General features: G+C 44.1%; 1 protein-coding gene across 5 annotated transcripts; it reads right to left on the reverse strand.

The window, feature by feature from the left end:
* Positions 1-1,059: 1,059 nt before the first annotated feature.
* ELOVL5 (ELOVL fatty acid elongase 5) lies at positions 1,060-39,408 on the reverse strand. Of its 5 annotated transcripts, XM_075086970.1 has the most exons (9): positions 39,327-39,384; positions 38,403-38,544; positions 17,233-17,298; positions 15,126-15,313; positions 7,874-7,951; positions 7,060-7,231; positions 5,386-5,510; positions 3,789-3,923; positions 1,060-2,316 (listed from the first exon to the last, which is right to left on the reverse strand). In XM_075086970.1, exons 2-9 carry the CDS (start codon positions 38,440-38,442, stop codon positions 2,185-2,187), a joined length of 936 nt encoding a protein of 311 aa, XP_074943071.1. In that variant the 5' UTR covers positions 38,443-38,544; positions 39,327-39,384; the 3' UTR covers positions 1,060-2,184. The 5 variants fall into 5 exon arrangements, with proteins under 5 accessions (XP_074943071.1, XP_074943073.1, XP_074943074.1 ...); XM_075086972.1 differs by lacking the exon at positions 38,403-38,544 and having other exon boundaries at positions 39,327-39,408; XM_075086973.1 differs by lacking the exons at positions 38,403-38,544; positions 39,327-39,384 and adding an exon at positions 39,132-39,254.
* Positions 39,409-72,089: the final 32,681 nt, after the last annotated feature.

Raw genomic sequence — 72,089 nt, forward strand, 5'->3', positions numbered from 1 at the left:
GCTTAAGATCAAGGGGAGCTATGGGGAAATTGTAAAAATGCTCCCATTCTGGGCTACAGCACAGGATATCTGAGGCAGAAAGTCTCTCTCAGCAACATCAAGCTTTGCTCCCAGCACTCAGCCTCGGAGCCATTCAGGCTGCTCTGCATTCAGCGTGTCAGTAACCCCAGCAGGACGTTTAATCCATCACACGGACAACTATTTCTACAGCCAGGCAAGGGAACAGTGTTTGGTAACAGCAAAGGTTTCTCTAAGGAATTTGTTACCAAATCTCTGGTACACTAAATTTCTCTGAATTTCTCTGAATCTCTGCAGCTGTGCTTCCATCACAACAGCCCCTCCTTGACTTGACACAGGATGGGGCAATGTATTAAATCTGTACAAATGCGCCAGAATTCAAGCAGAGATCATCAAAAGTGTTTTAATGATTAAACCATGTCAAACATTAACAATGTAGGTATATTCAGATGAGCCGAAGTTTTATTTCTAGCACATTTAGACAGCCTATTTTGAACATTATAGCTGCTGTACTGAGCTATGTAAAGACTCTGCAAAAACCAGTACCTAGAAATGAAGACGCATGCACAAGCTTTGATAATGTAAACATAACAGACACTGTCTCCTTCAAAACAAGGAATGAAAATCCACAAGGCTAGTAGAACTTACTAATTCCCTAAGAGATGTGCAAAAAATTTTTTAAAAAATTTTAAAAAATTAAACATGGTAAAATTGGCGTTTATATAAATATCAAAAAACCAAATAGTTAAACTTGAGCAATGACCAGCAGAATGTCTTGCACAATTCAATTTTTCAGAGCTTAATGAATAAAATATTCATAAGCCAAACTCCACCATAGCAGATACCAGAATACCAGCAATAGATACTGGCCTTGCAACTGACCCCTCACATGTGCAAGGCAAGATTTTACAAGAAGGAGTAACTTTAACAAGCACTCGAACCAAACCCTCAGATAACGAGCCAAAACACGTGATACACACAACTCACATTACGGAAACAGACACCTCCAACACACTTCAGTAACGTTTACAAAACATTAGGTATGACTTAAGACTGTTTAATTTTGCTTGTTTGGAAAAAACATGTTTGTGTTAGGCACATTTTTAAAAACGAACATACGCTACATGAAGAGTACAGATACCAAAAATACAGACAATTCCATCAGAAAAGCATCTGTCTTCGCTTTTAAATACGCTTTTGGATATGTCACAGATTTAAACAGTAGCTCCTAAGATGCGGATATGGCTATGGTAACAACACTTGAAATTCTGCCAGTTTCCATATTAAAAACCACTCTTCATTTAGCATTTAAGAATTCCAAGAAATAAAGGGGGGAAAAAAAAAGAAAAAGAGAAAAGAAAAGATGGATTTACCCTGTATATACTCTAAACCTTAGAGACAATATTTAAGTCTTATTGGACTGTGTAAGCGCCAATTAATTTTACATTAGTGACATACTTCAAACAAAAAATAATACCTATTAAAAAGGTAAAATAACTAGTCATCTGGTTTGTGACTGTTTAGTCAGTTAAAGCCAAATACACAAAATTAAATGCACCATTTCCAATTTCACTGTATCGTGTAAGAGATATGTAACATCGTGTATCACATACAGAATGGTAAAATGATCAATGGATTCTTCCAAATGACTTTTTAATAAAAAGTCAGTCAACTGAAAAATTGAAACATACCCTAACTTTTAAACCAGTAATAAGCTTTGGGCCCTGCTTTTTAATTTAAGGCATGTGTGTTTATCTACTGAAACCAGCATCATACAAATTACCTCTACAATCACATGCATGATCTACAGTAAAAAAAAAAAAAAGGAGGTTTAGATTACAGTGTTTTCAAATCGTGAATCATAATTCAGCACCTATCATATTGACTAGTAAGGCAACAGCAGTGTCGGATACTACGATAATACTCCCTTCCACAGTCTATAGCGGGGTCAGTGACAGCCCAGAATTATTTTTAAACTTTAACCTACTTTTATGTTCTGTATACAGTTTCTAGGGTGTTTGCACTGGTTAAGTCCTACATAAATCACACTATTCTAGGCAGGAATAGTTACAGTAGCCATTAGAGTATTAGTGCACAACTCTTATTGTGCTTACAATCAGATGATTTCGTTGTTGGGGTTATCAAAATGGTTTTTCAGTTTGGCCTTCAATCCTTCCTTTGTTTCCTTTGTTTCACATTGTTCTCAAGGGAAGAAAAGCTGTTTGTGTACCCATTCACAGTGGCCGTAGAGCCATTCTGATACTCTTTCCTCCTCGAGGATGCCTTCTTGTTGTAGGTCTAGAATATACGGAAAGACACATGGTTTTGCTTAAATAGATATAAATAACTGCTTCCTTACAGTAACTCAAGAAACACGAAAGTAAACCCGCATCTACCATTTTTAAAGACCTCGTGCTGCTGGCAGAGTCTAACAGGCTCTACCATTTTTTTGTGTGTGAGCCTATACTATGCCTTTCATTCATCACAGCAAGAAAATTAGTTCACTGGAAAATAAAAAGGCTTGGTAGTATGATGGTAGGTAGCATTTGTAGTGTTACTTTAACAGCGAATTAGAAACAATGAAGCGATTTTATGAGCAGACTACGGCAGAAGAATATACTCAAAAAGACAAGTCAGGAAAGGGGTTTGATGCACTGCAGGTGACTACCTCAAACAAAGCCAAAAGAAGAAGTGGGTAAACAAGAACAGTGAGGGAAGTTCAGAGACAGAAATGCGAAAGGAATTTGCACTGTCCAACATGAGAAGCAAAAACTAACAGGATCAGGGAGGCTTGGGACAGCAAAAAAAATTCGACACTGAAAAAATATACATGAATTAGTCTTTGTCAAAGGGGCTTGGTTGCCTTACAAGAGTGTGTTTCCCAAAGTATCTGTGTGTGGAAGAAAGTTACATGGTTAAATTGATTAAGAGACTCAAGTAATATCTGTAATATACTATAATGTTTAATTAGCACGTTCATAAGCAGCAAGTGATATGAACCATGTGACTGGTTTTCAGAAGTACCAGAACCTCAGGTAGGGAAGCCTGCTGTGTTTCCTACCATAAGTCGCTGTTACCAGACCCAAAATGCTCAAATCTTTCAAGAGATGTTTGAAATATGTAACAGAGTTTGCTTGTTTGGGGGCAGTAGGATGTGCTGGTTTGGTTTTCTGAAGATGGGTACATCTTTGTACAGTGCCTGATCAGGAACTACTCAGAACAACACATAGCAAGACTGGATGTGTTCAGACACAAAGTAAATTTCATAGAAACACAATTCAAAATATTAATCTTCCATATGGAACTACAAACAAATGCCTGTAAAGGTGAGCCAAAACCAGATTTCTTTATATTGGGAGTTTGGGACGTTTCCCTGGATATAAAACAATAATTTCCCCTTGGAAGAGCCACAGTGAACAATTCCTTTGGGTGCTTCACAGGTTCAGAGGCTGCTGTTTTGTTTCAGACTGGAAACCTGTTTCTTACATAAAAGCTCTTTCTCTTCCTTATCTGCAGTTAAAACTGCATTAGTAAAATGCCTTTTTGTACCACTCTGCTTACTGAAATCACTAACCGTTCTGAATTACAGATACAAAACATGAGAAGCTTCCAAATTTGAGGGCAGACCAAAAAGTATAGTACTTTAAGATCCTTGACATGTTACTGGAAGACAGTAAAAGGCTATTGCAAGCATATCTTTGTGTAAAGCAGTTTTCCAATGAGATACAGCCAGTAGAATGCTACAAAGAAATGATGAATATTACTTTTACCTGAATGTAGAAATTTGTGAAGAGGATAATCAAAGAAATCATATAAGAAATCTGGAAATACAGCCACCCCTGAGGAAATGCACATGGCCAAACAACACCACAGCTGGTCTGGAAGATTGTCAGGACAAACTGAGTCTGGGGAGACAGAAAAAAAGAGAAATGGAACAGATTAATGCAAAGAGGAAAAAGCCATTTGTGACCAAAAGCTCATTAGTTATTTCCAAAACAAGTCAAAAACATGTAATACTGCATGTTTGACAAGTTTATCTTCTCTGTCTTACTAGCAGTGTAAACCTGAGCCAGCAGGTTTACTCTTTTGGAAAAACACAGTTTGGGCTGAAGTGCTGCAGAGGGCCCTAGGCAGAATTCGTCTTTACATGAAGGCTACCAGATTAGGGAATGTTTATTTGAAAAGGGAAAGTCTGCTCTGTTATTTTGCTGCCCTAACAGCTACACAGGCAGAGGAGGCAGGGAAGTGAAAGCAGCTATGACAATAGCCAGGGGAGCAACCGAAGCACTAAGACACGCGTGCTCTGTAACACTCAGACCACCAGGATGAAGAACAGGTAATCAATCTGGAGGATAAAAACCACACAAAACAAAACAACCCCATCAAAAACCAAGGAACCTCACTGTTACAATACTCAGCCATCCTTCAGGAAGGAAGAGTGCTAAGAAAAAAAAAAAAAAGATTGAGAATCAACACTCTGAATTGCTGGTCATCACCAGCAAATGTTATTAAACCTATTCACAGCTCTGAGGGGTTGCAGCGGGGAAGGAAAAAAGAAGATAATTAAAAAGTCTATCTGTAGGCTTCAGTTTCCCCACCTACAAAATGGGGAAGACCCATGCATGTTTCCTTGTGGCGTTCTGACATGTCATACACATTGAAACCCAGTTCTTGCGCAGTATCGCTACAGCGTGTACCATATGGCTTAATTTTTTTTCTCTTTTCGCCTCCAGTACACAGCATTTGGGCTCCATCACTGTATACGCAGGAAACAATACAAATGGATGCAAGGAGTCCAACACAGAATTACAAGAGGAAAAAAATCTGCCCATTTAAAGTGCAGAAGGAGACCAGAAATATTAAACAGTTTTTAATAAACCATTTGCAACTGCATGCAAAAGTGAGACAGAAAAGCCATTGTCCTGCAGGACTAGAATGAAGAGCCTTGTTAGCTGTAGACTGTGTTGCACTTGGTTTCTGGTCTGTCATCTCAACATCAGCCTGAGCAACCAAGCACAGAGAAGAACGCCTTAGCTCAGGCAGGCTTGGAAGAAAAACTTCTCCCTCCTCCCTGGCTAGTAAGTCTCAGAAAACGTAACACTGCAGCTCCCAAATATACCTAGCCACACAACAGGGAGGGTGGAGAAAGAACCCGCTGATCTCAGCACTGATTTGTGTACAGCATCAGTCCCCAGCTCCCCATCGTCCTGACACCTGAGGTGCAGAAGCTGGATTTCTAAGATGATTTAGGCTCTTCAAGATGTAAGAGGTACTAGCCCTCACTCTCCCTTCCTCTACCCCTTGCCAAAATTTTCTAACTCAATGAAGGCAAGAGCCTGCTAAAGCACTGAAGAGCTAATCACTCACCAGCTGCCCCTGAGTGATGTACTTCTTCCACCACAGATAAGGACGCATTGCTGGAACAGCAGACAATCCATAGTAGGAGTACATGAGGACGTGGATAAAGCTGTTCAGTGTGGCACCAAAGTAAGCTAAAAAAAGAGCAAAGGGAAAAAGTACACTGCATTACCAGGAACACACTGTTTCATGGATCCTACAAAAATAACAAGTTAAAATGTTACTATTTAAAATATTTTTTTCCTTAGAAGAAAGGCTAGAGGCTTTTTTTCCAATTGATTTTGTCTGATTCTGAGTGATTTTTTTTTTTCTGTTCACCCAACAGAGTGGCAGAGCTGCTTTGCAGCTGCGCACTTTACACCAGCCTTCTGGTTTTGTTTCCTCGATTTATTCTTTTTCACATCTACATTATGGCTTCTCAGAGGAACTGAGGAAGCTGATAAAACAGAAGCACATGAACATACCCAACAATCGATAGCTTCACCCATCTAATTTTAGGCTTATTTCACTTCCTTCCAGGCAGGAACCTATTTTGTCATTTATAACCAAAAGCAACAGATACCTTCAGAAACTGAGAGTTAACCATTTTATTTGTCCTGTTTACAGAATCTTCAGTCATTAAAGAAACTTTTAGCTTAACACCAAACTGCATAGAACTGTGATGACCAAGCAGAACATAAAGCTTGGAAAGGAAGAAGAAAAACACATCACTAGAAATAGCACAAAAGTATTTTCAAGACCACGCAAGCACAACCTAGATTCCAAATATCTGCACTTTTGACTGTTGTAGAAATGGGGATTGACTTCCCCAGCGGAGAATGTGGTTGCAGATGGATGCTTTTTATAAGTCCAGCATTACTCGCTGTTGTGCTGACAACACAAAACAAATACGAGTTTCTATGTTGTTTGGCTCAGAAAGCAGACCAGCCTCCCTGAGCCACGCAGCCTCTCGGTCCACACTGCCAGTAGTTCACATCCACTGGATTTGACAAGGTTTCTCTTGGATGAGTGTTCAACAAAACCACAAGCTGCACATCTGAACCACATTTAAGCCACGCTAATGTAGTTAAGAAACTAGATGCCAGCTAAAAGCATTGAAATTAAAGAATCAAAGCAAGATAACCAGAGGTTAGCAGGATTTAGACAAGAGGGACATGGAAATCTTCCACTCAAGATGTATTCAGTCAAGTTCATTAGCGCTCAGGGGACAAGATTTTAATTGAAATAATTTGTTATGGCTACTGGTATAATGAGATTAAATTAAGAAAGTAACATCTCAAGTGAACTTCACAGATACACGGACAAGAGTCACTATTTGCCATCTTGCAGATGAAACAAGCTTCTGGTCCTGACTTGGAAAAGAGTATTGCTTCATTAGAGGGTCTGCGACCACCACAAAAAAGAGAAAACAAGGTTGACAGGTATCAGACCTGGACTACTGCAGCTGATAAGTGTCATGCTGCCACGCAAATTCTGCAAACTACATAGGCATGCCTCTTCCAGAGGCTCTGCAGGCAGCTTAATACCTGCAACTATCTGCAATAGTTGCAATTCAGCAAAGCAGCTTAATATGGGACAGAACAAATCCTGCAGCTGAAGGTACTGGAAACACTTGACTTGACCAAAAGAAAACCAGAACAAGGCCCTCGTTGCAAGCATTCCCCAGAATAACCCAGTACTTACAGTGACCACAAGGCACCCAGTTCATAACAAACCACCAAATGTTCAGCATCGTTGCATGGTGGTAGACATGCAGTACAGTGATCTGATGATTATTTTTCCGCAAAATGAAAAAGAAGGTATCCATGAACTCAATGAGTTTGGAGAAATAGTACCACCAGAGGACACGTATGATCTAGAAAGGAGGACACAAGTTTTAGAAGCACTGCACATTGTGGGTGCTTTCAACCCTTTTGCTACCGAAGTAATTAAAATCCAGATTCTGTCCTATACTACTTGGATTGAAGACACTGCTGAGATCTTTGGTAACACTTCAGCCTCAGGTTTCTCCGTAGGAGATCTAGGTACAAACCCACAGCTACAGCTGAAAACAGGATAACAAAGAGTGTTTTATGAGGCTATTGCTGTGCACCTGGGGTGCCCTGGGAGAAACTAGAAAATACTGAACCAGAGTTGGTCCCACAGTGCTCTCTGTAAAGGAGAGATCTGAACAGTGACCAGAAGAAATCACCACCACATCTCAGGAAGGGAAGTCACAACAACACACCATGGCTGGATACAGTCTGAAGATCAAGTTCTTGTTTTTTGATCTGAAAACACTTGAAAATTTACAGGTAATTACTCACCAAAATGCCAACCATGAATATATTGTAGATTAACTATTCTGTTTAACAATGCATTGTCCATTGTATTGTGAAAGGAGGAAAAAATGCATATAGTTTGAACAAAATCTGCATAATCAACACTGTTCTGCTCTCCCCTTACACACAAGTGGACAATTTGAAACTATATTAGCCATAAGTCTTGATTACATTACCTTCATATCGGCTTCTCCTCCGCTGTGTGTATCCTGACAGAAGAAATTGTATCCTCCTTCCCATACTCCCGTCACCAGCTGAAAAGATCAAAGAATAAAGTGTCATTTGAGGAGAAGGCTGCACCCCGCGGCATGTGCAAACCTCAACAGCGGCTCTGCCAAGACACCTGGTGTCAAGGGATGCATGGGCACCTGAGGGTGGCATTAGGCTGAATTCAAGCTCCAAGCAATGATCGAATTGGAAAATCTTCCAATCGGGGTATACCAGAATAAAAATAGGAGGTAGCATCTTATCCCCACATAGCATGTGTGTTTTGCACAGACATATGCTAGACAGATCCTTGAGAATTATCTTTCCTTCTTAACTGTTGATTTAACTGTTGAAGAAAGTGAACAACCAAAGCAATTTTAAAATTATTATTATTTTTCAAAGTATAAAGTTATGTTTTTAGGAAATTTTATACAGAGATATCTGACTACAATTTTTTCAACTGTGTAAGGTTAGCAAAGCTGAAGATTTGCTGTTAACAGCTAACAACTGATGTATTACCACATTTTGATTCCTCAAGGCCTTTTTAAGTAATTCACTCATCCCAGGTACATTACATCCTTCCCAGCACAAGTGACTTCCTGGCATAACAATTAACACCTCAGACATGACAAAATTACTTTTAGGAGTAATGACGAGCTATTAGTCATGGGAGCATGATGGGGAGCCCATTGCTCAAGGGCTGGCTGAAATCCCCAGAGAAGCAGGAGGCAAGCTGGATGTCCACATCCCACCCTTTTGTGGGTGGGAGATAGAGGGGCAGGTTGAGGGTGGGATGGGAAGAGGGAATGGCTGCAAGGACAAGACTGAGCCCCCTTTAATATCACAACAGAAGGGATTGCTGGATGTTGTTTATAAAGGTCTTTTTCCTCTTGGGAATCGCATGAGGAGAGGAATAACAAGTTTAAACAATTCCCAAGTGAAAAAAGAATTGTAGGTATCCCAAAAACATTTTAAAGGCAGAGACAGATATCCTGCACAAGCAAGTTGTCTGGTTTTAGCCTTATCTGTGCTCATGCAGGATAAAAAAAAAGCTTTGCAAAACCACAGTGAAAACCCCTTTGTACCATAAGTCATTTAAAATGATCACTTGATTAAAAGACTACAATAACTGGTATGATTAAGTGCTGCTCAGAACTGTGAATGGGAAGCTCATTCTAAAAAGTACAATGAAGAGCATCACTTAAATGATCTACCTTTTCCTAATGTTATTTCCTTTACGGCTCATTTTCCCCCTAAATTAGCTTCTAAAATAGCCAGTCAGCCTAGGTTATTTTTGACCTTCTGAGATAGAATTATCGCCACTATTTAGAAAAAGAAAAAAAAAAGCCAGACATCTAGTTATATCATAACACGTAGACCTGGAATTATCTCGTGTATTAGAGATAAATCAACACCACCCTGCCACAGTGAGAGCAGGGCAGCCGTGCACATTGACAGCAGAGCCAAGCAGTTTCTCTATCCAAGCAGCTAAGAGAACAGAGCCATGGCACGAGACCTCTCCCAGCCAATGAGGAAGACAGTGATGCACAAAGCACACCAGTTTAAAAGCAGTATGCTGCTAAAGTACCAGCTACGCCCTGGAGCAAGTCTTGCACCAAACCGCCCTTACGGCTGCGTGGCTTCGTGAGTGCCCACCAGTCCCTCAGACAGGAGACCACATTGTGCTGTGATCGTGTTGTTAAGAGCTTACAGATGTTTTCATACAGTTCTCATAGTTCAAGAAAGTGTTAGTAATAGAGGGATAATCACAATGTTTATATTGTAATTAATCCAAATAGCATCCATCACTGATCCTGTGGTCCATAAACTTCTCCCAAGGAATGGCTAGCACAGTGAAACTGAAAGAGCTTTCCCTGCAAGTGATACAGGATCACTATCTAAAGTGTAACACAACCAAAGATGTCTGGGTAGATCCACCTCTCCAAAGGGCAAAGGCATCCATGTGACTATAGGTAGCTTCAGCTAAACCCAAGTACTCTCTCATTTCCAGAAGAGCATATAGTAATGTGCTAGGAGTTCTAATACTTTCACAGCCACAAGGGTTTAAATGATAGAAGCAAAGCAACAATTGTAGGAAATGGTAATCTCTTTTATCATATAAATAGTTAGGATAGTTACAAAAATAATTTAATCCTTCCCTTTCCAGAAGGAACTAAATGGTGAAAAGCTGATACTGCTGCCGGTGCTCACAAACCTTGCTTGCTGCAACATCCAACAGACACAGATAACCCTTTTTCCAAGCTCGCCAGCTGCTCCTCTGCCTGCCACCACTATTTCTTGCACCCCAATACTCTCAGCACATGCTGGAAGACTTCAGAAAACAAAACCAACAGGCCACTCTGAGACCTGACCACGAATGGTTCCCAAAAGGCTCCGTTACGCACGAGGCTGGGCTTACGGCACTATGGAAGCTGCTTATGTGCCACCTAGAAAGCAATAAATGGAGGTGTCATAAATTGCCAGCTAGTGCATTTAAGTCATTGCTCATGCCTGTCGTGGCCTGCTTTCAGGATAGCCAGAGTTTCTAACCCATCCTTACTGCTACTCTACAGCAGGTCTCAACTTGCCCAGCACTCCCAGTGATGGGCTGGTGGCTCTGCAGCCACCCCAGGCTTGAGACAACCTTTCCCTGACTGCCATCCCTAGGAAGTCCTACATCTTGAGGTTGGCAGGAGCCCAGGCTTGTTAATGGCATTGCTGATGTGCAACTACCGGCAGATCTTCCCTCAAGAAATTAAGCTGTCTAGAAAAGCTGACTACAATAATTTTCACCAGAGTATGTGATTTTTAAATGACACAAAGAGACAGCTCCTTCATAAGCAAATTAAAATGGTTCTCAAAGTCAGTGTTAAGTCCTTTGGCTCTGTGGAATACCCTGCAGCTCAAAGTTGTTTTTGTGGTCAAGCAACTCTTACTTCCTTCCCCTGTTTTGAAATTTATTTATTTTTTAATGTTGCTTTCATTTTGTAATTCTGTTGCCTAATTCTTCAAAATGCTGTAGCATGTGCTTCTTTTATAAACCCTGCTCCAAATTAAACCAGCGCACTAACACCAGTCTGACTGGGCTGTAGGAGAGGCGCTACCAGGGAGGATTTTGTTTTCCTGTGATAAAACCAAAGTCTGAGACTCACTGGAGAGGGGCAAATAAGAGACCCAGCACCGCATCATGTTGTCAAGGCATGATGGGTTTACAAGCTTCAAAACAGTGCTAGATTAAAGTGAAAAGAAGTAGTTCACGTCTGATCAAAGAAAGCAACTACCTGCAGAGATAAGAAATTTTATCTTTACGTGAACGCAGTTACCTTGGTACAGAGATAAGGACTTCAGGACCTGTAGAGAAAGAAAGAGGAGAGGAAAGAGCAGCCTGGCAGCAAGCTGCCTCCCACGGCTCAGGTGCCACAGCACCTCTTCACCGAGTCCCGTCCTTCCTAAAACAGGGTGCAGCTTTTAGGACGCTTTTCCTACAGCATACGCAACACCTCCCTCATCAGTAAGATCTGAGACTTTTCTCAGGCTAATGCAGTACGGAATTAATTTTTCAGACAAAGAAAGAAGTCAGGAAAGTAATTGCTTTGAAGAAAGCAAGCCTTCATCACTGACCAGTTTTCTCAGATGTAAGTCCAGATCACTTGGCTAGTTTTGCTAACAAGCAGCCCCAAAATAAAATAGGTCTGCATGCCATATAACTGGGTACCTGGCTCTCTCCCTACTTTGCCCCATTACCCAGCTGAGACTCGAGCAGAGGGGCATGGGCCCTACTCACAGCGTTGCAAGACAACTTGACTCGTGATCCCAGCACAGAGTAGAGACACGAGTGGAAGCAGTGCTGCCTCTGCTGCTCTAACTACTCCTGCTGCTCTTTTGGATACAGCTGTGCCAGCCAGTGGGTGATTAACCCATATCCTATAACCCCTCTGCCAGCTGCTCTGCTATGCACCTTCTCCACCATGCAGGAGGCCACTCCTTGCTGCCTCTGCCCAAGACAGGGGTGGTTTTTTTCCCCTCAAAGTCCAAGCACTGCAGATGTGTACAGAATAAATCATTGTTGTCTGCCCCTAATGAGCATCCCCCTCTTCCTGAAGTAAGGGAGCGATGGGTCAGCCTGGAGAAACCTCTACTGCTCCCCAAGGTCTGCCTTGCCTTTTATATTGTCTGGGACAAGCACAGTCCACTACTCTGTTCTGCTAGTACCAGATCCCAGCCTGGTCATTAAACACGCGAATAAATACTTTCTAGCAAGTACACACAGAAGCTACTATTTTAGGAGTCCCAAATAAAAGGTATAAGATTTCCAGTGATTTTAAATAAGGTTCTATTGTATGACACCAGTAGGCCAAATGGTGCAAGTGCACTACAACTAGAAATCCTGCAACGCAAAAAATTTTTTCCTACGTTATTGCATACAAACATTCAGATGTAATGGTCAGAAAACCAAACAGGTCATTTCCTCATCCTTGTTGGGAGGATGCCTCACTTCAACGTCTTGTTTGGGTCATATAATATTTAAACTGAGCTGTGATGCTATGAATCATGACCTGAACCACCACAGCTGTAACTCAGGAAAAACTCCAAAGCAGAGTTTCAGTTGTATCATATGCAAGCTATTAAAGCAGCTTATTTTCAGACAGGCTACTAAACAAGTTCATAAGTGTTTTATGACTTTTCTCAAACTGATACTGAAAAAAGTTTAATCCAGCTGAAACCCAAAGTGACAACAAGGAAGAGAACACGGAGTTACATCTCTCTTGAATGTTGCTCTTCACCATTTTATCTTAAAAGTGAATATATGTACTACAAAGTGCTACTGATGTATGGCTAATCCTTCAAAGCCAAATTTCTATGACTGACGTGATCTAAGCGAGGTTATCGCCTGCTTTGCACTGACACAGATAATTGCAGAGCCACTACAGCTAGCGAACGTACCTGGAGGTGCAGGAAGCTGATTTTTTCCCTATCACCTGGCCCTTCGGCTCTCTCCCTGCAAACATCAAGCAGTGAGGTGTTATGTCAGCACGGCTCTCTACTTGGCAGCATTTTTATGGGATCAGTCCTTTGTTGCAGAACATCGCTTGCCCTCTTGTCTAGCTCTTAGTGCTGTCAAAAACATTTTCTTGCAACTACCATGATTTTAAGAGTCTTCATGATACTGCAGCTTTGTGTATTCACGTTCAAAAAGAGAAGGTATATTCACAACAATACCGGTGAACACTCCCATATAGTTAACATTACATTAAGAGCAATATTCACTTTAACATCAAAGAGCTTCACTATATAGGAGGGAGGAGCCTTAACATTCACTGTATTTTAGTTGCCTCTTTCCTTCACAACATAAAAGCTATTCAGCTGGTTACAAGTATAAGGACTTATTTAGAATACAATAAATAGTCCTTCCTTGGTAACCAGCTCATTGTTAGCAAGAAAAGGGCATTTGTAAGATCAACTGTTCCGATCTTTTCTGTTGTTTATCAACAGGTTTTGTAACATGGTTGAATATTACAGTAATTTTCATTTGGAAACTATGAGTATTATTCTAAGTATTCAAGGAAATCAGAATGGCCATTGTGAGAGTTTCATCCACACTTAGTACAACCGAAGAAAAGTCTGCTCTTGTAAACCCTCAATAACATAATTAGAGGTTAAAAGAATAGATTATTATATAATTACAATAATATCTGCATAAAATAATGCATATGTTGTACATGAATTCCACAGCAACACTACTTTTAGACAAATTAAACAGATCAAACCACAATTTTTTTCTCGATGATAATATCCTGAGAGAGAGGTTAGAAATGCAAGCACATCAAGAATACAAGTTGTTCCAAGTACATACCGAATCCAAAACTGCTCCTGCTGAAGAATTAAGTATCAAAGTTCTTACTAACCCAACTCAGTAATTTTTGACTAGACAATTCACTACACAATAGAAATAACTTTAAATCACATACTATCTAAACACTGTCCTGGTTTCAGCTGGGATAGAGTTTAATCTTCTTCACAGTAGCTGATATGGGGCTGTGTTTTGGATTTGTGCTGGGAACACTGTTGATAATGTGGAGATGCTTTAGTTGTTGCTGAGCAGTGCTTACACTAGTCAAGGTCTTTTCAGCTTCCCATGCTCTGCCAGGTGCACGAGAAACTGGGAGGGGACACAGCTGGGACAGCTGACCCCAACTGACCCAAGGGATATCCCACACCATATGACATCATGCTCAGCAGATAAAGCTGGGGGAGGGAGAAGGAAGGGGGAACGGGACATTTGAAGTGATGGCTTTGTCTTCCCAAGTAACTGTTACACGTGATGGAGCCCTGCTTTCCTGGAGATGGCTGAACACCTGCCTGACCATGGGAAGCAATTAATGAATTTTTGCTTTGCTTGTGCATGCAGCTTTTGCTTTCCCTATTAAACTGTCTTTATGTCAACCCATGAGTTTTCTCACTTTTACTCTTCTGATTCTCTTCCCCATTCCACTGAGGTGGGGGGAGTAAGCGAGCAGCTGGGTGGGGCTTAGTTGCTGGCTAGGGTTAAACCACAACAATACTCACCTTGTAAAACACTATAGAATTTACTACAAACTTAAGGGAGAATTACAGCTTGCATATACTTCTAAGCAAATGCCAAAGGGGGGGGGGGGGGGGGGAAGATTAGTAGTTTCAGCTCTAGCTTGTAATTGCATGTTGAAAATTAAATCTCTCTTTACAGAAAGGAGAAACACTTTTGGTTAAAAGCAAGCCAGAGTATTCTGTACATTAAAGCCACACGCAGAGTCATTTTCTCACCACATTCTTACTTGCACTGCCGTAGTTCCTCATTTTCACTTTAATAAAAACCATGCAATTCTGAGTAAAATCAGCTAAAGTCCTCTCTGGGAAGTGGAAAACTTTATACTGCCTAATTCTTTGTTTTGTGAGGAAAGAAAATAAGTCCACAGAAAATCCACTTCAGTTTGAAATATATTTGTATGTTCAGGTTAACTTCCAAGAAGCAGATGAATCACAGCAGCATAGATGCAGTTCCTTCAGCAAAACTACAAGGACACAAGTTTTCTCCCCTGAGAAGTGACACTGAGGAACGGTTGCAACGTTTCTGCAGATGTTTCCCCGGGTTTAGTAAGACTGCCCTCAGAGAGAATTTTCAACATAAGCCAATATAACTAAAACAGATAACAAATAACACTGACCCAACCCCTTTTCTCCTACCTCATAAAACATATACAGAGAAAGCAGTGTAAGTCCAAGGTTGTAGACCACTAGAACACCCCTGCATGAGAATGGTTGCTTATTCCTCATGTACTTTGGTCCCAGCCATACAATTAGTAAGTACAAGACTGAGAAGATAAAGGTAGGTGTATAGTTCTCCAGAAGCAGCCATCCTTTTACTCTGGGGTCTGAAACAAACAAGCAAAAACATACAAACACTTAAGATTTTGTAAGGGGAAGAGTTCAATGCATCCAGAAAAAGCTGTACCCAAAATGCTTCTAGTGCCAAAATACTGGAGAAAGACGAAGGAAGCCCTTTTATTAAGGGCCATGCTGCCAATTACACAACAAACAACCTTCACAAACAACAAGATTTTAGTTTCACAGTGGTTAAAAGAAAGCAGAAATCATTCTCTTCCTAAAGCAAAAATATTCTTAAATTATTACTGCTATTATTTTTAAATACTCACTACTATTCAGAATTGTTGTCCATCCTGAATACCACAGATGAGCTTAAATTAAGAAAAGCTTAGCTTCAGTGATCCTCTCCTCCTTATTCTCTCAAACCTTTCCCAATAGTACATATCTTACCTCCTCACAGAGCCAGCAAGGCTAGGAGTGAAGCAGATACCTTTGTGGTTATCAGTGGATGACCCTGCTAATTATTTTCTAATCAATACTAACTTTATTAGACTTACATATGTGCTACTCAAAAGGATTAAATTTTGGAGTCCTTGTATGAGCAACGAAACACAGAGCAGTCAGTCCAGTCTGACTAACCAGCCTGGTTGGCAACATGTCAACTGCTCAGGAAATGCACACAGACCACTCCAAACAAGAAGATTTCAGGGGAACACCTGGGACAAGTGCATGATCCTTTTGAACCACAACTGTGTTGCCCATACCCAGCAACAGCACGGTATTTCACTCCTCTCACTGAAGTCAGCCTTTGAGCTGACAAAGGGTTGAAACCAAATTTACCTATCCATAAATGAACAATTGAAGTTTTGCTGGCATTCACAGCCCTGAATCAATTTTAAAGGAGGCATGTGGATCCTGAATGTAAGAAATGAAGCCTTAAAATGTAGGTTAGGAAGTAGTTAAGAAGGCGGGGTAATTGTGGCAAATCCAAACCTTTATTGTTCATTATTTTTAAGACATGGGAAATATAGACCATATGCCAGCACATCCAATAAGTGATATCAGAATATCCAGAGTAATCTAAATGGGCTTAGGATGAAGGGGAGGTGGGCAACAAGGGCACCAAGTAACTAACAGCAAACAGAAAACACACTTTGAAGGATCAGAGGCTTGTTCCACCTCCTGTGGACTTTGTCCTGCACGGACGGACCACCACCACCAGAACTCCACTGGGACAAAGAAAGAGGTAGAAAAGACTCTACTGAAGCAATCAGAGGAAGAAAGCACATGCCACTGAGCAGCCTTGCTATGCACACTCTGTACAGGATGCTGACATTTAATCCCCCCTGGTCAGGACCAGGTGGAACAGGACCACCCCTACCCTAGCTGGAAGCCCTCCCCATGAGGCCACCGCCTGTCCCTTCCTCGTGCTGACCAGGATTACTGTTCTCCACCTGTTGACTTTCTCACAGTGAAAAACCTACCAAAACCATTGTTTCTTTAAAAAGAATGTTTTCAAATAAGCATTGCTTTCCAAAAACTACAATTTTTTTCAGTGAAAAATTACTTAGCAGCTCTAGTTGTGAGGACAAGAGTATTTTTATTTCATAGAATGCAAATCTTAAAAAATGGGGTTTTTTTAATAAAAGCTATTATTGAATTTAAAAAAAAAGGCAGCAAAGATCTGAGTGAGAGAAGTTCTTCACTAAGACTAACAACACAAGCTTAACTGATAGCAAGAAGAACAGCACCTATGACTCTGTCATAGCTGAAAAATTAGGTCAGAAGATCAGAAGCATTGAACAGACTATTTATTACAGAATCATACACTTTGATGCTTTGCAGATACTAAAGAAAGTAGTCACCTGCCAATGTCAGGATGTTAGAGGGAAGCTGTTTCTTATGCTTTAATATCTGCACTTTAACATCAGTTTTACTTATGTATTTAATTTTTGACAAATCTTACCTCTGGGTCCAAGCCAAACATCAAGGTAGCTGTTGATTGTTTTATCCAGAAGTTCCATTCTACAAGCTATTGCAATGGAAAGAAGAGGAGAAAGTTAGTTCTTCAGCTCACGAAAATAATCGTCTGAATACTATCTGTTAGGGTCAACAAAGAAAATACTAATACACAAAAATTGCAGCAGATATATTGGATATTACCAGTGTATATAAAGTAGATAAAGCTTATTCTAGTCTCAGAGAGTCACCAGTATAAAAGCAGTATTTCCCACTGAAGTATTTAATCAAGGATCTAGATACGCAGAAGCTTAAAATAATGAGTTCAGATTAACCTGAAGTTCTTTTTAATACTGTATTTTATAAGTGCAAATACAGGATGACATCTTGCAAGATCACTCTGCAAGGAGGAGGAGAAGGAGGACTGGACCTTGAGAAAGCCAGCAACATTAAAATTCTCAAATAAATACTATGAAGCTCTTTTAACAAAGAGCCTTGAATAGCTGGCAAGGCTAGCTGCGGAGGAGGAGGGAAGGGAAAAACGTAAAAACCGGCTCTGCTATCACTTTTGCGGATAGGTTACTGATTACAGCTCTGATTAACAGCCCATAAAACCAAGATATCAACAGTCACTGAATGACACAGAGGGCTGCAGAGGCAAGGGAGAAAACGTTGCAGTTCGTGGCATGAGCATCCCCAGTTCCACAAACTGCTTACTGGTAAGACATTACCAGACAAAACTCATCCAACATCAGTACAGTAGTGATTCAAATGTCATCTTTCAGCTCCTCACACGGCCAGTATTTATTGGTAGCACCTGGTATATACACTGCAGTACACAAGTCGCTGTACCTCCCTAACGTTAAAGCAGGAAAGAAGCAGCAACGCTTTCCGTGAGCAGGGACAACCATACATGAAGCTGTTCTCAGGAGAAGAGGAAGTCATTTTCTTCTTGATTAAGAAAAACACAACTCAAACTAAAAAATAAAACGGCTTCCCATTTCCTCTTTTCTATCCAGAACTGTACTGAACTTCCACTAAAATCATTTTATCCATTTTGAAAAGGATAGTTTTAACTTGGTGTTTCTCCCCACCCCCAAGCACTAATATTAACAGCAATTTATAGTTATGGGGAAATAATGTAAGCAACACTTAAGCTGTCAACATACCCAAAATGTAAAACAGAAGAATTACTCTAGCGTAGACACCATTGCTAACAACAGAAAAAGTTAATCTCTATTTTTTTCAGTTCTATCTAGGTAAAGAAATGTCTCTCTTCCACCTGTGAAAACCCTGCCCCTAGGGGATTTCTGATTTACCCAAGTAAAATGAATAGTAGGCCCTCGTGGTTTAGTCAGCTAGAACTACACCTCCGTTTCTTTTGAGTCCAGCAAGAAAAGCCAAGCAGGATGCAAATGACATCCCCTCCCCAGTCCAAAGTGGGCCTGGGAGCCACCATGCCCCTCAGGGGTTTCAACTTCCTGTGGGACCAAGAAAATACATGGGCTTGGATACATACATTCACATCGCGTGGTCTGCTATTTAAGTCCACACCCCTTCCACCGCAGGGCTCCAGGCAGGAGGCTGACGTGCTTGCTGAGGATTTCTGGCTGCACCCCCAACCCATCACTCCCTGCAGGGCTCTCGAAGACACACGCAGAAGAGGACTTTCCCCTCCGTGTGCATCAAGTCTTTGTACCACTTTGGACTACACAAAGGCTCAGAAACTCCCCTGGAATCTGGTCACCAGGCACAAACAAGAGAGCTTGATTAAAATAACCACAATTGTTAAAAGTCTTTTGCAGTCCTGATTTATATCGGTTTTATTTTCTGACTGAAGAAGCCCAGCCCAAATAAGTACACATTTCACAAGAAGGGGCATTTCTGGGATTACATCACCTCACCAGCTATGACACACAAACTGTGAGTACTTGCGTGAATGGCCACAGCACTGGCACGCTGGTGTCCTCAGAATAAAGAAATTTAACTGTGAAGCCTATACTGTGCTACCAGAAGCATGACCATCAGGAAGACTGTGAGAAATTAGTACATAATTTCCAAAGATAAGAAAGTATCCAGAGCAAGCTCTTGGTTTTTTCCCACCTCCTTTTTCTTTAAACCTGTCAGCTATTAAATATCACCAGTAAAAGCACTCCCCAGCGGATAATTCATTTTGTTGCTTGAAATCCCCACTTACTCAATTTGTCTGTCACTCCTTTGATCCAGTACTGATTGATTTAGTCACAGAGCACTGCATCATCCAATAACCCAGCATCTGCACCTGACCTCCACTCCCCTTTTTGCAGAGGAAGATTTCAGATGGGAGAGTTTATTTCAGAAACCAAGGTTCATTATACAAAAATATACAGAAAAAGCTCAATTCAGAACTGACTTGTTATATACTGTTGCTTGCTGGACACTGAAAATGCAGATATGTAAGCAAAACAACTAAGTAAGCAGAAACAAACTCTGCCTAGCTATAGCAAAGACAGCAAGAAATGAAACTCTATGTTCAAATCTCCCATAAAATTGGAAGAAAACCTCATTCCCCAAGAGGAGGCGGCTTTCTGCAAAGGTGTCCGCTTTTTTTGGGCTGCTACCCCAAAGTGGCTTTTTGTGCCAGCATTATCAGACAGCAGATTGTAAAAGGCACACCGAAGGAAGACCTACTCCTAGCGTCGATTTCCAGAATTTGCAGAAAAAGAAATTGTTTCAAAAGCAACTTATTTTTGTAACAGAAAAACAGAGGGAAACAATCTGCTTTTGTTCCAGAGGGGGTCATGTGAGAATGCACCAAGTCTCCTGCCAACAGCCACACAACATTAAACACGGCTTCAACGGCAGCAACTACAAGAGTTCTTTTTTAATTAGAATAGTTTCCCAATTCAGAGGAACATCGACTCCCAGAAAAATTAAACCAGTGGCCATTTGAAACACTGTAATCGGCATGTTTCTTAATACTGAAAGTAAGCAAATTCTGCAGCTCACCACAAACACAAGCAGATCATTACCAACACTCCTTTACCCAGAAGTCACCCCTCAGCAAGGCACACTATTCACAGAATCATAGAATGGTTTAGGTTGGAAGGGACCTTTAGAGGTCATCTAGTCCAACCCCCCTGCAGTGAACAGGGACATCATCAAATAGATCAGGTTGCTCAGAGCCCCGTCCAACCTGGCCTTGGATGTTTCCAGGGATAGGGCATCTACCACCTCTCTGGGCAACCTGTGCCAATGTTTCACCACGCTCATTGTAAAAATCTTTCTTCCTTATATCTAGTCTGAATCTACCCTCTTAGTTTAAAACCATTACCTGTTGTCCTGTCACAACAGGCCCTGCTAAAATGTTATCCCCATCTTTCTTATAAGCCTCCTTTAAAGTACTGAAAGGCCACAATAAGGTCTCCTCACAGCCTTCTCTTCTCCAGGTTGAAAAACCCCAACTCTCTCAGCCTTTCTTCATAGAAGAGGTGCCCCAGCCCTCATATAATTTTTGTGGCCTCCTCTGGGCCCACTCCAACAGGTCCATGTCCTCCTTGTACTGAGGGCCCCAGAGCTGGACACAGCACTCCAGATGGGGTCTCACCAGAGCAGAGCAGAGGGGCAGAACCACCTCCCTCAACCTGCTGGCCATGCTGCTTTTGGTGCAGCCCAGGGTACTAAGCTGTGAGCGCACATTGTTGGCTCATATAGCTTTTTACCCACCAGTACCCCCAAATCTTTCTCTGCAGGGCTCCTCTCAATCCCTTCATCCCCCAGCTTGTATTGATACTGGGGGTTGCCCCGACTCAGGTGCAGGACCCTGCACTTGGCCTTGTTGAACCCGTAAGGTTCACATGGACCCACTTCTTGAGCTTGTCCAGGCCCCTCTGGATGGCATCCTGTCCTTCAGGCGTGTCAACTGCACTGCTCAGCTTGGTGTCAACTGCAAACTTGCTGAGGGTGCACTTGACCCCACTGTCTATGTCACTGATGAAGACACTAAACAGTACTGGTCCCAATATGGACCCCTGAGGGACACCACTCATCAATGATCTCCATCTGGACATTGAGCTGTTGACCACTCCCCTCTGGATGCAACCACCCAACCAATTCCTCATCCACTGAGCAGTCTATCCATCAAATCCTTATCTCTCCAATTTAGAGAGAACAATGTTGTGGGGGACCAAGTCAAAGGACTTACAGAAGTCCAGATAGACAACATCTGTAGCCTTATTCAGTACCTATGGTCAGAAAAAAATTTGACCCAATTATGCTGCACACTGCTTTTTAAAACGGGTACCTCTATATACACTAGTTCTTTTTTCCTAACCTGCCTTTCTACAATGGACAGGAAAGAAATCCTCTGCTCCCGTATTTTACCAGTACGGGAAGGTCCCTGAACACCTGGGCAAGCTGGATCAGAGTCTGGAAGCACTCAGACTTACAACCTGAAAGACACTTTACTCCAAGTCTAAATATTTAAAGGTATATCTGATGTTTTAAACAAACAAAAAAAAACATTACTGGACTGCCACAATTCAGCAACACAAACATAATAAAGGATGAAGTTGCACCTCACCCCAACAAGATTGAGCCCCATCATTAAAATATTACCTTTTTTTTTTTAAAATCCTCTGATTTAGATAGACAGTGGGTTTTTTTGACACCCACAGAACATTTTGCATCCCTGGTCTACTTTTGGCACTATGAGCTGGGACATGCACTACACTCCAGTGGCCACCCACACGTTTGGGCATAAGATGTGAGCTCTGCTGGGCCACATAGTCTGGGCATGGATGGCCCCAGTGCTCCTCACTGTGGCAACTAAAAATGTAGGCCAAAAGCTACACAGAAATGTGCGTTTCTTGCATTTTTTTTTTTTTTTTAAGATTTATAAAAGTTTTTCATATAGGCTACCAGCAGCGATAACCTGCTCTTCTAATGCACATTGCTACTGAGCAAAGGGCTACTAAATACTGAAGTATTTTACCAGCTCCTGCCTTTCAAAGGAAATTCTCCTCTACACTTTCCCCAGAAAATGCATTCTGGGGGATTTATGCTAAAAAGTGATTTAAGAATTGTTGGTCACATTTTAATATTGTTTCTTGAGTTTCTTCCTGGAGTAATTTGAGTTTCCAGGTAGCAAAGATAAGGCACGAAAATATAAAGGTTTGCCCACCATACCATGCCACCCTTTTTAAGCAACCCAAACAGCAGCAACAAAACATTTTGGGCTGAAAGCTCAAAGCACTGGAAGCCTGCTCCCTTTCAGTAGGATCCTCCAGCTCTCACCCTGCTGCTCAAGAACCCCCTGAAACAACAGATCCCAGTTTTCACGATTAAGTGCATGAACTTGAGGTCCAAAAAAATCCCCAAAATAGGCATCTAAATAATTATGCTGGCTTCTGAGAGCAACACACTGCCAGGCCTGGCTGCTCAGCCTTCTTGGAAAACAGCCACTTTCTCCGTTCTTAAATTAGGACTCCAAAGCCTAATTTTAGGCACTTGATTTTGGAAATCTTGAATTGTGTTTTCTTGTTAAAGTGATGTTTCCCAGTCCTGCCACTGCAGAGGTGACTCCTCTTTTCCCTCCTCCAAAAATACAAACTATTCCTCCTCCAAAAACAAAATGATCGCTCTGCTGTTTGCTTTTGTAAATGTACCGGAATTGAAAATACTCAGCTGCTTGAGAACTGGAAGACAGCACTGGTAATCAAAGCTGTCAACCATTTTCTGTCCGCTTTCCAAAGCTGCCCACTTTCTCCTTTCTATTCCCAAAGCCTTGATTGCCCCTTGCATCTATTCTCTTTGCCTTTCAACTTGCTGCCAACCCCAGATTCCCTTTTTTTTTTTGCCCTTTTTGAACACCCACTTAGGTCCCAAGTACGCTTAATGTTAGCAATAAACAGGAGTTTAGAACAAATCATAGTCCATATTGATCTGAAAGCGCAAGTACATTTATTTTCTGGGAAACCAGGTGAAGCATGAGTGCTGCAGATTTTATGCTTTCGTTTTTTTAAAAAAACTATTTAAAACTATTTTTAAACTTTATTTTGCAACTGTATCTCTGGCAAAGCAATGCAGATTTTTGGCCCACCTTGCATCAGCAGCAGATTTCCCAGCCTGCTGCTGACTCATCGGGACCCACAGTGCTGAGCTTTCACGCTCACCAGCAGCACCAGCGTAAGGAAGTTTAGAAATAAATGATTTGTATAAAACTCAGGGAAGTGTAAAAAATGCAAGACAAAGGAGGGAAGCTAGTCTCAAACAGTTTAACCTCAATGGTATTTCAAAACATTCGAAAATGCAGGGTGTAAAGGAAGACTTTACTAGACCTTACAGTTAACTAGGGGGATGATTTCATGCCATTGCTTTTCCTGTCATTCCACCCCCCAAAAATCCTTCAGTAACGATTACTTTTGTACATAAACATAGTTGTGGTAATTAAAGTATTTTACATAACAGAAACAAATACAAGAAAGGATACTGCAAAATGGAATAACTAGTTGTGCTCAATATGCCACACCCCATTAAACCAGAATCTGATAACCTTCAGATAGGTGAGTTAAGATAAATCATAGATCCTTGCAGTTTTATTCACATTTTCAGCAGATCTAAACTAGCTCTAATTAAGATCGGAGCATCCTAAGATAAGGACATTCACATGTATTTCATCCCCTTGCTGTTGACAGCTCTTGCTGCACTACAGGATAACTTCAGCCAAGGGAAAACACTGAGGGCAATGGCCAAGCAGGAAGAGCAAGTTGGAAGCAATGACACAAACCCACCCATGGAAGTACTAAGAATCAGAGAAAAATGGTATACCACTGCCTCTCCATCCCAGAAGGATGCATCTAGCTAACAAATAAGGATCTCTTGTGCTGCAAAGCTCCCCTTAGCAGCAGCAGATCCGACATCTCTCAGCACTACAGTAAAATGCGTTTTGCAACAGCATGCATTTTCCTGGAATAAAATGTTTGAGGGGGTACCCTGTGTCTGGCCGCTGCACCCATACCTCAGCAAAAGGATAATGGAAACTTTATCATTGCTGCCAGCTTATAGCACGGTGCTGTTAAGAGTAATAAAGTGCAGACTGCAAAACTATTTGCAGAAATAAAACGGGGAGGCAGAAAAGGCAAAGCATGCAGGTTTATTCAACTGTTGTGTTTGTAACAGAATGCAACTATAAAATGTGCAAGGACACTGTACAGACAACTGCCAGCTGGGATTAAAGAACAGTTGCTTTGGTTTTCTGGTTTTTGCGTTTTGTTTTTTTTTTTTTTTTTAAGGGGAAAGAAACATGGGAAAGAGAAGTTCTGTAGCAAACTAGGTTAAATGGAAACAGGCAGAATATGCACATGGCACAAGAGCTACAAGTTTGACTTTTTTTTGGAAGGAAAGCCGAAGCACAGCATTTGTTATATAGCTTTGCTCCAAAGCCCTCCTCCCCAAGCAGTATGTGAGTGTTTATTAACAGCTACTGTTTTAACCTGAGGCTCCCTCTTTTTCCAAAAGCTGTGCTGGTATTGCAATCAGGAAAACTTTGCTAGCTGTAGCTCACAATGGCAAATTAGCCAGAGGAAGCCTGGGAAGCTAAAGAGAGAGTGCTGAGAGGATGAAGGAGTCAAAAGCTAAGTCCAGAGGGCTATAAGGACTTCAGCTTTCATTTAAGGTCTCCTTTCTCTTATTCAAGTGCCTGCAAGAAGGTCTGACAAACTCCTCCCCTTTAATAAAGGGATTCTTCTCATCTCTGTTTGTGTACTTCGCTCAAACCAACTTGTTACTTCCAAAAGAGAAAAATAAAGGTATGGTCCCCAAAGCCTATTTTAATGAGCCTTCTTGGTCAAAAGGCTGCACTTTCTAACAACAGAGCCGATGAGACCACAGCCAACAGGTCCAAAGGATGGAGAAGCCCAGTCTTGCGTGATCATTACTAGCAGCAGAGTTCAAAAGTACTGTCTAGCTTCAAGACAGTAAGCTTTAATTTTTTTTTTAATGCCTACATATCATAACTGCACATTAAAATTTAAAGTAAAAAAAAAAAAAAAAAAAAAGAGTTAAGTGGGGCTGTCCTCCCACGTGAGCCCTCATTTCCTCCAACACCCCACAGCAGCAGCACCAAGTCTGAGCACTGAGAGAGCATCTGCCACCAGCCTGCCCCTTGCAGCTGCCAAAACACTGCTGCACTGTGGTCCAAACTTAGGGGACATCAAGAATAAAACTGATAGTATAGCACAGATCTATAATTCTTGGGTTACCTTCTTTGCATTCATTAGCTTGACATATGAAAGCTTGCTGTCTGACCTATGGAAGCACCTGCAATTCTCCCATACATGCGAAAGACTGTACAAAGCAAGAAATGGCTGTGTGCAGCTATCCAGTAAACAAGGTTTAGCTATAAAAAGGTTATCTGGGGTTCACATGCTGACTAGAATCAGTGATCCAATAAAAAGCTGAGAAATTAGAGGAAGATCATGACAGCTGAAGGCGACAGTGACGAAGGTAATGCTGCACCATGCGATGCTGGCTAGTACAGGGATAACAGCGCACACAAAACCTGAACTAAGATGCCCTGCTAAGATGTGTAGCTACAACCCCTGTGTTCAGATGAGTAAATACCACATTTTACAGGATGACTTGTGTTTGGGAAACCAGATCACACTGAAAAAGCACAAAAACCAGTCACTCTTAGGCAAGTTACAGTATGTTAAGTATTGATTTGTGTGCATACTTCTATTTCCAATGAGCGTGGGGTAGCACCTGCAGTGCAATGGGAGAAGTGAAATTCCCTGGTAGGCCCTAACGCACAAAAATACATGTACTACACTGAATTAGTTACATTCCTCAACAAAAGTGAAGTGAATTTCTACACTTTTACCTAAAGGAAGAAAAGAAGCATATTGACACTGTAAATGCACACCACGGCCTGCCTTGCTGCCGTTTCTTCATACGGCCAGCCACACTACAAGTCAATCTTAGAACTTTTCTATTTTCCTGCTGTACCCCCATGAGACACGAGTTAATTCTGTACAGCTGCAGCTGCACCAATACTTGGTGCCTTCATTTTTAAGATGCTAAACATCATGCCAGACAGTACAAGCGTATGTAGTGACCAGTACTAAAAAAAAAAAAGTCAGGCAAGTACAAATGACAGCTAGCTTTAAATAGAAAATGGTACCAAAAAATGTTCCTTTTACCACCATTCTGAGAATTAAGAGAAAAGAAGAAAAATATTACTTCAGGTACAACTGTTATGCCATGGCATCGTGCTGCTCAGGACAAAGCCCTGCTGGTAGGCACGCTGTTAAACCCCTGCCTTCGAAACAGTACAAAAATAATAGGCTCATCATTCAGAAAAGCAATCACTTTTGAAGATCTCGTCTCCTTTCCAAAGGATAAAGGAGTTAACACTATGTAAGGCAAGATTTCGACCTTGTTTTCTTCCTGCCCAGGATGGACAAGGAATATTGAGAGTGAAGACTGCACATCCTGGTATAGGGGCAGAAGATGATGTGACAGGAGATTTCTTACATACGCATCCATCGGATCATTCCCCACCTTTCCCTTGTACAGCACTTGGCACATCTAAACGAAGTGCTGCCAAAACCATGCAGCCAGCTGATGGCATTTCTGTTACAGAAACTCAGGGTTGAAAAGCCCAGTGGGTCCTTGCCTGCACCAGACCCATGACAAACCAACGGCTGCTGAGAATCAGTAAGTTTCAGAATACCAAATCATGGCTGTAACAAGGCCCCCTGAAAACGATGACTGACTCCTAAAGTGGTTAGAAAAGAAAGCATTTCTACCTGTATATTTCGTTGGTTTGATGTTGGCAGTACTTTCCTCAACGTTCCTTCATCAGAAGACCCTGCTCCAGGAGGTGATTACTGCAATTTCTTCTGTTTTATTCTTTGTTTTAAGGGCAGAAAGACTAACCAACAATTAAAAGGAAATATTGTAGTGGTAAAGCTCGGTGTGATCTTATCATTGACTGTTTCTATGAACTTTAAATAGACTACTGGAGGAAAAAAACCCACACTGTCCACACATCTGGCAACTGTCCAGTTGTCTTCTACAAGCTCATAATATAAAAAATTCAGGCACCTGCAGAAGTCATGTAGGGAATTCCAGCAAAGTCAGTCCATTTCCTCCAAAATGCAGCCACTTTTATTTCAGTAAGAGGCAACAAACTCCTGGTGTGGTGGAAATCCTACTGCTGTTAAAACCTGTTCCAGCAAAGAACCCAGCTAGACTGAATCCCCAGCTTTAGTGCCAAGACGCAGAAGGTTTTACTGCATTTGCATCACACTTTCAAAAGCACCAGATCAAAGGCAGTGTGGATACTGTAATTCACTATATTATACGTGCTTTAAATACAGGGACAAACCAATACCCACACAAGCAGCAGGCAAGAAGTTTCCTCCCCCACCCTGCAGCTCACCTGCCCTCCGCAGGGCAGCAGTCCCTTGGAGAAGGGGGTACCAGATACACCTGTTCTGCCTTGCTGCTTGTGCAGAGTCTCTCTGAAACCATGTCTTCAGCAACTTACTTGTCCCTAAAGATGAGAAGCTCCCCTCCATACAGGCATTTTTCCTGCTCATGCTTGTTACGGTGCTGGCTCATGCCCACCAGTAAGCCTCAGGCTGACAGCTACTGCATCTCCTTACCCTCACTTCAACTCCGTTCAGCCAGGTCCGTAGCTATAAAACCATGCCCAGGGCACGTGGGGTGATCAGAAGCAACCAAGAACAGATTTGACACTGTTGCAAGGGGTGTTTTCATTCCCTCCCTATCCTCCACCCTGCCCAGGTAGAGAGAAGCAGGGGGACGTTGTAGCCCCAAAAATAAACCAAGCAAGAAGATCAGCTTTCATATGGGTCCATCCCACCACCGGATTTACTGCAGGAGAAGCACCAGCATGAGACAGGCATGTGGGTGACAAAGAGGTCTCACCTAACTGAAGCTGAGCAATGCCATGTCATTGTACCCGGCAAGAAACCAAGACCATAGCAAAAAGAAAGGTAAACAAAACAGACAAAAAGATGCAGAACTTTTAAAGCAGAATTCTAAAACGCTCTTAAGAGAAGGCCAAAATAAAGTGCAATGCATACACATCATTTTACATATAGGAATGGTTCTAGTGAAAAGTGCAAGAATTGCAGAAAGAAAACATGAAACAACAGAAGGTCACACAGGATACGTTGTCACACAGATGTCACACATAGCTAACTTACAGAGATTTCTGAAATGTAATCATAACAGCATGAACTGACAAATTATTGCACTGTAAAAAGCAAACAACAACAAAAAGCCCATAAATGGTCAGAACACAAAAGGAGACAGCTTAAGACGTGCTGCTCCTTCCTGTCTTGAAAACTGAGAGGGCAGGACTCAACAGATGGAGACCAACAACAGATTTATTCCAAAAAAAGGCAGCTTGAATGTTTTATTCAATCTAAACACAGCAAAAATATTCCAGCAGAAACAGAGCTAATGAAAAGAAACACACAGAAAAAGACTGAAACAAAAAGCTGAACAGACAGTGAATATGACCAGAAACTCTTAGTACACACTGGTCAGCCTGCAGCTGGGGACCTTGACAATAGAGGGGAAGCATCCCATACCCCCTTTAATTCTCAGCCTTAAAGCATGTTATACTGTAAGATTTGAGACACACCTTGAGTGCAGTAGCCTAATACTAAATTTCAATGGGAAGTTTGATTTTCTGATAACACCAAACATTTTTACTTGATGCCCAAAGCTTATAATTAAATTCGTTATATGAGAAAAACACATTGCTAGATAATTAGAAAGTGATTTACACATGGAAAATAAAACTTTCTCCTTTACTATGCTGCTTGCAGCAAAGTAAAAACCTAACTTACAGTGTATTTTATAAGTGCTTGTATTTTGCACGGAGTGAAAGACAGGAAAGAATTAAGTTGCTTTCATCAGCCACACTTGTAAAGCGACTCTCAGAGCAATGGGCAAAAGCCACGCTTTTTCGCCTCTACAGTAAAACTGTGCACATCTATTATACGGGTGGTAATATATTAAAAGTTGCTTGCTCAGCAGGTAAACTCAAACTTTACATTCTGAGTGCACCTTTTTCTTATAGGGTTTGAACAGACTGTGTAGAATACAGAATGATGCTTCAGGCAATGAAACTGCTTATTCACGTTGGCAGCTCTCCGAAAGTTTCCCCCTCCGGAATCTTGCCACCACCACGGCTCTATTTTTACTCCGTGCCAAAAGCAAAACATGCTTTTGTGAAAAAAAACTCTTTCATGAACCAATTTTTAAAATATCAAAAGACAATTCCAGTAGTTGGAGGCTATTTTTCCACAATGTTTTTATCTCCCTGGAATACAAGCCCTCCACAGAGACGTGTCATCTCTAAAACAGCAGCAAAGGGACTCTTAATTTCAATAGACCTGTTATTCTGAACCAGGGAAGCTAAATGCCCAAGTTCATGGCCTCACACAGGAACTGGTATGTGGTGGAGAAACAGAAGCAGGAAAAAAATAAGTAAACCAGATTTGGTTAATATTCTGCTCTCACATTAATGACTGACAGCTTATGTGGGGATTTGGTAGGGGTCTTGACAGAGCGATGCTGCTCTAAGGAGGGACGTGTCAGAGCTGCTGATGGCTGATTAGGGCTCCTTCATCAGTTCAGCCCAAAACCCAGCCCTGCTCCTCTGTTCTGCAAAATAACCTCCCAGGGCACCAGGTGAATAAGCTTTTAAAAGGCAAAGTCTGAAAAATAGATACAGAGAGAAATATGAAAGTGAGAAAAGGAACAGCAAGGAAAAAAAACAAGTGGGGAGAGGGGTGGAAAACCCCTTAACTCCACTGCTGAGCTCCTTCACACATGCAGTTGACAATTCACTTAAAGGCCCCATCGCTGTAGGTTCAAAGACAGTCACCTCCTCCCAAGGCCATACATCTCTCCTTGGGAGGCAACACAGCACTAAAGGATGTAAAGCACTCACTCTGAGATGATAATTTTTCATACACTGTAACCAGTGGTTAAAACCTGGCGACATCTCCATCTTCTCAACAAGTGCATCCTTCAGGACTCATATCTGTATTTTAACAGCTTCCTAAACGTATATTTTAAAACACAAAGCCAGTTCCCACAAACATTTAGAAAACTGAACTGTGCTATATGCAACTGATACCCATGTTGGTGCATCGTTTAAGCCAGATGTGTTTTGTGAAACCAAGAAGTCTTCAGCCTGCGCAACTGGAAATTCATTATGGCTCTGCAATTGCTCAGCTAGAGTTTAGATTTGAATATCTTATCTAAATGAGCTCTGCACTGAATTCAGAAGGAACAAGCCAATTAGACGGACTTCAAAAATGAGAGAAAAACCTTTGAAAACAACATTAGCGGTCCTTTCCTGTACCTTAATGCAACCACTTAGTGGTGATAGAACAAGAAATCAATACAAAGAAGTACCAAAGGATGTTATTTTTTCTTCTACAAGGCATGCCAGACATGCAGCCTGCTTTTGCTTGCTTCAAAGGAAGTTGACAATGGTTTTGAAAGGGCAGAAGGGTAGGGAAGTTAGAGGTTCCAGGAACTGTCAAGTAAAAGTAGAAGACCGAGTATAGCCTCTGGAGAATTACTTGGGAACCTAACAAAGGCTGTAAAACCCGAGGACAGAGCTACAACCATTTAAAACTGTCGTGCAAGTGATCCCAACACCGCCATTGGCTCTGAAAATGGCTTACGCCCATGCAAACTTTTTACCTATAATCAAGTAGAAGCAGCAGCAGCAGCTCATGTATTAGGCAGGGCAATGATCTACACTGAAACATGGTAGCCTTTCCGTGACTACCTGTATTATTATTTTTTTTTCCTCCTCATTTTAAACTGAGCAGACAAGGTTTGCCAAACTTGTCCTCATGATGTTTTGAATCATCATTTTGAGAATCATCTCCTAGCCAAACAACAGGGAGAACCTTTGACTTAAATAACAATAACTAAACCTTTAACCGGTTAGGAGGATGACATTCTCCAATGTTCAGCATTGCCCTGCCCTTTAGAAAAAGAAACTTGCAAAACCTCAAAACCTCCTCAAAGTACTCATCACTGACTTGCTTAGTGTCATCTCTCTCCATCTCTACGTAATGGGTCTGCCACCCTTTATATGGCTGGTGTTCCCTCACACTTGTGTTTTTCTCTAGCCCTTATGCTGCGTTTTAGCCTCTTGCAGAAGGTGATGGGGACACCCACCCAAAATTTCCCAGCCCATGGTCAAGTCTGGCGGCTGAGGCCAGGCAAGCCCAGTCACCTCTGCTGTAGCTGGAGCAAACGAGAGGCTGCAGAGGCAACCGTGCTGTACACTGTGCCTTCTGGGTAGCATGCAAGTCAGAATTCAATAAAATATGAAAAACCTGCTCAAATCTTTTGCAAGAGGCTTTTCTGCTTAAGGTTGTTAAAGAGGCAGAGAAAAATCTGTAAGTGGCCAGGCCTGTTGGGCTAGCAGCTTACTTTTTGTCACTGTATCACATATGTTAATTAAAAAAATTCTGAACTGCATTAACAAATGCAGGTATTTTCCCCATTAATGAGGCTTCATGCATGCAATAGTCAAGCTCAGAAGACTAATGTAAAGCTTAACAACACGCTGAAAGGCCACTGTGAACTGGGGGACAAATATTTGATGCAAGGGATAAATGCACGACCCTAATTTAGGACAAAGAGCTGAGAACTTGCACCAGGTCACAGGGTCTGTAATCAGCTAAGAGCAGCCTCTCCACACCAGTGCTGCACAAGAGAAATGAAGCACCAAACCGGAATCAGACATTCACCATAAGCATCTGCTGCCCTGCAATCCAGATAAGCATATACATAAAAATGCAAGCACAACTAACTCTGATTGTGTCCTTCAAAGCCAAATCCAGATTCCTGTGATTCTACCAACATTGTCCTGCAGCTACCACGTGAGGTCTTGCTCAAAAGCCTGCGAGCAGCCACGTGAATGAACTGACACATAGATGCTTTTCAGTAAGCACACGTGCCATGCACCTCAACTAGCATGCCATTTGAACTTCGGCATGCAAAAAGGTTTCATGAGTTTCATTTTCTGAAGGGCAGGGCAATGCTGAACATTGGAGAATGTCATCCTCCTAACTGGTTAAAGGTTTAGTTATTGTTACTTAAGTCAAAGGTTCTCCCTATTGTTTGGCTAGGAGATGATTCTCAAAATGATGATTCAAAACATCAGCATTTTTAAAAGCCACCTGGGAGTTGGAGATAATCCTACAGGAAAAGGTTAACAGAAGCTTTCTGATTAAAATATGTATATAGAAATAGCATATCTGAGGGGAATCCTATAAAGATTAAGGTATAAAGGTCTGTAGTTTCCCAAAGTTTCATCATCTCAAGTGAAACCAAACCTTAGGACACAGGACCAGCTCAAGAACTAGACCCCTATGTTGACAACTGATAAAGTAGTGTACAAGTAGATTTCTTTTGCTCATTTCTAAAAGCTTCAAGCCCTGATTTGATCTTCAAGACCTCTATCTGAATACAGATGCCATGGTTTTAAGGCAGCACAGGCAGAGGAGCTCCTCTGCCAAGCTGCAGTCTGCTCCAAACCCGCCACCATACAGCATCTAAGAGAAGAAGGCATTTTCCCATAACTAGCACTTGCTAGGGGCTCCTTAGCCAACAAGGGCACAGCAGAAACACTGCCTTAATCTTAAAGCTTCCCAGCAAGTTTGTAACTGCAAAGTCAGGGGAGGAAAAAAAAGAAGTAAAAAAGAAAAAAAAGAGCAAAACAGGCAGCAATGCAAACTTGCATGCTTATGAATTAATTAGCTAAAAGTATGGCCTAAAACCGTAAGATACTTTGAGGTGTATTCAGTTTAATAAGCTAAATTATTCTGCAAATTAATACTTGTTAGTTTTCATCTAACAATGGTAACAGCCTTAAGAACCATGACACCAACAGAAACATCAATCAGCACACATATGCCTTAAAAGCTGGAGTGTTACTTGAAATCAAGACTATGTCCTTTTTGAAATCAAGTCTATGTAGTACAGCAGAGAGCCTGAACTTGCACATAGGAAGAAAGCAATTACCCTCCAGTCACAGCAAAGACAGGCAGCAAGAAGAGAAAGAGTATTCTCAAGGTCACAGAGGAAGAAGAGCACTTCCAAGTGATAACAGAAGAGGGATATTCCCTTTATTCAAATCGCTGACCCAGTATCTCAAAGGGTAGGGTTACATAGGGATCAAAGAGCAGGGGAGAATTTTAAAAAACAGGAAAAAAAAAAAAATGTTTATTCCCTGTTTACTGTAGCTTTGCACAAGCAAGTTTTTTATCCTGTAAACATCAGTGCAACTCAGCGCATTTAGTCATCACCTACAGCATCTCACTTGGCAGGCAAACGTTCTGTATGAAGCTTTGACACGGAGGTCAATTAAATCCAGACAACTTTAGCATAAATTCAGGTTTGTGGAAGATTTTTATATTTCTACCTGCTCAGTATGCTGTTGGTCATCAACATAGTTATTGTTAATTAAGTACAACCTCTACAGCCAATAATGCTTTAATAAGGGCATGCAAAGTACCCAGATGCAATGGGATGCTGAGACCAACTCTGAATTCACATCACTGAGTTAAGCATAAGTAGCATGCATCTGTAAAATCTCTACACCTGGTAAGGGCATTTATTAGACTGTCATTGTGCTTTCTAAATGCTCGATGCTTTGTGTTTCAGATGAGTCAACCATTTCATCAAGGAAATTAAATAATACTCCAATGCATTGAACACAGCAGGAAAGCATTTACCAACCACATACTTTGTACAAGTTTGCTCTTGTGCTTTTATTTACCCTGTAAGATAACGTGTCCTAAATGCCAAAACACAGAGAAACCAAGGCAATAAATTTTAAGAGATTCATTTCATTAAACATATCCAGGAGAGAGCCACTGCATACACAGTCCACAGCAACTCTACAAGTTATCTCCATAGTAAGACTGCAGGCGGCATTTATTTGATTTGTCAGTCAAAAAAACCAATCCAGGTCACTGTTTGCAATACCTTTATCAAACAGAGATGTAACTGCTGTTCTGTCAGACCCAGGGAACAGGTTTCAGTGCCCTCAGGAACCCAGATATAAACCACTTTTACCGAACAGCACTTAGGAGCCCCAGGGATGTCAGCCTAAGCAATGCCCTCTTAACCGTATTGCTGCAATACCGAATTTAAACAGCCTTAGGAAAGGCCATAGCAAAGCAATTTGAACTGGAAGCAAGTTTTTAAACAGACTAACTTCTATGTAATCCAGTGATCATCCTTTTGATTTTTTCTTGTGTGTGATTTTCCATCTAAGGGAAAAAAGTGTTTCCAATGCTAGCATGCATAAACCATTTGGACTGCAGGCACCTTCTGCATTTTCAACACATTTTAGAATCACAAAACAAATTAGCGACTACATTGCGCATGACAAAGTGGCTACACATTACGAGGATTATTGTCAGTTTTGTGAAGTATTTGGATGCACAGAGAGAAGTGTGCTCTGACTGGCATGCAGTAAGCACCAATTTCTTACGTCTGTATATAGTCAAACAGCTTTCAAAAGCAGATGTTGCATCCTGGAAGAACATAATTTTGTTTGAACAGCTTTGTAGATCTCACCCCTGTAAGACTAATTTCAGACATGGCAATGAAAGAAGGTAACAGACGAAGACCGAGATTAAGAGGAGAAAATGAGCAAGAGCAAGTTGTTCAGTTACGCAGGGGACGCTATACCAAACAGCACCATCACCTACCTACACATGCCTTCATGACCTATACAAAGAGCTGCCAAATCTAAGAGGAGCTTTAGTAGCTTTGAAGAGGCAACAGAGTTTGCTTGTGACCCATCTCAAGACTCTCTGCTGCTCATGGGAGGAAAAAATTACAAGAAATAATAGGTAGAAGTATTTGTGGCTCTCCTCCTCAGCAGTGAAAGAGCACCCCTGCCTCAACTTGTGAGAAGTCAGAGAACAAACCTTCAATATATGGAATAAAAACCCTGCACCACCAAGAGCCCATTTGCTCCAAAAGGCTTTCCCAGTCCAAAGAAGCCTCTCCGACACAACCCATCCCAGGAGACAACTCTGCATGTGGCATGGGAGCTCTGGCTTCTTGCCGCGGCGGCAGGAACCCCTGGCCAGGCAGCAAGCAGAGCACTGCTGAAGCCATCTCCTGTGCTGGCAGCAAGGTGATGCCCAAAATGCCACCAAGCCCACCCTCCTGCTGATTGCTGCCCCACACCACCACACTGCTCCCACCCAGCCCATCAGGCAGCAGCAGGCAGGAGCAAGGACAAACACTCGTCGGTGACATCCTTTCAGTGCTAGTTCCTAGAGGGACGGCAGGGACAACAGGACACAGAGGCATGACACTGCTCTAACATGGATCTAACATGGATCCGTATGCAATTGATGTTTTGCTCCAAGGTTTGTCTCAGGTAGGACGCAGATGGCATTAATTGGGGCACTTGCTTCATCTGCGTCTGAGCAAGGACTGCTGAGGCCTCTAGAAGACGTGCATTTTAAGCTGTGGGCACCACCACCTTGATCTGTATGGGTGGGGTTTTTCCCTGAGCTCAGCAGAAACAGAAGTGTTTGATGTTGCAACGTTTGCTGCCCAAAAAAAGAGGAAGGTGAAGGAATGAGGTCTGCTCAGTACTTGAGAGCATTTAACCAATTACCAGCTGAATATCACTTACAAGGAATGTTCCTTGCTCCCAAAGGGGCAGCTCTGGATCACTCTCAGCACCAGGCTTTCCACCTGTGGCTGCAGGACTTGTGCACCAGGTCAACCTGAAATCCTAAAATACGGGCAGTTCCACCATCATTCCAAAAACCTGAATCTTCAAACATATTTCCAAAAATCCTAGCAAGTCGCAAAAGAATGAGCAATTAAAGGTGCTGCCCAGAGGCCTGATGGATTTACGGTATTTCCAATTTACATATTTTTTGTTACATTAATCATATCTCCTCCAAGTTAATTCCTCTTGTAAACAACACAAAATGAAGGTCAGCAGAGAAAGAAGAGATTAGACTAGAGAATTCAAAATATTTTATTTCAACTGACTGTACTAAAGGCGAGGAATGCAACAAGAGGAATTCTTGCTCAGAAATTTAAAGACAACATCAGCTTACTAAAAATACTGTAATAAGTATACCTAGAGACTGGTCAGACAGCACATAAACTAAGTATCCTTAACAATGCTATATTTCTGTACCAAATATGCATGAGTTTTAGTCAAAGACACTTCATTTGATCAGCTGCTGGTATGTAAAAGATACTAAACCACACGAAGTGCAATCGCTTTTTAAAGAGCACAGCGAGGCAAACAGACCAACAGCCAGGCTCTTCCTCTCCTTACAAGACAAAGCTCCATGGCATATTAATTTCACTGCTGCTCTCTCTGGTTGCATTTGAATGCTAAAATACAGGAGGCTTAAGTCAGATCACTTACGATAAATTCACTTAGCTACTTATGCATAAAAAGCACAACAAAGTCCCTAAGGGCTTCCAGCCCAGCCCGCATTTCATATGTAACATGTACCTTGCACAAAATTAAGTAAAATCAAGCAAAATCAAGCAAAATTCTCACGTCTTTTAACGTCCTTTACCCACGTCAGCTGGCAACAGCATCTCTGAGGGCAAACCCACTCCTGACTTCAGCAAACTCAGCATGATGATCACTTTCATCTGCTCCTCAGTTCATGAAAAGCTGGAAAGGGATTTCCACCCAGCTGACCCCAGCCATCTCCAGGAACCACAAGCTTTCAAGGAAAATCCTCAATCTGTGCGTGCAAGTACAGCTCCCCCCAGGCAGAGTACGTACGTGCCTTGGCTATTCGCTGCTCTGAAAAGAGATTATGGCTAGTGCACCCCAAATACATAAACACTTTTATAAGAAACTCCAGCTTTCATTGCTGAACAGCATCAGATGACCGTGAGTGCCACAGGCACACTCCCTGACGCAGCTTCAACTTCTGTTAAGCAGTGGTGAGGACACATGGGTATGTATCTCTAGCTATGGAGTTTTCTAACAGCAGAGAAAAATCTCAGGCTGCAACTACACCGAAGAAACGAGGAGGGCTTAGAGTAAAATATCAGAGTTCTATTGCAAAACTCTTCAGCGTTATTCACAAGATCATATTAAAACCAAATAAAACCCCTCCTTCTATGCTAGCAGCTTAATACTGATGCAGCAACACCGCTAGCCCGCATCTACAACTTGACAGCTGCAAAACCCTCCACCCAGCCAGGGCCACCAGCAATAATTTAAGCCGGCCGCTTATGGCAGGCCCGCAGCTGCCGGGTCCCCGGCAGAGAGCTGCTTTTGCAGATATAACCTCACCCTGGAAGCGATCTGGCCCAAAACTCCAGTGAACGGCTGTGCCACCACCAGAGATGCCTGCATGCTTGCCCTCCTCTGTTTTCAACTGCAGGGTGTGTTTCCATTTACACAGAGCGGTTTTGGAAACTTCCTGCTTGGAAGCATCCTAACTGCAGCCGTGCCCCTGCCTTGTTTTCCCTCGTCGTCGCTAGCAGCAGGCTGAGCTCTTTGCTCACGTTTTTCACCGTGGTCCCAAATGCCACAGCCCCAGACATCACCCAAAGCACCGAGAATAGATATTAGCCATACGGGGCACCGCCGTTCAAGCGTGGAGCGGGCAATACACCCAGCTGCTGGAGGGAGAAACGCCTCTTGTCATCTGCCGCGAACCCTTCTTGCTGAGCAAGCCAAGGTTTTACTATTCCTGCCCAGGTCTGCAAAACTGGCCTTCTGTCTGCAGATTTCGAGCACGGATCTGTGCGGAAAGCTCTCCGGAGTCGGATCCTCAGCTGCCGTGTTCCCTGGGAGGCGGGGGGGAGGGCGGGGGGGGGGGGGTGGAGGGCAGAAAAGCAGCCAGAGCAGGCAGGGAAGGAGAAAACACTTAAATCGCCTAGGACATACTCCGCATAACCCTGAGTGTTGCCAACCTCTAATGCTGCTGATGCCCGAGGCTTTCCAGGAGATGGAAGGGAGATAAAAGCAAAGTCGTAAAGTTTTTAAGAAAGTCGCTGCACACGCGACTGACATGGTGACACGTTTCTATCGCGTGCCCTTCCTTTTCTACTTATTTCCTAATTTAAAAACACCTAGATTTTGAAACGGGTAGGCACCTTTTAGAAGCACTGCACATCTCCACGGCGCTGGTTCCATGTGGCGCCTGCCCTGTCCCGCAGGCAAACCCAGGAATTACCGTACCAGCGGTTCCATTTCTAAACCAGCAACGCGGTCAGGGGCAGCGAGCAGGAGTACGGCCTCAGGGAAGGAGAAGAAGAAGGAGAAGAAGAAAGAAGAAGCAGCAGAACTGTTCCGTCCGGAGCCTGCAAGCCCCCTCTCCAGGGGGCTGCTCCCGCCCGGTCCAGCATCTCCACCGGCGGGGCCGGGGGCGCAGCGTGCCCACCCACCTCGCGTGGTGATGCACACGCACAACCGCGGGGGTAGGGGGGACGGGGTCAGGGATGGGTTTTTTGTTGTTTGGAGCCGTAGCGGCGCTCAGCCCCCCCCCCCCCCCCCCCCCCCCCCCCCCGGGGAGGCAGCACACAGCCCAGGGCCGCTTCCCCGCCGTTAAACGCAGCCGGGGGGGGGGGGGGGTTCCCCCCTTTCCTGCCCCTATTTTCCCTCCCGACTCCGCGCTCCGCCACGGCAGAAGGGGCCGCCGCCGCCCGGAGATGCAGTAGCCATGGCAATGCCAGATTGCATCATGCTCTTGACTAACTGCACCGCGAAAAGACGCTCCCGGAGAGAGCCCCGGCCCTTCCGCCGCCCCGTCCCGTCCCATCCCTCGCTCCCCCGGCCCGCCAGCCCGCCCGCCCGCCGCTGCCGGCTGCGGCCCCGCCGCTCACCGCCGCGCCCCGAGCCCGCCGCCGCACTTGTTGCGCGTCCCGCGGAGCGGCGGCCCCCGCCTGCCCCCCTCCCTTCTCCTTCTCCTCCTCCTCCTCCTCCTCCAGGCCCGGGCGGCCGCGCCGCATCCCGCCGCCGGGCGAGGAGCCCAGGCGTTGTCCTCCGTCCCTCCCGCCCGCCCGTGGCCGCGGCCCTACCTGGCGGCGGCGGCGCTGGGGGCGGCGGGCGGGCACCGGCCGGCTCTGTCACGCTGCGGCGCCGCGGGGGCGGGGCCGGGGGCGGGCGCGGGGCGGGGGGTCCCGCCCCCCAGCCGGCCGTGGGCTGACTGTGACGTAACAGTGGTGCGGGGGGCTAACGGGCAGCGGAGGAGGGGTGTGCTATGACGTCACGGCCGCCGGGAGCCAATCGGGCGGGCGCGGAAGGTTCGCGAGCAGGGTGGGGGGATCGCGCTGCGCGGGGGCTGAGGCGAGGGCAGCGCCGGCACCTGGGGCCGGCGGCTGCGGGAGGAGGGTGTGAGCCCCCGCGGCGGGTCCGGCCCCGCGCCCACTCGTGGGGGCGGGAGGAAACACCGAGCGGGAGGGTTTTCCAGCCCAGGCGGTGGGAGCAGGAGGCGCCCGTGAAAAACAGCCTGGGATCATGTAATTAAAGACCATCACAATGAGATGAGCCACATGCCTTTGTTAAAGGCCGCAGGCAAACGCAAGTTGATCTGTTTCTGTTTTGAGGAACGGGCTTTGCAACACTAAAACGTCCTTGGATATAAGTTCTGGGTGCGATAAATACATAGAGTTTGAACTCGGTCATGTAAGTTTTGTTGCATAATTTAGATGCATACGCTGAGCCTGTCCCCACAGTGTGGGATGTCTGAGGAAGGAATCTCAAAGTATCATCCGTGGCTCCTCTTCAACAACCGGGACGCTCAGCTGCGGAGGTCCCCTGTACCCACTCCAGGTGCTTCATTACCGTGACAGCCTAACGGGGAATAGCGAGGGAGCCTTGGCGTTAGCATGGCCTGTGTGAAGAAAGCGGTTTGCTTCGTTCCCTCTCTCACATAGTCCTTTGTGCTGGAAGATGACCTTTTAATTTTATTTCCCCTCCCCCCGAAGAGTTTTTTCCATCTCTTTGCTAATTAAATGAAAATGTTACACAAATAAAGAGCAGCTTTGCTTTGGAAAGGAGAGGAGTCGAGCAGCAATTTGCATGGCTTTTATTTAAGATCAAATACCTGCACTCAATGGGAAGCAGTTAGCAATTTTGGAAAGCTGGAGGAAAAAGGGTTTCCTGGAGCTCCCTCTGCAGCTGTAGAAGGCAGCCGTGCAGGAGGAGCCATCGAGGCTAACCGTGCCAACCCAGCATCCAGGAGCTTCTCCAGGGTAGTAATAATGCTGGTCCCACCTCCACGGTCGTTTAGCAGGAGCAGCGTGTTGCAACCTCACCTAACCTGGGTGAAGCTCAGTGTGCAAACAGTCCCCAGGGGTGATGCCAGGCTGTAAACAGGCAACGCGATAACGAGGCATGTTTGTCCAGCGGGATCAGAAATTATCTGCCTGAAGTTCTACTGGGACAAGAAAGAAATCTCCCCCCAATGTAGACATTGAGGCTATGCCATGGTTTTTTGTTTAATCTTCTTTCTTTATCATAGTAAGATGTTAATAGGACTGCTTTTTGGTTTGGGTTGTTTTTTTTTTTTTCTTTTTATATTTAAAAAGCCCATGTCTCCATTTCCATTTCTCTTTGAAGGAGCAAATCCCAGTATGATTTTTGTCTGTGTGATTTGAGGCTTTGTAGCAGTTCTCAGTAAGTATGAGCACTCACAACTTGCCCTGCCTGTGTGTTTTTTTACACTTTGGAAAAAAAACCTGAAAGCCAGCGCAACTCTCGAGCGAGCGTACACCCTTCTGAAGGCCCTTTGCCCAGGTTTGTGTTTTGGATGTTCCTGAGGCATCCCTTCTCGTTTGAGAGGAGTCAAGCAATCTTGCTACTAACAACATCAATGGAATAAGGCACAAATTCCGTTTTTTCTCACCTGAGCTAAAATGTCATGAGTTCATTGAAATGTGACCAACATTAGGTCCTTTCTTCACATCTGTAAATCTGAACTTGACTTTTAAATGTGCTTTAAATAAAGTTGCTTCCCAACGGGTGTACACATTTGTTTCCATGGTTTATTGATGAGAGGTGATTGCACCGAGTGTTACTTTCACCGCCAAAACAGCTTTCTAAATCTGGAAGATGCTTAAATAATTAAGACGCAATCTGGTGGCTTAAAAATAAAAAAGTAAGAGCCATTTGCAACTTTAGATGCAAAAAGGGATGGAGCATAGGCAGAGAGGCGGGTGGTAGCTGCGAAGCGAGTGGCACCCTGTGCAGGAGAGGGATGTGCTGCTGCCGGGTACCCGCACCGTGTCCTGCCCTGCCCGCACAGTGCCAGCAGGCAGGGCAGCATGCCCCAAGCCCGCCAGAGGCTGGCACAGACCTGCTTCGGCTCCCTCCACCGTGATGCTGGCTCTTCTCACTTGGCAGTGGAGTTTTCACGAGGCTCTGTATGCCCAGGGTATGAAGCAGCTGGCACTGGAGAGGGGGGACGCAACTGCTGATGGGGGAAAGGATGAATCTGGGTGGGACTTTGGCTTTGCTGGCCTGGCTCCAGCGTGAGACTCCCTGCCTGCCTGCTGAGCTGCTGGTTCTTCCCTCTCCTGGCCTCTGCAAAGTGCTTATGCTGTTATCGGTCAGAGAACAAGAGCAAGGTCACAGTGTGGGAAGTGTCATTTCAGAATTACCCATTTGGGAGAACTAAGCAAACAATGTCAAGGGTTTTGGCATTTAACGAGGGGCAGAGGTTGGCCAATGTCATTGTGGGCTGCAGATGTGCTGAGTCTCAGCATTGTACCTGTCCTCTTGGAGCATCGGCAAGTTTGTCAGGTGAGAAGACGTCGCCATTGACCTCTCCACTGAGCACTGATGAAATTGCTGCTGGTATATTTGCTCAGGATGGGCTTCAGAGACCTCATTATCAGAGTGGGATCAATGAGGCTGGAGTTCAGAGAAGGGCCAATTAAACTTTATTAGGGGATTTAGACAGAAAGATTGCTAGGACAGGTTTAAAATAAATTATACCTTGCATTTCATTTTTACCTGTGTCTCATGACTATTGTAATCCTGCTTTTCGAGAAAGAAGAGGCAGAAAGAATTTGAGCACTGGGGAAAGCTGAGCCCTAAGTGACCCAGCCTAGGTAGCAGCAGCAGCAGCAGTAGCAGCAGCAGAGGTGACAAGAGGCCTCAGCAGATATGGTCTTCCTCACCAAATCAATGGTGAGCAAAGGGAAGAGGTTAGATGCTAGCGTTTTGGGAGTATGGGTAGGAGAAGAACAGCTGGAACAACTGAAAGTGGAGTGAAGAGTCAGTGGGGGCACGGGGGAGACAACAGAGTTTGGAGTAGAAGGTCCATCAATGTGGTGTTTGAAATTAGCCTGTTTTTACAACTTTGTCTGACTTTTAACTATTTGATCTTCGTAGAAAAAGCTTCCAACCGGGGTTTTCTTCCCGATTTTGTACTTGGCAGTTCTCATAAGCAAGTGGCTGGATGAACCTGCCATTTTGAGATTCCAACACAAAACTGGTGTGAACACACTAACTCTCTGTTCTGAGGTATGATCGTGTTACAAACTGTTGCTAACTTTTGAGGGTGCTTTTTGCTCTCTGCCATCAAGGGCAAAATTCTCATGAGCTAGAACGGAGGCAGGTTTTTGGCCCTATGATTCTAATCCAATTTCACACATTTTACATTAACAACAGCTCCTTTTCTGTGTTTCCTCTTCTTCCATCTCCCTGCAGTGTGCAGTGTGGTAGGCAAATGATTACTTTCTAAGACTGAAGACCTGCACCGACTCAGCAAACTTGCAGTGTATTTTAAGAGTCAGGTTTACCCCAGAGGCAGAACAGATGGTGTCTCATGATAGCAAAATATTTTGTTTCTTGCCAAATAGAATCCAGGTCAAATAATTATGAAGTTTTCTCTGCTGTTAGTGTTAGTATGTTTTTCTCTCTCACCATTCTGCTTGTTATCTCAGAGAGAAAATTTTATTAAAGTCCACGCTTGTCAATGCCGCTTAACTTAGTTACTTGGGATATGTACTTTTTTATTTGGTGTTGTCAATTGGCTGCTAAAGCTTTGACTTCCCCGAGCTGAGAAAATAACAAGCCCCGGGAATCTTGCCACTATATACTAGCTGTTTTGCCCCTGTGGCACTGCTAGACAGCTGTCACTGGCAGCTGCTGGGGCTACTAATAGAAGACACAAGGAGAATTAAGAGGTGTTTCTAATGAGCAGGTAGTAAGGGAGCCGATACTTTCAAAATGGGCATGAAGAAAGCGATCACTTAACCCAGCGGCACAGATACTCAGCTAACCCACGTGGGTAGTGCCCATGTCCCCCTCAGTCTGTCTCCCCTTTGTCAGTGTCTACATTAGAAGTGGCAATCAGGAGCATCTCGTTTAGAACCCTGTACTCAAACCACACCTCTCTCTCTGGGGCAAACCCGGTCTCTGGTAAGGCACGGCCCACCTTAGCCCATACGGGGCTTTTGCTGATGGTTGCAAGGTGCAAGGGAGGGAGCAGGATGTAAGGATTGTCTCGGCCCAGAGGCAAGGACCTTGGCCGGATCTTGCCCTGGTACTCCTCTGTCCCGCTGGCTCTGCTGCGACCCCAGGGAGCCTGGCCCTGCTCTCTCTTTTCCTGCCTGCTTTTCGGTATTCCCATCGCAATTTGGGCACATCTGCAGTTAAGATTAGAAGCTCTTCGAGGGGGAAAATGTATTGTCACTTCATCTAGCAAGGAGCTTCTGCTGCCGTAGAGTGATTTTATAACAGCTAATGGTAATCACTGTAGAGTGAATAAAGTATAAACTGCATTATTTTGCATTAGTAATTGGATGCCTGCTCCTTGCTTGTTCCTTTTATGGTACCTTTTTGTTGACTTACTGTACAGATTACAACATCTAATCCTTCAAAACAATGTTCAGTCTTCTAAAACAACATCATAACCCCATCATTGTCCTCTGCAGCCTGTCACCAATTTTCTGCTTTATCTCAAAACTAGTGGAACTGGGATTCGGACCTGTTGCATTACTCAGTGTAATGGAGCTGGTAGGAGTACAACACTGTATTTCCATTGAAAGTATTAGATGTTCTGGTTTGGAGGAGCAGTTAAGGGCAGCATTTGGTATCCTTTTTCATCTGCCATGCTCCCTATCCCTTTCTCTTTAATCACAGCCAGCTTAAACTGTTTGAGATAATCCTGTTGTTGAGAGAAAATATCACATCACCTCTCTGCCTAGAGCAAACAGTAAATCATGCTGTCTTAATGCAAAAGAAGAGATGAGGGAAAGTATTTTTTGTAAATGCTCTGATTTATCTGAAAACATGTACATGAATTTGAATGGTTGTCATTCCTCACTGGAATTTTTTAGGTATTAAATCCATTCAAATTGCCTTGTTGCTGAACTTTGTGGTGCCAACTCTTACCTGAACTGTCAGTATTGTTATTAAGTCATTACTGCAGTCAAGTTTTTGAGGAGGCTGTTTCCCTACAGAGCACTCAAATCCTGCTGTAGCTCCTTTCCTTTTTCAGTCTTAGGTGTTCACAGATTTGTCCTGAGTTAAAACTACTGCATGCCGTTTTAAGTCTGTTTCATTGCAGGATCACTCTCTGTGCAGACAAGCCTGAAGCCTCCCTTCTTGCCTGCAAGATAGTAAAGCCTCAGCAACACTGAGCCCTCCCCTGCCTATCTTCTTCCCAGGAGATCAGTTCACTGCAAACCCTATGTGCTGTCTCTGTTGCTTGCTCAGCCCATGTCCTAAGCCAAGAGTAACCTTTTCGCCTGATATAAAGTGCTCAGATATCCTTTCCCACTTCTAAGGATTGTTTCATCTCTTACCGAGGAAGGCAGGACCTGCCTTTGTCCTGTGGTCTCTGCAGCCTTCTTGGGACCTCTGCTCACACGGCCTGGGAAGAAGGAAGGCTGGAAATGTATTTTACAGGCAACTGATAAAAAATGTCAAGTTAAAGATTAAACATTCAAAATAACCGTTGTTTTAGGGCTTTTCACCTTCTCCCTGACCATCTTCAGAGGGCCCTCTGCAGATGTGCAGCTGAAAAGTGAGCCACCCAAACCAGTGGCTGCTGTTGATGCTTCCAGCCCTGCTGCTGACCTCAGGAGAGCTGCGAGGGGAGCCTGGGTAGGTTCCCTGGCTGTGAGGTACCACAGCACCCTGCCACCTATTGGGAATAATCTCTGGTGGGGGATATAGCCACCAATCCAAGTCAGTTTTTGAGTAGGGGATATTTTAGCATAAGTGTGCTTTTGAAGATGAAAAGTAGTTTGGTTTTCCTTGGGAAGGAGGGGTGGTTTGGCTTTTATTCTCCTAGGAATGCGTTTTTTTTTTTCCCAGCTGTGAATACTGGATATAGGTAGACACTGGGATAAATAATGGTGGATATTCATCTCTTCCTCCCTCGCTCTGTGTCTGTTTTGACCACTTACACTGTAAACTCCTCAGGGCAGGGACTCTTTCCTACTATGTACATGCAGAGTGGACCCCATATATTTAGGAGATAGGAGAAGGGTATAGAAATGTTGCACCCCACTGGAATCATTCCAATAATGACCCAAGGAGCTCTAAGGGAAGACAGGGTACAATCCTGGTAGCTCTCCAGAGAGGCATCACGGGCTCATCATGGGGGCGTAAGTAAGCAAAGGTCTTAAAGGCGATCAAATCCTCTCCCTTACCCTTAGGCACAGTGAGAGTTTCCTGAGCACAGCCAAAGATACTAAACTATTCCTGCTGTGCAAGGTTAGCAGCCAAAATGAACATCCCCAGCCACACAGATTACCATGTCCCAAATGTTGTATAGATTGAGATTGCAACTGCTAACCAAGGCCTTGTGTTAAAGTCCACAGGAGGTCGCGGTGGGGTCCTGGGAAAGGAGAAGGGTTCTTGCTTCAAGTGGAGACTGCTGCTCTGGGGCCACAGTGCTGCCCTTGTTCAAAGAAACAAGCCTGATGTACGCTTTTGAAAATAAGTTATATTAAAAACAATGCCTTGGTCAGTCTCATTAATTTCTTCTTGAACCCATCGCCTCTCTCAGGAGTTTTTTAACCAAAGAAATACCAATAATAACAAAAACTAAAAATAACAAATTACTACTTCCGACTTCAGCATGAAAACAATATTTTAATATACTTAGTTTTTCTTCCAAAAGGTTTTTTTTTTTTAATGCTGCTGAGGTGACATTTCTCCAAAGACTCTTCTTTTATGAACAACTGCATTTGAGTTTACAGTCCTGTCTTTTAGTTTTACGGTTTTTCATTAAGCCTTACACCTATTTTGATGACACCTAACATTTCTCCTGTGCCTCTGTTACACAATTTGGTCTATAATCTTAACTCCATCTTCCTGCTTACATTGTTTTTTGCATTTATAACATTTCCAAGCTGCTAAAACCTGTTTATTTGCCTGCTGCAATCTTTGTTTCCTGTCCTTTGATGCAAATTTTCACTTTAGTACTTGAACAGGCTCACTAACAACTATTAGGGTTTCTTGTTGTTATTGGTTTATTTAAAAGGCTGTAGGAGGATGGCATGATTGCAGTATTATCAGAAACAACGTACTAGCATCTCACATCAATATCCATCCTACTTAGCTGCTGATGACGTGATGTGGGTTGTGTTGACTGCTTCCCTGAGTAGAAGGCTGGTACATCTACACCTGTGAGGAGCCACTTTTATGAAAATATCACAATTATGAGACCCAGTCCTTGGTTTTTTGTCTGTTCTTATTTCTCTTGCCTAACTCCATTTTAAATGAGGCAAGTTCCTCTTTTTGAGTCCTGTTACAGTTTTGTCTCTTGCATTTAATGTTAATCTTTTCAGTTATTTCTGTGATAAAATATTTTGTTTCTGAACTTGGTTTTATTTGCTTTTTTGGCTGTGTCAATTCTAATAGATGTATCATTATTATTGATAATTTTAAATACCAAGTTTTTATCTAATCAAATTTAGAGGAATTCTGTACTCTTGTAATTGTCTTTTTCTCATTTAAAAGGAAGAGATTTAGCATGGTTGGACTAGTAGCTGTATTTATTTTATTGTTGGTATAATTTTATGCACTGAATTTTTCTAGAATCAAAAGCAGTAGTAACATATATCCCACCTCAGAGTTTCTTTCTCTCTAGTTTCAGGTTGTCTATTAAAATAAAAAGGATATTAAGTATCTTAGGTCTACTTCACTTCAGCTGGGTGATTCCAGACTTTCTGAACCTTCAGCTCATGTCAACCTTGTAAAGTTCCTGTCTTAGGGCCCACTTAGTATCATATATTTCATTAAAACATGGCAAGGACCAAAAACTTCTGAGCAGTCACTGTGGCTTGTTCACTGCCGCTTCCAGCCTCCATGTGGGAACAGTTGCTGTGGGATGTCCCCAGAGCCTTTCATCTCTGGGATGGCTTCTCTGTGTCAGGACAAAACAGCTGGAAATCAGAAATGCCAAGTTACTGCTGTTTAATGACTTACCACATCACTTCAACCACAGAAATAAGTTGTTTGTGCTCTTACTTCCTGTTGGAAATGAGAAATGAAGTACATCAGCCTAAATCTTTGCAGGCTGAAGCTAGCACGCTTTGCTTTTGCTGAGGACTGACAGCTTTTAGCTACTGCTCCTGCACAGGGACTGTTTCGGCTGCAGGGACCGCTTAGGTGTCTGAGTCCTTACATGTATTTTAACAAGAACTAAATTAGCTTGGTGTATACCAGGGACATTTATCGTTGCTAACAGCTCTCCTTGGCACCAGAAGCTCTTCTAGGCATATAGATGAGTGCCTCTGTTCTCATAATTATAGTATCGCTACCAACATGCTATAATTAGACAAGTTAAAAATTGCCTGAGCTCCTACTTCTTGCTGAAATACGCTAAATTCCGGATGCAGTTGTCACTGAGAAAATCCGCTTTGAAGCTTTAGCTCCAGCATAGGCGGTATCCTCACACCCTCCTCACCTTTCAGTTCAGTGGAGCTTTTTGTGTGGACTTAACATGCATGGATGGTCCCTGTGAACAGCTCTTCTTGTTTTTCTATTATATACCAGGAGAAGCATTAGAGGCTCAATGGAGTGTATTTTTTAATATAATACCTTTATGCCACCTGCCAGCCTTAAGTCTCAGAGTTTTCTTACTTTATTACAGGAGTTTTGCACTGAATATATTTATTTTCTGTGTTGAGGGCCTGCATAGAGCATCCTCTGAAACTCAGGAAGAATAATCAGTTCACTTTTATTTCCATGAGAGGTGTCTGTGCTCCTCATCCCTTATCTCATGCAGATAGAGGGTGCAAACTCTGCACAGCATGGACAAGAGGTTCTAGCTTTGAACTGCTGCCAAATTCAATAAACTGTCATCTTAGATGTATCTTGGTTTCTTCAACCTACTTTTATGAGTGGGGGGAAAAAGCATCAACGAGGCCTATTTGCTTTTTGCTCTAACCGCTCCTCCCCGTATCATTTTGACAAGGTAGTTGCCTTGTTACATCCCTTGTATGGATCATTGATCATGTCGCTTTTTACAACCATCACATTTTTGCTCCAACCCGGCAGTGAGAGTGGTGACGGCAGAGGAAAGGCAGCTCAGAGCTGAGACTTCTGGCCCCATTCTCATGAGCATAATAGCAGGGGATTCATCATCAGAGGCTCTCATCAGAAATCCCCATTCTTCACATAGTTTCTTATTTGTCTCCTAGCTCTTGGCAGGCTTTCTGTTTCCACCCACATGGTAAAGGCTTGTCTAATAACGGCAACAGTGTGAAGCCCATTAAGATCAGAACTGCAGGCTAACTGAGCCTAACTCTCCCTTTTGACAGTGGAGAGTCATCTTTAAAGGAAAGGGGGAATGTGGGTTTCAGTTAATAATAGTTGGCTGGTTTTTGACGTTGAGGCAGTAACGTGTGTTGGCCCTGTGAGTGCCTGAATGCTAAGGCAAGCTGACACGGTGTGTGGTGTGTCTCTTCCTCAGCTGTGTTTGTGCCATCTGCAGTGAAGTCCTGCCCCATCAGCAAGGAGTTCTGGGGACCATGACCTGGGGTGGGATTATCAACCACCTCTCCTGCCTCCAGCAGGTAGCTTTGTTACACTTGGAGCCTGCGTTTTATTTCAAGAAATGGTGCTTGCCTCTCCCCTGCCCTTTCCTCAACCCTAGCCTCTGCCAGTCCAACTCAAAAGCTGCAGTCATCTAATTTCATCTGGAGCATCGCTCTGACTAGGAGGCTTAGCGTTCCCAGTACCCGGGCTTTAAAGGATGTCTGTCCCCAGGGGCGGCAGGATGGGCCACAGAGGCACTGAAAGGCTTTGAACTTTGCTCTGTGTATTTTAGCACCACAGACTAGTCCTTGTGTTTAATACATACATTAATCTAAAATATGCATCCCTAATTCATGATCGCAGTACAGCATCCCGCACCTAGTAGCACACATGCAGAACTGTGCCAGCAACCTGCCCGGGTAGCACACAGTGAAGATGTTCAACTGTTGTCCAGATCCTATTTTAGCTTAAACAGGGTATAAAGGCTTCTAGGAAAATGAAGCTTGGATATTTAAACTCAGTTTTTGTCTGGTGGACTGTATGTGTACAATTTTCATTCCTGGTAAACCCCGGAATGCATCAAGCAGACCACAGGTCAGTATGGTGTGTCCCTCCGCTTGAAAACTAACAACTTGCATAGACATTCTGGAGACTGAAAGGCTAAGGAAGGGCTGGAATAAGTGACTGTAGGCTTATAGCTGTGAAGTAGCTCCCTGGAATACCTTGGCCTATCTGATCTCTCCACGTTTCTCTTTCACTTCCCAATGGACCCTTTTTCCCCAAGAAGACGGGGCCTTTGGAGTCTTGCATATGACACTCATTCCCCTCAACAGTGCCTGTGACACCTGTTTTCAGGCTACAGTGCCATGGTCAGCTTAGTCTGGCTGCCATTAAAGGTCTGGTCTGCTACTTCACCCATCACTTTCTGCAATAGCTTGTTCCAGGTGTCCCTTGTTGCTGTTTGCCTGATCTTGGGGTTGAACCCTGGCTGGACTCTAACCTAGCACAACAAGGAGGATTTGCAGAAAGTCTACACCAGCACGAGGGAATTAAACTCATCCCAGGCTGTTCTCTGCCCATGCTACCAGGCTCATTGTTGAGTGACCACCCACAGCAGGGTGACTACCCACAGCAGTGTCCACAAGCAGCCTCTCGCTTGAGGGTGATTCTTCCTTGTGCTCATATCCAAGTCATAACCAGGAACTTGGCTGGGAGATGGCCAGAAGGCATTCCTTTTCTTATTTAAGCATTGATTCCTGAGCTCCAGTGGCTGGCCACATTTCCCAGCACAGCTACATTAAATGAATAGACATGGTCCATATGGCTGTGTGACCAATCATCAAACCCCTATCATGGAACAAGGCTCAGAGGAGGTAGGCAAGGAGAAGGCTCCATGTGGTGAGCTTATGAAGCTCAGGAAAGAACACAGGAAGTGTAATGTCAGATATCATCACATAAGCAATTTAGTATTAAACATTAAACCCTGGTCGTAAGGGATATCAGAAAGAACGTGTTAAGAAAGTATGAAGCTCCAGCAGGCTAGAGAGAGGATAGGAATGAGAGCTGGGAGAGGGGGAAGACAGGGCCACCCCTTCCTGCTTGAGCAAGGGCATGTGCCGGATTAAGGGATGCTTGAGTTACGGTGCCAGTCATCACTGCAGACACAGGTGTGAGTGCCCTGTTCTTACTGCAATTTGCTCCTGCTGATAGTCTCCTTTTCTAGAAGGTACCTAGGATTTGACCCCTCATTTCCACCTCTAGTTTCAAGCAGACTTTTGAAAATATTGACTTCTTTTTCTGCTTTAATTGCTTGCAGTCTCTCAAAAATGGACACAATAAATTTTCTGGTTTTATTCTTTTGTGGTTCCCCCCCCCAAAAAAAGGTCTATTTCCCTGCATTAGCTCCTCTTTCTTTGGCGGAATTTGCAAGGAGGAGTAAAACCATGCTGTCAGATCTCATACAACTAGACCTGAAAGAATGCCCCTCTACAAGAGCACGTATTGACCGGACCTCTCTCAGTTTAATTGGTTTTTTTTCTATTTGTCAGTGAAGCCTTAGAGCAAATTAGTGCTGTGACTGGCCCCTGCAAATTGCAGCATACCTACAGGTGGTGGGAGCGATGGCTCCGCTTCTCAGGGTCTCAGGAATGTCCCTGAAGCTTGTTAGGATGCGCAGGGTGAAAGCCCCAAAAGTCACACAGCTACGAAAATCCATCACTTACACTAAAGCTGTCCGGTTCTCTGTAGTCTGGGAAATTCACATACAGTTGCTGAAATGCCACAGATCCAGCTCTATGGGTAATATGATATAAAAGAAACATTTCCATGAAAAGAGTGAAATATTTTTTTGAAACCTCTTTAGAGACATATATTTAGAAGAGAGGGAAACTTAACATGGTGTAGGTTTGCTGGGTTTCTTTTTTTAAAAAGCTCAGGGCCAAGAAGGAAAGATCTGGCTTACATTTTCACAGAAGCAGGGCCCAGTTTCTTCTTAAACCTAAATTGCCATTGATTTTAACAGCAGAAGGAATGAGCCTTGCATTGATTTAGACAACAACTGAAAATTGGGTTTTATGTGGCAAACAGTTCTTGGTTCATGACTAATTACATCACTTTGGGTAAAAGATATTAAAAACCTTATATTTATCATGTTCCCCTTTTAAATGCCATTTTATCTGAAGAACGTCTCTTGTGAAGGGAAGAAATCAAATTGTGTATTCAGTTTAGTTTTATCTAGTGGATAACACTTCTGCATTCTGTAGAAACCATAAGCAGAGGAGTGAAATTACAGATGCCAGAAATGATGGCTGGAGAGCAGGGTCACCCTGACTTTCTAGGTCAGTGCTCACCACCTGAATTGCGACACAGGGAGCCGTGCTCCCATCGCAGTGTCCACTTGGAGGGCGGTCGCAGTGTCTCGGGTGCGGGTGCTCAACCCAGCCCTTGCTGGGAAGTTCGTGTTTTGTTTTCCACGGTCTTAGTCAGCGCTGCATCTTGGCCTCTTGCCTCAGGATGTGCCGTTGTGGGCCACTCCCTGAAGTACTTCAAGGCATGGGTTTTACTGGCAAGGCCAAGAGGTTTTGGTTAAATCTAGGGGCAAGCTGGGTTTGGCTTAATTCAAGCTCTCTCTTCTCCTGGGAGCGCCTGGGGAGGTTCCCAGGGAGGTGCCTGGGGGACAGCTTAAGCTGCTGATAATGTGCCAGGTGGAGGTTACAGCAGATCTGTAAGGACTAATTATTTGTGTCATGCTCTCTTTACATTGCTTTAGCCTCAGCTGAGGTGAAAATGTGCCCTGCCCTGCCTCGGGGCAAGCAGTACCATGCCACAGAAAGCTCCCCGCTGGGGTGCATGGCAGAGGCTGGGAAGCAGCGCAGGGCTCCCAGAATGAACAGGATGGGTGAAGTCCTGAACATGGTTTTGCAATGAAAAATAAGGACTGGAAAGGAGGTATCTTATAAGGCTCTGCTGCAAGCATGGACCTTAAAGAATGAAATAAATTGGCATTATTCAGAGCCCCCCCACTTCTGCTGAGCACAGTATTTGTACAGTAGGTATCATTAGCAGAAGCTTTGGTTGGTAAGAGAGCTACAAGTCTCTTCTTGTGTTTAAATGGTCCAGATTTTTATTCAAAATTAAATTGCTTTTAATTCTAGCAGCCAGGGTGAGATGTGGCTGTCCTGATGCCACACCTGGTGCACATCACAGCCTGCGTCATTACGGAGACTTGCACTTATCCTTAAGGAAGGGTAGTGGGCTGGGGCTGGATGGACGTGAGCTAAACAGAAGTTTGGGATCCAGATTGCCTCCATCCTTGTCTAGTATCTATAATCTGTTGGTCTCACCAATTTGCAGGAGAATTTAGTGTTAGTAACATGAACCTTTGCTCAGGATTTTCTACCCCACTGACTGTCCTATTGACTAATGTCTCTTCCAGGTTGTGAGTCTGTACTCTTCTAACCATGGCTGTTGAGTGCAACCTTACAGCCCAGCATGGGGGTGTTTGGGCCTTGTTCACAAAGAAGTCTTTTTCTTCACACTAAATTTGTGTGGTCATGTTGTCATCTTAAATTAAGAACAGACTGATTCCTGTGGTCAGGACTGAAGTTTCTCCATCAGGCCAGGATTCATCCCTGAGATAAATCCAGATCATATAAACATTCACCCACTGCATACGCTATTTTTTCAACTCCATTACCAGCATTGCTGGCCTCTCTGCAGGTACTTTCAGAACATCCTCTTTTTCTTCTAAAAATATGTACTTCCTTCCTGTGCCTCCCTCCTTTTTACATTATATAGTATCACTAAAATCACAAATATTTATGGTGTTGGCTGGTCGTTTTAGTTAGCTGAGAAAAAGAACCAAAAAAGAAGCTCAGAAAGTAAAACTGAAAGCTGGTGCAAATGGTGAACACTGGAAAGAAAACAAAGGAAAGTTATCTTAAGGGCAAAGTTGAGGAACAGAAAGAAATCAGATAAGGTTTGAAGAGATACTGACAAGGAAATGCTGCCTCAAAAAGATGACATTTTGAACAGGCTAACTAAACTGTAAAACTGTAAATAATGTGGCCATTCATATCAAATCTATTTCAACATAATCTTTTTTAAATACCAGCAGCAAAACCTAGAACCATAAATATCTAATTTTAAAACAGCAATAGAAGCGGTAAGCTTAGCTTTCTTGGAAATATTTGCTAGTCCAGCCAGCTTAAGGCAAACCGTCTCCCCAGCTTCACTAAGGACCTGAATCTTCCTCTTCCCAAAGAAAGGCAAAAGACCAGTAGGAAAACATCCTGGGGACTGTCACCGCTTCTGCACAGCTGGTCATGGTGCAAAAGGCAAATGGTGGGAGAGCCGCTGAGCGTGGTGGGAAACACAGCGCCCTGCACTCAGAGCCCAGCAGCAGCTAATCAAATAGCCCTCATCATTACTGATCCCCTGCCACTTTTTTGTAGGGTGCTAATCAGTGGCTTGGCTGTTTTCCAGCCCACGTAATTGCATACTGCCTGCTGAAATTACCTTCAGGAGTTTGAGCTGAATTTGGTATCTTTCTGCATGTCCTAGGTCCTAGGAGTGCTAGGGAGATGTGTTCGTGCCATGTCACGACTGCACCTCCCGGCTGACGGGGTGTAGGTGATGCCCTCCTCCCTCTGCCTCTGTCATTTCTTTTGTGTCTTAGAGCAAGGCGGTTAATAATTTTGCAGTGGTTTCAGGTCACACAACTAGAAATTGCTCTCAGGGTCCGAAATATGGCCCCAGCCTTATTAGGGTCTGTGTGCTTCCAGTCAGAAGAGACCCCTGCGTATAAGTGCCACCTAGTATTTAAGGAAGCATATGTGCAGGCAATCGGACATAAGCACCTTGACAGCTTCCCATTGTTGGCCTCCATTACCAAACTGTTCGCTGTCAGCCTGCAGGATGATCATGTATAACCTGTTAGCTGCAGGGTTTTAAACAAGTCTTCTCTCACAACTGCCACAGGCTGAGAAGACAAGGCAGGACTCGCTGATGCCACAAACAGGGTGCGCTGCTGCCCACGGGAGCAAGCCGGGGAACTATGGGCTCCCTTCCTTGGCTGCACTCACTCCCAAAATCCTGGCACCTGCCTGCCCTGTTCCCACTTTGCTCTTCCACCTCTTCCCAGAGCCATAAGCAGCGTGGCTAGACACTTGAATTTTGCTTACACGACTGAGAAACCTGAAGCCGCTGTCACGCGTCCAGTTACCACTCTTCAGTTGACAAAGAGTAACTCATTAATCACAGTAATTTACCTCAGATCAAATTCTTCTCCAGCTCTGTTTGGGCAGTTGCACGACTTCCAGGAGCCTAAGTGAGGGGAGGATCTGGCCCCTAATCTCCCAGCAGAGTAACAGTTGCTGCTAGGAGCTCCTCCTCCCAAATCCTCTGTGCTCCCAGGCAGTTTTCCTGTTGCAAATTGCCCTGAAAGTATGAAAAAAAAAAAAAATCTGTTGAGGCAAGCTTGGCTGAATGTTTCATTGTTCCTTTGTTTCTAAACACATGGAAGCTGATTTACTTCTGCTGCCATCCAGTTAGAGAGGAACAACTGCTTTAAAAAAAAAATAACCCAAACAAACAAACCTCACCTCTGGAAATACAAAAAAAATGGGATTCGAACATGAGTGGTCATAAGCCCAAAAAGAACTATGTTTGACAAAGAAGAAAACATAAATAGGTTTATTCCTGTTATATATAAAGCAAACTGTATGTTTTTAAACCCATAAGAACAAATACCCTTTGTCTTCAATGCGTGTTTGAAAATGGTGGCATCGAGAGCAGGGAGAAACAGTTTTAATGCCTAGCTGGGGGAAAACGGCATCAGAACTTCCTGTCTTTGTCAGCGAAACCTTCTCCAACCTTGGCAAACAGCCAGGCCCCACCACTTCTCCCAAAAGCTGTGTTTCCCTCTTTCCCCTCCCAGCTGTTGAGTTCAGTGTTTGCTCCAAGGTCACCGAATGAGCCTGTTGTTAGATAAGCACCAGGTATTATTAACATTGAAATATTCCTAAGCCAATCTTGTGATTTTTTACAACACTATCAAGGATATGCTAGCACAATATTTCTTGCCAGGCGGCAACTGCAGAAGCCAAACATATGATGATAGCTACAAATGTTTTGTTGTGGTCCACACAGGGCTTTTCTGGAAGTACAAGAATGAGCTCTAATGTCTGCATAGTCCTTTGGCTGATTTCTTACTCATTCTTCCAGTTATCCCCAAGAAATTTAGCTTGCAGCCAGAGATTATTTTGGTTTTGCTATGAAAACAGCACAAATGAATAGTTTTCACCTTAAAATCTTCAATTGTTTGCTAATCTTAACTACCAAAAGATGAGAATAATTTAAGAGAAACCACTTAAAGTACTTGGTGACCTAATTATGCTTTTGTGCCCTCTGGCAGTGGGAAAAGGCTTTACAATATGGATACACTGCAGGCTATTTTACCTTGCCAGAAAGATGTGTGTAAGTACATGTGTCAGTAGTGCAATAACCACTGTCTTCTGTTGCATTAATTTGATATTATATACCATTCTCTTACAGCTCCTGCAAAAAGGGCAATTAAGGACAGGATCTAAATGCAGCAAAGTCACCTACCATGCCTTCTGGATTTTGTAAAGGATGAAGCTTTTATCAAAATTAAGCTTTTTGTGACTTTGATGTTACTTGCCCTGTTCCTGTAAAATGCTCGATTCAAATGCGACATTCAAAAGGGGAAAATGCTCCCCAGAAACAGCTTTCTCTTTCTACCTACTTGATGCCAATATCCACTGTAGTGGAAAGGACTGGGTAGCAGGCCGGCAGGCTGTACTTCTGGTCTGTCTTCCTTTTATAAAAATGTTAAACAAAAACTTTTCCCAAAATAATATCTCTGTATTTGCAAAGGACTTTAAGGATACTGCCTTTATATGTTTAAACAAATCCTGAGGGCAGGTATAGGTTATATAACATTACCAGTGAATGGATAAGCAGATAAGAACAACAAAAGATAATCTGTTTACCCATTCCAGTTGCAGCACCTTCCTGGTGGGTGACTTTCTGCTGTCACATAATGTCCGTGTAATGCTGAGGTAACCTCAGTGCTGTAGCTCCACATCTATAGCCTACCTCATTTTGATATAAAATGCTCTGGACAAGCCTTACTCTCAGGGAATGGTCTGCATGGCTCTGCAGAGTCTTCACAGGTAATACATCTGTGCTTTGAGGTGCGATCTGTCTTAGACAAATGCCACATGTCCAGTAGAAGTTGAGGAGTGGGCCATGAAGTCAGTAGCATTGGAAACATGCCTTGCACTGGAAATCTGTATGAACAATGAGAACTTGAAGGAAGCGGAGAAATGTGTTTGTGCTTAAAAGACTAGAAAAGTTTCTCCAAGCACTGAAAATGGTCTAGGGAAAGGGCTCCAAGTTGGAAGTTGAAAGCCAACATCGGTGGGAATGTTTGGGAGGGAGGATATAGGGCCACAATTCATCACGAGGTAGACATATAAAGAGATATGCTCTGTTCTGAAACAACTAAAACCAAATTGTTGATGTGACTACCTGCCATCTGACACAGGTAATGGCCCTGCAAAACATTTGTGGATACAATCAGGTTTGTCGGTACAAATTTGAGGAAGTATGAGAACTCCTATTAAAACTCCTTTGTCTTCTGTCCTTTCTCCTCCACTCTGTGCTCATCCCTCTCTCTCCATTTTTTCTTTCTTCCACTCTTTCTGTCTCAGGCCTTCAAAGGCGGAAGATCTTCTTTGCTGCTGCCAACTCTAGCCTTGCCCCTGGCTGCAGGCTGGTACCAGCAGTAAATGGTGTGTACTGCTTGCAGCCCTGCAGCTTTCCAAAGGTGCTGGGTTTCTCTATGGGTCCTGGGTATGCCCAGAAATAGGACTGGGGAGACAGGGAGGAGGGACACCCCCTTCTGAACATCAGGATATGCTCCTTACATCCTGTCCAAACTTCCCGATGTAGTATTTAGGCCCCAGCAAAACTTTCTCTTGGAGAAGATCCCTTACTGCTTTGCCTTAAAACACTTTAGTCTGCGATATTCAGAACAGACCTATGATGGTCCATCACAGTGTTGTGGCTGTCTAATCTCAAAAAGCAACATCATCCTTTCCACCAACCATAAGACATCGTTTTCTGCTCTTTTCCTCTCCCTCTGTGTGCCTCTGCCTAACTCAGTCATTGACCATTGGACTGGACTGGAAACCCACATGAAGCTGAATGATCATTCGTTTCATACTAGTAGATATACCAACATATGTTACGCTGTTATGGGTATCTTGCACAGATCACTGGATTAGGAAGAAGTAGTAGATGAGGTCTTCTTCAGATAACTGGAAGAAGCCTCACGTGATCAAAGCGATTGGGAGCAGTCAGCATGGATTTATGAAAGGGAAATCATGCTTAACCAACCTGATAGCCTTCTATGATTAGATGAGTGTCTTGGTGGATAAGTGGATGGTTTTTATCTTGACATTAGCTAGGCTTTCAGCACTGCCTCCCGTAACGTCCTCATAGACAAGCAGAGAAGTATGGGCTTGACAAGTACACTGAAAACTGGCTGAACTGCAAGTCTCAAAGGGTTGTGATCAGTGGCACAAAGTCCATCTGGAGGCCAGTCACTAATGGTGTACCCAGAGGTCAATACTAAGGCCAATATTACTTAACATCTTCGTTAATAACTTGGATGATGGGATAGAGTGCTCTCTCAGCAAGTTTGCGGTTTATAAAAAAACAGGAGGAGTGGCTGGTGGACTGACGGTCATGCTGCCATTCAGAGGGACCTGAGCAGGCTGGAGAAATGGGCAGAGAGGAATCTCATGAAGCTCAGTAAAGAAAACACAAATTTCTGCACCTGGGGCGGAATAACTCCATGCTGCAGTACAGGCTGGGGGCCAAGTGGCTGAAAAGCAGCTTTGCAGAAAAAAGCTCTGGGTGTCCTGGTGGACAAGTTGACCTTGAGCCAGCAATTCTCCCTCATGGCAAAGGTGGCCAACAGTATCCTGGGCTGCATTAGACAAAGGTTGCCAGCAGGTTGAGGGAAGTGGCCCTTCCCATCTGCTCAGCACTGGTGAGGCCACACCTGGAATGCTGTGTCCAGTGCTGGGCTCCCCTCCACAAGAAAGATATGAACTTACTGGAAGGGGTCCCCTGAAGTCTCAGAGTGATGACTAAGTGACTGGAGCAGCTGTCGTATGAGGAAAGCTGGGATTGTTCAGGCTGGAGAAGAGAAGATTGAAGGGGGATCTTGTCAGTGTGTATAAATACCTGATGGGAGGTTGTGGAGAAGGCAGAGCCTCCACTGAGTGGTGCCCATTGACAAGATGGGAGGCAATGAGCACAAACTGAAACATAGGAGGTTCCATCTGAAATAAGAAACCCCTTTTTTACTGTAAAGCTGCTCAAACACTGGCACAGGTTATCTGGAGAGATTGTGGAGTCTCCATCTTTGAAGATATTCAAAAGCTGTTGCAACATGGTCCTGGGCAGCCTGTTCCTGCTGACCCTACCTTGAGAAGCGGGGGTCAGACTACATGATCTCCAGAGGTACCTTCCAACCTCAACTGTTATGTACTTCTGTAATTTCTAAACTGCTATGTGTTTGAACTGCACTCTCCTTTATCAGGAAAGCAAATCAGTTACTGCTCACACTACAGGGAACAGTCACTGATATTAGACCCTCTCTATGCATGAGAACATCTGTTTGCTATTTCAGACGCAAACTCTGGCTGTAGCTTTTCAGATGTTTTACAAAAAGTTGGACTTGAAGACAGTGTATAAAAAGAGCATTTGTTATACGAGAGTCAAATGCTGCTTGATTTTCACAAAGTTGACTCATAAATTTCTGAGGCTTTGCCATTGCCTGGAGCTGCAGTACTTGACCAGCTTCCTCATCTGTGAAGGGCTTCTTGGGTCCTATGAAGTACATGACATGCCATCAAGTACTGCTGGATGTAACCACAAAGATATAACATTCCTCTAGTTCTGCGGAGAGTCTGGTGGCAAAACCAAGAAAAGATTTGGGTGTATGCAAGTTAGATGTCATTATCCCTAATTTATAGATATAGCCTGTTCTCACCAGTGGAAGTTGGTGGGAGGTCATATGCTACATCCGTACTAGTAAATGAAGCATCCCAAGGGGGCCAACTCACCTTGCGGCCAGGCAACTTGTGTCCATACAGATAAATTCTCTCCCCCTCTAGGCAGTGTGGCCACATCCTGCCTGCCTGTGTAACTCTTGAGCCATACCTGCAGAGTGCTGGTCAGCTTTAGGCTAGGACCATGCAGGGAAGAAGCTAACCATATGTTTTCTGTGCTTATATAGCCAGCCAGGACTCTGCTTTCCTAAGACTGTATATGAGCCCCAAAGTCTTTTTCCACCTCATGGGTAGTGTTAGGTATCTCCATGGTTCAAAGCAACCAGTACTTCCATCAAAGGGGCTAGTTAATGTTAACAGGCTGTTAGAACAGTGTTTACCAACATGTGGGCTGTACCCATTAATTAGGTTAGAAGATGATTGGGAAGGTAGTCGGGGCATGAGAAAAAGCAACCAGAGGTAGATTAATACATCACTTCAGTAGTTAAGGAGAAGGGTATGAATGACTGAGTTCACCTAGAGCAGAGGCATGGAGCAAAACAGTTGAAAATGCTGCTGTATAGAAAAGTCAATAGGAAACACTGAGGTTTTCCTTACATCCCGTTTAGTCAGGGTTGTTACAGTGGTAGCACCATGACAGCCTTGACTCCTCTCAGGAGACGAAGCACCTACCTGTTCTGTGACTGCTGGGAGAGCTGGGCAGACTTCACCCTTGTGTCAAGGAACATGGCAACATGGCTGCAGCTGGTCTAGCTGTCTTCTGTGCAATACTGTTGTGTTTGGAGGGCTCACCCCAAAAGCTGAAGGCTTTAGTTCAGTTGCATGCTCAGCCACTATCAACCACCTCACAGGAGGAGCCACCAGGCATGGTGAAATTTCCCACCAGAGGAGGGCATGTGTAGGCCTGGTGACTGGGAGTTTACCTGCTGGGAGAGAAGTCCGAGTGGTCCATATTCTCTTTTTCTGTACTCTACTAGTGACTGCTTAAATACTGATCCAGCTCCCAAAACCCAGGACACCTAACCCGGCACCTGCCTGAGAGGCTGCAGTCCTTTCTTTCTGCTATGCCATCTTCTCAATTAACATGGAATCGTGTAAGAACGTAACTCAGTCAGACCAGACAGCTAATGTTTTCTCCTTGGCAGATGTGGATGCTTAGGGGAAGAACACAAAAAATAGCCGTTACAAAATGATCCTTCCCTGACATATTTTCCACATTCCAGCAGCCTGTGGCTTGGGGATTTCCTGAGACAGAGATGGCACCCAGACCATGGCAAACAGAATGCTGAATATTAAACCAGAAAATAACAATAATAGTAATGACAATGATGATGATGCCACCATCTAGCTACTGTAGCTACATCTTCTCCATTAATTTGGCTAACCACCTGCTTAACCCTTCCATATTTTGGCCTCCATAACATCTTGCAGTGATCAGCTCCACAATTTACGTAGATGATTTAATTTTATGCATCCCTATCATGTTACTCTTCCCCTCCTGGATGCCTATTTTCCAAGCGAACAAGTTCTAACTTACTTTATCTCCCTTGTTATGAAATACATGTTTTTTCTGAAAATCCCCTTTGGCCTTGGCCATCCCTCGCTCTGTTTTATGCTTTTTGAGATTAGGCAGGAAGAACACTGCACAGTAATGAAGATGTCCACACACTGCAGATTTGTACAGAGGTTTAAAAATATCTTCTGTTTTATTCTCTGTGATAGCAAAGTCCAGTAAGGAGTATGGAGATTTTCTGTCCTTTCCAGAGACCCCTTAGAAAATATTTTAAGGAGTTGGTTTAGGTACTCTGTGTGGATATTATATGTATTTGAATCCTCTGAGACAGCAGAGCATCTGACCTTCCACTATCTGAGAAATGCCCTAACCACAAGGGTCTCATACAAATTTTGAGACAAGATCTTTTTCTGCTAAGCCTTTCTTGAAAAAAACAAAGTGGACACTACTGCAGTTTGTGGCTTGCCATTGCCTGTTGCTTACCTTCCAAAACTAGTCCCTCTGGGACTTGGGCATTGCTGGTTTGAGCAGTGACTGGACCTACACAGGTCTCTTGGTGCTCCCCTCTGGAGGGGTGTGTGCCCAGACACCTGAGAAATTGGAGACCAAATATGAGAGGAGTCTGGATCTTAGACCTTTGTAGAAGACAACAAATGAACAAGGGTCTGATGCCTCAACACATCTTGGAAAAAACTGTTGACAAATATGGACTTTTATCACTCCTGATCTAGATAGAAAACTGCTGTAAACCTACAAGAGCCAAAGTTTGCGTTAGGATTGCTGCCATGAGCGAAGTAAACCTTCAGCCGCTGCGCCATGGCAGCAGGACACACAGGCATCGTCGCAGTGCTGCATTGATTATGTTGGACCCAGCTGCTCTCTAGCCTCATCTGAGAGAAGCTCCCTCTCCTCAGTGCCAAGTCCTGACATTTCAACTGAGGCATGGCCAGCAGCCCGGTGTCCCTGTAAAATTATCGTTTTACCCCAGAAATACTTCATTCCTTTTCAGTTTCTATCCACCACACAGAAAGAAGCAGAGGGAGGATTGAAATCCCAGCTTTTCTCAGGAAGAAGGAATTGCTAGGATTTCTGGAAAAGTGTTGCCAGTTGCATGTCAAAAACCAGTTCCACGGTAGCTGGATGCAGAGGAGTTCCTGCCCACCTCACTGCCTGCCAAAGCTAACAAGGTAAGAATACGAAATCATTCCTTGGCAATCTTTTGAGGATGTCTATATTGCAAGGAGTGGCTCAAAATTAGAGGAGAATTTTTATTTATTTATTTTTATTTTTGATGTAAAATTTTGCAAACAAAAAGGCCTTCCATTCCAAATAACATGCCAGTCTTAACTCCCTTGGACCATCAGGCTTCACAGACACTGCTGAACTCTCCCTGCTATCTAATCTTCCCTGGCTTTCTCCTGTTCTGCCCACTCTTGGGTTCCCTCCTGATTATCTCCTCACTTTATCAGGTTGCCTTTGGTGGATTCTCCTCATCTTCTCACCTCTCTTACATGGCCTGCGGGTCTCCATTTCTGCTGTCAGTTCTCCTATCTCTGGATAAAAGAAGAATTTCATTTGCATGTCTCCTTGCAGACAATATAGAGCTCACTCTCTATGCCAGATCTGCCGCCTTCTAACCACATTGAAATCTCAGTTTGTTTCTTTGAGATTAGATGCCAGATAAGCTGGGCTTGGCCAAACTGGAGCTCTTCAGCATCTCCCTCTTTCCCTTCTTTTTTTTTTTTTGTGGTTACCCACGGACAAAAGAGCCACACGCAGGCTTATAGCCTGGGCACTCAGTCCCCATGTCCAGGCTGCCTCAGGCTTGCAGTGCCTTCCTTTGTAATGACAAGTAATGAGGCATTTTAAGAGGACTGTGGGATGGCTGCACAGGTTTTTCTGTCTCTTCCACCACCTGGGCAGTGGGAAGCAGGCACAGCATCCTTAGGGTGGATGCAGCTGCGGAGGGGCAGGTAGCTGCCTTGCTCTGAGGCAGGCAGGGTAAAATCAGGAGGCAGAGTTTATATTGGAGCAAAAGAAGCATTTGGTCAGGAGACTCGACCCTGGGGATGTCCTACCCACGTAGAGAGAGCAACATGGTGGGGGAGGGGGCGGTCCTGAAGGAGAAGGTAAGTCTGGTGAAGAAGGAAGTAATAATAATAATGAATAGCAATAATAATGAAACTAGCCTTTTCCCCTGAAAGCCGTCTTTGCAGTTCCGCTCAACTAAGTTCAGCTTTGCTTCTTGAAGAGGGCAGAGCTCATGGGCCTCAGAGCAGCTGGGATTTGCTGCGTATACAGGATTTCAGATTTTTTCCTCATTCCTGTCCAGACAGAAATCATCAAACAGGTCACAAAACTGGGAACTTTGTGTTATGTTGGTGTTTCCTACCCCATTGAAGGAGCTTTTGAAAATGGCTGCTAAATCACCAGCTGTTGTTGTAGGGCCTGTCATAGCAGCTGGTCTCGAACTGGAGGTTTGCCATGAAGACGCAGCACTAGTATTTAGTGATTGCAGCACTATCTGTAATGTCCCCCTAGGGCAGAACCTACAGATGTCTTCTCACAGTAGGTATCAGGTAAACAAAATCTGACTGATTATGAGTCCTTACTGTCAGTGGGCTCCACCAGTAAAAGTTGTTTGCAAGGAAGCGGCTAGTACAGACCAAATTTATACATGATCTGTTTTTGTTTATGATAAAAGATAGGAAATGGGGGTATGATGCTGTCACTATGTCATCTTTTTCAAACTTTGGGCACAGCCAGGGAAATGTAAAGACAGAGCAGTTTGATGATAAAATCAGTCATAATGCTTTTCACTTTAGTTGCAATTAGAGCATCAGACTCACTACACCACATCATCCCACAGGCTCTTCTAGACCAGCATCTAGACCGCCGCCGGTTAAAATGCATGGATCTAGCTGTGCAGTGCTGTAGCATGTTATTGCAAGAGCAAACATGCTTGGCACCAAAGTTTTCACAGTACAAAACTGTTGGCTGCATTAGGACAAAAGGGAGATAAAACCTCCCATTCAGGATGGAAGCAGAGCTGGAAACAGAAGGCAGCTGCGCTGATGACCTGACCAGTGATGCCCCTGGCAGATTGTTCCCCCCTCTGGACAACATGGTTCTGGAGGAACCATTCCTCTCCCCCAGAGAACAGCTTGCCCTGGTATATCTTGAAAACCATTACAAATCTTTATAAAAACACACGACCACAGAAAGCAGCCAGTGAGAAACACAGCAGCCTACAGAGCTTTCCCCTGGATACTCTTGCTGCACAGTTTGGATATTCCAAGTTTCCTTTCTGTTGTGTGGATTTGGCTTTTCCAAGCTAGGATGAGATGTCCTAGTGCTGGGTTTGGATTCAGGGCAAGCATCACTTTTCATCAGCTCATGGCAAAGCCAAACACACCATGTTGCTGGAAGCTGGAGTCACAGCTGAAGGGACCGAAGCAGGCTGCAGGACTGTCCTCTCCCCTCCTAGCCACGCCACATCTTCAAACCCTCATGGCCTGAGTGCGAATGGGTAGACACTGACAACGCCACATATGCTGGGATGACTGGGAAGTGTAAAGTCGGAATGAGTTTCCAGGAACATGTCGATGCTCCCTTCTGGAGCTCTGCTTTTCACATGTGCCTTTGGAAGCAGCCCCATCCCTCACCCAGCAGGAGCAGTGGGACCTGTGCCAGTCAGGCTGTGCCATAAATAAAGGGGAAAAGACAAAAATCCGAAATATGATATTTTTGTACCATTTGCGAAGGAGGCTCAGACAGTTGTTCTTTAAAACAGTGGGTGAGGTTTGTTGTCTAGAACTGACTATTTTAAGAGCAAGACTTAACTGCATTTGAAAGGGGAATTCCATTCACCTCACATGGCTGTTCAGGATGTGTCATGTCCAGAAGCACTTGAATGTTACATGTTTTAATTCAGACAATGGCAATTTTGCTCTCAGCAGTACAATTGTGCAGTTGAACTGGATGTCTGAAAGGGACAGGCTGGCCTATTTTCCAGGCTTTGCTACAGCATACCCTTTTAGAACATGTACCGGCTCTGCCCCGCTTGTAGGACATTTATACAGCATGTCTGTCAGGAGGGCTCCTTGCTGGGCTGTCCCCTGGGCAGCCCCACCACCAGCCTCAACTCCCCTCTGCCCTTTCCCCAGGGGAAAGCAGCAGGCGAGAGCTGCAAAGTCACCGTAGCTGCTCTGATGAGCTCCCTGAGTGGCGCCTGAGACACCAGGACCTGAAAAGGTTTGCACTGGTTGCATGGGCTGGGGCTAAGCACATGAGTAGATACTTGGGCCAAAATCCAGAGGGCTTGGTCTGAAATACCATTGTGGCTCTGGCTCCTCTTTCTCTTTAATCCCCAGAGAATAGCAATATTATCTCTCCAGTTTACCACATTGCCTTTTAATTTAGGAGGCCACTTAGGGCTGGCCATGGGCTTAGCAATGAATGAGCTTTTCCCGATATCCCTGCCTGCTCCATGAGCACACCCCAGTGACTACCCTGGCTGGTTTTTCACTATCCATGCCGGGGTTATTTCACTTTGCTGGCGATGTTAATGCTGTCGTAGCTCAGGGATCACATTAGAGTTTATGTAGGATTGCTCTAGTTGTCTGTGCCAGGGTGAGAAATTACAGGCAGAAGTGACTTGTGTTCAGTAATCCAGTTTGTGTCTGAGACAAAGTACTACACAGCCACATCTCCTGCTCACCAAAATCAGGGGGGCTCTGCAAAGCCAGCTGCTGGCTTAGCCTCCCTCCAGTAACATCCCTGGCAATCCTCTGTCCTGCTGCTGTTTAAAATCAGCTGCGCTGTGGCTGATGCCAGAGGGATGAGTAACGTACAGGAACACTGCAGGGTGGGGTGAAGGGTATGAATTGTGGGTGACGCCAAGCCTTGCTTCCCCTTGGTGGAGAGGTTTTTTTCTGGAAGTCTTTCCTGTTTTTCATTAGGCAGCTGTGTGATGGTCTCTGGGCAAGGAGTCCCGGTCCCTTACAGTGCCAAGAAAAATACTGCAAGTTCTTGGCCTCTGAATGCCCATGTTGTGAGTAAGCTGGCAGGGATTAAATGTCCAGCACTGCCTGTGCATGTATGGATGGGAATGGACGGGAAGGCGTATAGTCCAACCTAGTAAATGGTTTAAGGGAAAGAATAAACCTAACTGAAAAACACTGGAGAGCTCAAGGTCATCTTGGCACAGCTGCTTCCCCAAAGCAAATCAAAAAGCGAGGAGAAAAAGAGACATTTCAGAGACACGATGCTAATAGGCTTCACTCCTTTACGCTTTCTTCCCTGCTGCCCCAAGCCTCTTCTGAACATGACCTGCCAGAGCAACATACACAAAGCAACTCCTTGCTTCCACACTGACTGGCTGTAATCAGGTAACAAGTCACTCTTTAAGATGCCTTCATCAAAATCTGTACCATCATCCTCATAAAAACCTGCTTTCTGATGATCTAGTTGCATTTAATAGGAGCTTGGACTTTCTCCAGGGTAAGAACAGTTGTTGTTGCTTAAATATTTTATAAACTAGCATTTTTTTCCAACCAGAACAGAAACTCTTGAAGTAAATGATGAGGAGCCATCGTGCACCAACATTTTCATTTGCGATTTTTGGGCACAACATGTCTCTGGGTATTACCCTCACATTCCTTCGCTGGGGTCATTTTTACCTTCTCACTGCCAGTGTGGTTACAGCTTTCCCTTTAGGTCATCCAACAGGGGCAGTTTTCGGAATATCTTTCAGGTATGTAATTAAATTCAAGGGCAAAATTAACAGACTGTTAGACTAAGTTAGACTTAGAAAAGACTATATAGCCATGTTTTGCTTCACATAAGCCGTAGGATTTCACCCCATTGTTCAATTTGTAACCAGTATTTATGGATGGCTACACTTTTCTTCCGGAAGGACATTGTGTTCTTTTGGAACAGGAGATGCTGTCACCCGGTGCAGGCAGTAGGAATTCCCCCTCAGCTGCGGGGCGCTTGGTGGGGCTGCTGCCAATGCTTGTAACCTGCCATTGGCTCCAGTGAAGTATGGTGCTAGCGGATGCCATGTTATTTCTGCCCAGGGCAGTGATATCTTGGTGAGGAGGAGACAGAAACACCCAAAAGTGGAGTGTAGCTCAGTAGTGCTGCCTGCAGCGAAGTTCACCTTTAGGGCTACCCACCTTATGGCCTTTACGCACCCCAAGCTGATTTGGGAGGGTATAAATAAAACAAATCAGGGACATTTTCAGGAAACAATTTCCATTATAATCTGCCAATATGGTTGGAATAAATATCACATCTGTCAACTTTGATAAAGTCCTACCAGAAACCAGGTGGGCTTCTACCTGGCAATGTGCTCACCGATGGGGCACTCCTTCCTGCCTGAGCAGTGCCGTTAGCTGCACTGCAGATGTCTTTTTAATTTGGGTTGCAGGAAAAGCAGTGGGAGGAGAGCATGTCCCGGCCCTACAGCTAGGCAAGCTATAGAAACTTGCATTTATTTCTCTCATTTCTTTACAGAGTGAATCCTCCTACCTAAGAGGGTACAGAGAGCCCCGAAGCCTGCAAAGCCTTCCTGACTTCACCTTTTGTCATGGTTTTGGCTGATATAGAGTTAATTTTCTTCATAGTAGCTGATATGGGGCTGTGTTTTGGATTTGTGCTAAAAACAGTGTTGATAATGCGGCGATGTTTTAGTTGTTGCCAAGTAGTGCTTAGACTAGTCAAGGACATTTCCAGCTTCCCATGCTCTGCTACGGGCACAAGAAGCCGGGAGGGGAGGGGGCACAGCCAAGGCAGCTGATCCAAACTGGCCAGAGGGATATTCCATATCATATGACATCATGCCCAGTATATTAACTGAGGGGAGTTGGCTGGGGGAAGCAGCGATTGTGGCTTGGGGACCAGCAGCATCTGTCGGCAGGTGGTGAGCAGTTATATCACTTATGTTTTTTTCCCTGGGTTTCACCTGTCTCTCTCTAGTTATTTTCCTTTTCATTATATTACTATTACTATCACTATTTTATTTTAGTTATTAAACTGTTCTTATCTCAACCCATGAGTTTTCTTACTTTTGCTCTTCGATTCTCTCCCCCATCCCAACGGGGTGGGGGGAGTGAGTGAGCAGCTGGGTGGTGCTTAGTTGCTGACTGGTGCTAAACCATGACACCTTTCTAGGAGAATCTTATTCCAGGGAACAGATTTTACATCTGGTGTTCCCACTTTAAATAATGGCTTCGAATGTCTTTTTTACTAGGCTCTGCTGAGTGCTGCTAGCTACAAAACTGCGAGTGTGGGGGTCACTGGCTTTCCAGTATCCACAGAAGTTTATTAGAGCTCTACTGACATACCTGCTGCTGTTCTCATCAAGGTCAGAAGGACACCAGGGATAAACACTAAATATAGTGGGCACCTTAAAGAAACCAAGAAATTGCCCCTGAGATGAGGAGATAAGTTCACTAAAGCACAGCAGTGCAAATATTATATTGCATGCAAATATAGGTAGCAGAAAAGGAGGAAATTTGCCTCAGCTTCAGTAGATTTTCTAATAAATAATATGAACAAATTGCAGATTTCTAAATGAAACATATTTTTCCTGTGCAAATTCAATGTTTGTTTATTAGGGAAACCATGTGGGAAGCCAGCTCTCTGGAGCTGGCTTGGAAACATTGCTAGCTGTGTTTGGAAAATCTGTGCTGTGCTGCCACCAAATGATAGTGACGTCTGGAAAGGAGGAGCGTTTGTAGAGTACAGGGAGCAGCGTCTCAGCCGTGGATGGTGACACCATGGCTCTGAAAGAATCACAGCAAAATGGGCACCTGCAGAAGGAGCCCACAGCAGTGCTCAGCCCGGCCCTCTCTGCACAGACAGACGTGGTCCGGGACGGGGGCCTTGGGACGTTGCAGCATGATGACAAACGTCATGAGTCACGTTAAAATTCCAGACTCTGGGGGAAGAGCACAGTAGAGCAGAGCTCCGTGGGTTTTAGCACCAGCGGCAGGGAGAGGTATGAGCTTTGCTGCTGCCATCTCCAGGGCTTTGCCCAACGGCTGCGGGAACCACTGCCCAGGGGCACCACGGGCAAGCACCTGCACGCCGACACCTGGGGAGAGCTCGACACCTGCCCGCAGCAGTCAGTAAAAGTAACGCTGTGGCAATCACAAGGATTTGATATTCACTGAGTTGTTTTATCCAGTACATACAGGAATTGCTGTGGCCTTCAAAAGAAAATACAGTTAACGCTTTAAATTTTTCCTAAATGAAGTGATGGAAAAAAACGATGGAAATTCCCATTGCAGTTATACCTGCAACAGGGAGCACTGCACAAAGAGGGAGAAAAGGCTGGATCAAAACCAGAGAAGTCCTTAGGTCAGGTCTTCTTATTGGAGATTACTGCTCTAAATTTGCCATCCGCAGCCCCATGAGCTCTAGCTCTGCCTAGGCTTTAAGCAGCCATGGCTCTCCTTGCGGCCCCCTGAAGCTGGTCCCAGCCAGCACCAAATCCTTGCACCGCCTCTGCCAGTGTCAGCCTGTGGTTCCAGTATGTTTCTGGAAAGGACAAGATTTTCAGGAGGGTTTGCAGAGGGTTTTTCACTTCTTTGGTACTGCATAACCTTAAACGAGCCATTTTCTTTCCCTTTGCTTCGTTGCCCCTTCCTCCTTCCTGATTTCTTATGTAGAATTCAGAAAGCACTTTGCTATCTCATGATGCTGTGGGATGTTCCACTTATTTGGTGTCAGTACAATATTTTGATTATATGACGTTTTACTTAAGAAAAGTGTAAGCGCCACTTTCCCCTCACCTGAGGAGCACGGGATGCAGGAGGTGGCTGTTCTGGGGGAATACACCCAGGGCTGCCAGCACCCGCTCCCACCTCATCTTCTGTAGGCCGAGGACACCACAGTTCAATTCTTAATTTGCAGCTCATTGAATCCTGATAGAGAAAATATTAAGCATATGTAGTCAGAGGGGGGAAACCCAGTATCCCACCTTCTTGCTCACAGTGACACAGCGCAGGCTGCAGGAGGGCAGACGAGGGAATGGTGAATTAACCTAGCTGCAGAGGACTGCCGCTTGCTGGGACAGCCTTCCCTTTCCCTGCAGCAGCCTGCGCGGTGCTGTGCTTTGCACCTGGGGCTAGAAGTGTTGATACCCCGCCAGGGCTGGGGCTGTTGCTGAGCAGTGCTTGCACAGCATCAAGGCTATCGCTGTTCCCCACTCTGTCCCCCAGCACGTAGGCTGGGGTGGGCACGAGGCTGGGAGAGGATGCAGCTGGGACAGCTGACCCAAGGGGTGCCCCATACCGTTTGGTGTTGTGCTCCACTGTAAAACTGGAGGAGCAGAAGCTGGGGGGTTTGTCTTCCAGAGAAGCTGTTGCTTAGAGACGGGCTGGGCATTGGGCTGCTTGTGGGTGGTGAGTGGTTGCCTTTGCATCACTTGTTCTTTTCTTCTTTCCCTCCCTTATTAAACTGTCCTTATCCCAACCCACACATTTTTTTGCTTTTGCTCTTCCCGCTCTCCCATCCCATTGGGAGGGAGCAAGCGAGCGAGTGCTGTGGGTGCTCAGCTGCTGGCTGGGGTCAACCCACTGCAGAGAAAGAGAGGAATCAAACATAGTTTATTAATCCCTTTACATCTTTCTTTTTTTTTTGCAAGTGTTTGAAATGGGGCCCTTGCCTCCTTTTGGTGTTAGAGGTTCAGCGTTACAGGCAAGAAACATTGCAGATCAGCTCTCCTTTAATTTAAACTAGATCTCATTCCCCACTCTCAGTTGCATGCACTCTGGTGCCCTTCAGTTCAGGGGCACAACGAAGAGGTTACAGCAAGGCTTCAATGCTGTGTGGACAGGTTTGGTTTAGCTCACACGGTGAGAATCAGGAAACCCGCTACTCTGCCACTTGCCCCCTCAGGAACTGCACTGTCCCCCTCCTCCGTCAGGGTATGAGTATGCTCATCGCAAAGACCACCACTTAAAAATGTTTCCGCTTCTCCCCAAAGCGGCTTCAAGAAAGTTCCAGTGAAGCATCAGGTCTTTCACACTTTGAGAGACCCAGGGTCTCTGCCATAATGCTCAAATTGCACATTCTTGCTCCTATTCTCTTGTAAATCACAAGTTCTTGCATTGTTCAGCATTACAGTCAACAGCCATCTTCTGATACCCACTGCAGCAAGGGCAACTATTGCATTTCTGTCCCCTTATCTCTCTCCTGGAGTACAGAACATCCTTACTAGTGTATTTTTGCATGCTTATGTGTTGCGATTTATCTTTAAAAGGCAGTTAGAAGGAAGGACCTGGCTCGGGAAGGGATTGCAGCAATCCTTTCCTGCTGAAACCCAGCTCCCACCATCCAGATAGCTGCTGAAATAACCTTAGCTGTCTCTGTTCCTGTGACCAACCTCCCGTGTAGCAGGAGGTCTCTCTCAAATTTGCTGCAAAACTGTATCAGCACACTAAATATAATCCACTTAAAAATATTAAACAAAATGACTGAAAAGATGAAGTCATTTTTAGAAACATCAGTGCAGCTCCTACAAGCTGCACGACGCTTGTGTCACGCAGGTCAGGTTGCTTTTGCAGGACCAAAGTACTGTACGAAGCTCTTGCTGCACCACTCCCAGAAAGGCAAACTGCTTGCAGAGCTCCGTGCGCACACAAAAGGAGCCACGTTTTGAAGATCTGGCCGTGATAAAAGCACAGTTAAAATTATCCAGAAAT

Source organism: Phalacrocorax aristotelis, chromosome 3 (genome assembly GCF_949628215.1).
Source record: "Phalacrocorax aristotelis chromosome 3, bGulAri2.1, whole genome shotgun sequence".
NCBI classification, from domain to species: domain Eukaryota; kingdom Metazoa; phylum Chordata; class Aves; order Suliformes; family Phalacrocoracidae; genus Phalacrocorax; species Phalacrocorax aristotelis.

Excerpts from the sequence above, each read along its gene's own strand:
- ELOVL5 (XM_075086970.1), bottom strand. The coding sequence starts at position 38,442 with ATGGAACCAGCGCCGTGGAGATGTGCAGTGCTTCTAAAAG. Across the intron at positions 7,232-7,873 it reads GAGGAGAAGCCGATATGAAG|ATCATACGTGTCCTCTGGTG; the intron begins GTAATGTAATCA and ends CCTCCTTTCTAG. Across the intron at positions 3,924-5,385 it reads ACATCACTCAGGGGCAGCTG|ACTCAGTTTGTCCTGACAAT; the intron begins GTGAGTGATTAG and ends CTGTCTCCCCAG.